The 68,957-nt window shown below is 49.3% G+C and overlaps 7 protein-coding genes across 7 annotated transcripts; 2 read left to right on the top strand and 5 right to left on the bottom strand.

The window, feature by feature from the left end:
* Nucleotides 1-4,498: 4,498 nt before the first annotated feature.
* On the bottom strand, nt 4,499-5,437 carry LOC100089136 (olfactory receptor 2L5-like). The gene has a single exon (XM_001518578.3). The coding sequence runs from the start codon at nt 5,435-5,437 to the stop codon at nt 4,499-4,501; it is 939 nt and encodes a 312-aa protein (XP_001518628.2).
* Nucleotides 5,438-9,073: 3,636 nt separating this feature from the next.
* Nucleotides 9,074-12,800, bottom strand: LOC100089149 (olfactory receptor 2T27-like). The gene is made up of 4 exons (XM_039910621.1): nt 11,852-12,800; nt 11,550-11,656; nt 10,102-10,341; nt 9,074-9,156 (listed from the first exon to the last, which is right to left on the bottom strand). Exons 1-4 carry the CDS (start codon nt 12,787-12,789, stop codon nt 9,074-9,076), a joined length of 1,368 nt encoding a protein of 455 aa, XP_039766555.1. The 5' UTR covers nt 12,790-12,800.
* A 5,370-nt stretch (nt 12,801-18,170) lies between these two features.
* Nucleotides 18,171-19,356, bottom strand: LOC100089157 (olfactory receptor 2L2-like). Its single transcript, XM_016225978.3, has one exon. It carries the CDS (start codon nt 19,340-19,342, stop codon nt 18,350-18,352), a length of 993 nt encoding a protein of 330 aa, XP_016081464.1. The 5' UTR covers nt 19,343-19,356; the 3' UTR covers nt 18,171-18,349.
* A 5,751-nt stretch (nt 19,357-25,107) lies between these two features.
* LOC100089167 (olfactory receptor 56-like) lies at nt 25,108-26,097 on the bottom strand. Its single transcript, XM_001518604.3, has one exon. It carries the CDS (start codon nt 26,095-26,097, stop codon nt 25,108-25,110), a length of 990 nt encoding a protein of 329 aa, XP_001518654.3.
* A 7,668-nt stretch (nt 26,098-33,765) lies between these two features.
* Nucleotides 33,766-39,502, top strand: LOC103171401 (butyrophilin-like protein 9). The gene is made up of 4 exons (XM_029053653.2): nt 33,766-34,249; nt 36,320-36,601; nt 37,212-37,329; nt 38,664-39,502. The coding sequence occupies exons 1-3, from the start codon at nt 33,910-33,912 to the stop codon at nt 37,322-37,324; spliced, it is 735 nt and encodes a 244-aa protein (XP_028909486.1). The 5' UTR covers nt 33,766-33,909; the 3' UTR covers nt 37,325-37,329; nt 38,664-39,502.
* A 1,678-nt stretch (nt 39,503-41,180) lies between these two features.
* Nucleotides 41,181-42,385, bottom strand: LOC114807656 (olfactory receptor 2T4-like). The gene has a single exon (XM_029054056.2). It carries the CDS (start codon nt 42,195-42,197, stop codon nt 41,259-41,261), a length of 939 nt encoding a protein of 312 aa, XP_028909889.1. The 5' UTR covers nt 42,198-42,385; the 3' UTR covers nt 41,181-41,258.
* Nucleotides 42,386-48,356: 5,971 nt separating this feature from the next.
* On the top strand, nt 48,357-59,310 carry LOC103171400 (butyrophilin subfamily 1 member A1-like). Its single transcript, XM_029054057.1, has 10 exons — nt 48,357-48,557; nt 51,289-51,381; nt 51,972-52,319; nt 54,931-55,212; nt 55,911-56,027; nt 57,210-57,242; nt 57,584-57,604; nt 57,708-57,728; nt 57,976-58,008; nt 58,592-59,310. Exons 2-9 carry the CDS (start codon nt 51,303-51,305, stop codon nt 57,996-57,998), a joined length of 924 nt encoding a protein of 307 aa, XP_028909890.1. The 5' UTR covers nt 48,357-48,557; nt 51,289-51,302; the 3' UTR covers nt 57,999-58,008; nt 58,592-59,310.
* Nucleotides 59,311-68,957: the final 9,647 nt, after the last annotated feature.

Here is a 68,957-nt window from a genome sequence, read left to right as displayed (position 1 = left end):
CCACAGCCCGTGTTCTTTCCACTGAGCCACGCTGCTTCTCAGCGAGCGTTATTAGCCACAGTCCTTGTCCCACATGGCAAAGATGAACGTTCAGCGAACCAAGGGCAGGAACGGCACCCCCTGTAATTGCGGTTAAGAGCTTACGGTGTGTCGAGCTCCTTGTAAAGAGAAAACTCCGCATTTGGTCACTTGGATGCTTGCCCTTTGGGCCTTCGGTATTCTTGTGCCAAGCACCGTACTAGGCGCCGGGGTAGACCCAAGTTAATCAGTTTGGACATAGTCCCCGTCCCACACGTGGCTCACAGTCTAAGTAGGAGGGAGTAGGACTTAATCCCCATGTTGCCGATGAGGTTATGTACATAGTAAGCACTTAACAGATACTATTAGACAAACAGAAAAGGACAACGAAACCCCCTTCACAACGGAGGGACGGTAGTGTGGGAATCTCCAAAGACGAGAAATACCAGTCGATGCCCGTGTCCTGGATCCGAGAAGCGACCTCATTCGTCACTGAGGTGGGCACTCACCTTCGCCCCGTCCTATAGCCTCCTCTGGACGTCTGCTCCGCTTTCCGAGTCTTCTCCGTCCTCTTCGGCTTTGGGGCCAGAGGTCCACTTAAACTGGATTTACAAAATGGCGGTCTTCCTCCCTTCTGAAAAACACAGGAGATTTCGTGATTTCAAACACTGCCAGACTGATGAGGAGGTGGTTAGGCATGGGCTACAGTGCCAGAGGAATTTGTCTTTGGAGACCTTTGTACAGGAGACGAGGCTTCTTTCCTGGCACCGGTGGACTGTCGGCTCGTCGTGGGCCTGGAACAGATCTACCAACTCTGTTGTATCGGCCTCTCCCAAGTGCTTAGTCCAGTGCTCTGCACACAGCAAGCGCTCTCTAAATACCACTGATTGATTGACTGATTGGAATGGCCCTAAGTACAGGCAGGTGGACCGATGTGCGGAGTCAAGCTCCGGCCAAATGGCTGGAGTTTTTGACCTACTGGATAGTTTTTGCAACTCCGAATCACATAAATGGATAAGGAGAAGTGAATCAATTACAAGGAGAGAATCAGTGAATGATTCACGGGTCTGTTATTAATGACGGGGCTTTCTTACAGTGATCTGCACAAAGTCAGGACTCGATAAGTATCATTGGTTGACTCATTATTTGATGTCTGGCCAAGTCCACGGAGAAGGATTGTGGCTTAGCATGGGCCTGAGAGTCAGAAGGACCTGGTTCTAATCCCACCTCTGCCAACTACTTGCTGTGTGACCTTGGGCAAGACACTTAACTTCTCTGGGCCTCAGTTTTCACAACCGTAAAATGCAGGTACCTGTTCTCCTTTCTACTCAGAGTGTGAATCCCATGTGAGATAGGGATTGTGTCTCACCTAATTAACTTGTACCTATCCCAGCGCTTAGAGCGGTGTTTGACACATAATAAGCATTTAACAAATACGTTAAAAAAAAAAGAAAAAGAATGACCTCTGTTGCTACTGAGCCATCTCTTTCTTGAGTCCCATGTGGGAGAGGGACCGTGTCCGACCTGATTATCTTGTATCTTCACCAGCACTTAATACAGTGCCTGGCACCTAGTAAGCACTCAACGAATACCTTTTTTTTAAAAAAAGGGGGGAAGAAATATATGTCATTATTTTAGACTACAGTTTTCACCTATACAGCCTAGGGATTTGGGACTTTTACAACCTTTAGAATAAGGATGATTCCAGCTCAACAGAAATCTAGCCCTCTCTTTGGACGAAGGATCTTAGGCTCATTCTCTAGTCACATCTTATTTGTGTTCAGTCATCGTTGCATCTTGGAGTGGTTGAGATGTGCAGATTTCCCCTTTGCAAGGAGTCCTTTTCAAACCATGAGGCAATGGATTAGCTCTTCAGGAAAATCTGGTTGATTAAGTGTTGGATGGACATTCACGTATGGCCACCAGTCTGGTCCCCAGCAGAACTGATCAGACTTTGTGGATACATCCTTCCCTGAGTGTGATATACAGGAAGGTCAGGTGAAGAGATTACGTCATCATATCCCCAGTCACGACTCCTTGAGAAACAAAGGCCCCGCAAGAGACTGTCCACCAGGAATGGTGTCCCCAGACTTCAATTAACCTCAGTCACCACCAGAGAATTGCAGTAAATTAATCTCTAAAGAGAAATTCGCTTACTTTGGAACATCAGAGTTCAGTTCTCCAAAGTGAAATCTCTAGATGAACCCCAGCAGATGTGCACTAAAATATCCCTGAGATGCTTAATTTTCTTTGACCTGCTGGGATGAAATTCACATTCCTGGTCCAGGATAAATTCCACCCGCCTGTGGCTATTCCTTCCCCCACTCCTCTCGGGACACTCTGATGCACCCTCAGTAAGACCTGGGTTCTGCCACATACCTGCTGTGTGACCTTGAGCAAGTCACTTCACTTCTCTGTGCCTCAGTTCCTTCATCGGCAAAATGGGGATTCAGTACCTGTTCTATCTCCCTCTTAGACTGTGAGGCCCACGTGGGACCTGATTACTTTTATCTACCACAGTGCTTAGTATAGTGCTTGGCATATAGAAAGCATTTAACAAATGCCACAGATATTGTATTTTTACTCTCCCAAACATTTAATATAGTGCTCTGCACAGAGTAAGTGCTCAGTAAGTATCATTTATTATGATTATTTGGGAAGGGTCTTAAGAAGCTTCTAGGATGGATAGAGAGAGAGACGAAATGGTTATCGGGTGGGAGTAGATCAAATGGGACTGCTAGAAGAATAGAGAAAGGAAATGTTAAGGGTATTAGATAGTACCTCCATAATCCCGAGGATGGAGTCAGGGAAGGCAAAAGAAATGTGTTCTTCCCAGCATCCTTTGGTGCCATGTGTGGAGACAGAATGGTAAACTGGGAGGACCACTGGCCTGACTTGGTGAAGACATTGCTTCTGTTCTTATATTTCCTACGAGGAATAGTTGATTTTTCAAAATGGTACGTGTTAAGCACTTATATTCTAAGCACTGGGAGAGATACAAGTTTATCAGGTTGGACCCAGTTCCTGTCCCAGATGGGGCTCACAATCTAAATTGGAAGGAAGAGGATTTATCTTCACTTTACAGAATGCAAGGAAGTGAGTAAAAGTCCCTCAAATCCAACAAACCACACCTCTTTCTACCTTCACACGTTTCCGGCCCACCGGGAGCTCACATAGAATGATACAGATGAGTCGAGGGAAATGCCAAAGTTATGGGCTTGTGCGACTGGGAGGATGGCGGCGCTGTCTACGGTAGTGGGAAAGTTGGGGGAGGACAGGGCTTGGGTGGGAAGATGAGGAGTTCTGTAGTACTGTACGCTCCCGAGAGCTTATTACAGAGTTTTACACCCGCTAAGATCTCAATTAATACAACAGAGACACACACACACACACACACACATTTTGGAAAATGATTGCAAGGGGCTCTTTCCAGGTGCTCAAGTTTAGCGGGTCCTGATGATGCTGGACGAACAAGGTTTCATGGAGGAAATGTTCCCACCCTACTCAACATGCCTCATTCTAGTCTCTCCCTCCGACCTCTTACTCTCATGTCCTCCCTTCTGCTTGGAACTCCTTCCCCTTTCAGACCACCGCTCCCCCCTCATCACAGCCCTGTTAAAATCACACCTCCTCCAGGAAGCCTTCCCCGACTAACCTCTCTTTTTCCCATTTCCCCCTTGCTGCTACTTTCAGCATCATCTACACCCCTCGGTTGCACGGATGTCCCTAGGTTTATATTCTATCGCTTCCTCCTTACCTCAAATGTATTTCGACGACTGTCTCCCCATTAGATCGTAAGCTGCTTGGCTTCAAATCTCTCTACTCTCTCTACCGAACTCTCCCACCTGCTCAGTGCAGTTCCCTGCTCACAGTAAGCGCTCGGGAAATACTATCGATCGACCGACCTCAACACTCATCAACACAATCTATAATCCGCGATACGATGATAGCGATCTCTCGGGGAAGCGCTGGATCTGGAAGGTGGGTTAACCAGGTTAAGGAGGGTGAGGTGGCTTTGTTTTTTTTTTTTATTTTTTAATGGCATTTCTTAAATGCTTACCGTGTGCCGAGCTCAGTGCTAAGCGCTGAGGTAGATACGTGGTGGTCAGGTTGGACACAGTCCATGTCCTACATGGGGCTCACAGTCTTAATCTCCGTGTTACAGATGAGGTAACCGAGACACAGAGAAGTGAAGTGACTTGCTTAAGGTCATGCAGCAGACAGGTGGTAGAGCCGGGATTAGAACGTGGGTCCTTGGACTCCCAGGCCCACAGTCTTTCCACTGGACCACGCTGCTTCTCATACTGGAAACTTCCCCGCTCTCCCCCAATGTCATCACTTGCTCCTTGCCTTTCCCAGGGAGTTCCAGAAATTCCAGAAAGCAGGGGGCCCAACCCTGGTTTATCAGCTGCCTGAGACACGTTTTCTGCAGCTCACCCATTCCACCGTGAAGAACGGCAAGGGGTAAGATGTCTTCCCTCTACTCTGAGGATGGGCACTTTCCCAACACTCTCCTCAGAGCCCCTAACACCTCCTGGTTCCTCAGGCTGTAGATGAGGGGGTTCAGCATCGGGGTGAGGATGGTGCTGAACAAAGAGATGCCCTGGTCCCGCTCGGGGCTGTGGGAAGATGGCGGCGTCACGTAGACGAAGATCCCCGGGCCAAAGTAGAGGGTGACCACGGTGAGGTGGGATGAGCAGGTGGTCAGAGCCTTCCTCCGCCCCTCTCGGGAGTCCATGCGCAGGACGGTGAAGAAGATGAGGGCGTAGGAGGCCACGATGAGCCCGAAGGGGAAGAGGATGAATACCACACTGGCCCCCAACACGCCCAGTTGGTAGGAAGAGGTCTCCTCACAGGAGAGCTTCAGGTAGGTCATAACTTCGCAGAAGAAATGGTGGATCTCCCTGGAGTTACAGATGGGCAAACGCGTGATGTAGAGAGTGTGGATCAAGGCGTTGACGGCGCCTCCAACCCAGCACCCAGTGACCATCTGATGGCGGACCCCACGGTTCAGGAGGACTGGATAGCGCAGAGGATGGCAGATGGCCACGGAACGGTCGAAGGACATGAGGGTCAGGAGGAGACACTCGGCCCCGGCTAGGGTCAGGAAGAAGAAAATCTGGGTTCCACAGGCGGGAAGAGAGATGCTCCTTCTGCCTGAGAAGAAGTCGGCCGCCATCTTGGGAACGGTGGTGGAGATGAGGGCCAGGTCGATGAGGGAGAGCTGGCCGAGCAGGAAGTACATGGGGGTGTGGAGCCGGAGGTCCGCCCAGATCAGGCGGATAAGGACCGTGTTTCCGGTGACGGCGACGATGTAGATCAGGAGGGTGAGGGAGATGAGGAAGCTGGGAGGGCTAATTTCGGGGGAGAATCCCAGGAGAATCAAATCGGTTGTTGACGTCTCATTTCCTCTCTCCATGTCTCCGCCTCCTTGGAGGGAATGGAAAAATCATGGTGGGAAAATGAGATCGAGAGTTAAATCTAGTGAGCCGCCATTATAATAATGATAGTGATAGTACTTGTTAAGCTCTTAATGGGTGTCAAGCACTGTTCTAAGTACCGAGGTAGATACAAGTTAATCACGTTGGACCTCCCCACCATCCCACTGGGGGCTCACAGTCTAAGTAGGAGGGACAACAGGTATTGAACCCCCATTTTACAGTTGCGGAAACTGAGGCCTAGAGAAGTTAAGCCACTTGCCCAAGGTCACGCAGTAGCCAGACGGCAGAGCCAGTATTCCAACTCAAGATCCTCTGACTCCCCGGCCCGGACTCTTTCTACTAAGACAAGCTGCTCTCTGCAGACTGTAAGCTCTTTGTGGGCAGTGATCCCACGTCTTCCAAATCTGTTGTACCGTACTTTCTCAACACAGCGGTCTGCCCAGAGTAAGTGCTGAGTAAATGCCACCGATGGGTTGATTGAGTGAATACTCTGATCTTATTTCCCCATATGCCTAGCATAGTGCTCTGTACACTGTAGTTGCTCCTTTAATATACATGACTGCTCCTCTGAAGACGCCACCCTCTCACCTGATTCACATCATTTCTGGTGAAATGGAGAGCGAGTGGACGTTTCCCGAAAGTTTCTTACTAAGTGGGGCAGATAAAGTTTCTTTAGCAGAAATGGTCCAGTGGATCTTCACTCAACAATCTGGTGGATAGAGCAGAATCCAGAAAGACCTGGATTCCGTTCCCAGTTCTGCCACTGATCTGCTCTGGGACCTTAAGCAAGTCACTTAACTTCTCTGTGCCTCAGTTCTCTCGTCTGTAAAACGGGAATTCAGGCTGTGAGCCCCAGGTAGGACATGGATTGGGTCCAGCCTGACTGTCCTGTAACTACCCCCGCGATTCGGACAGTGCTTGGAACGTAGTAAGCACTTAACGGATACCATCAAAAAAACTTAGTTCGCTTTTGCGGTACGGATTGGATTATGTCACCCAGAAATACTCTCTCACAAGTAGAAACACCTGCCCATTCACTCACTGAACAACTCTGTCAGCGTCTGTTCTTGTATTTCAGTCGCCGTCTCTCTGTCTCTCTCTGGATCTCTTTGTTTTTTTCTCTCTCTCTGTCCCCCTGTACCTCATGTCCTTCAAGAGGCCTTTCCCGACTAACCCCTCATTTCCCCTTCTCTCACTCCCTTCCGCATCACCCTTGTACTTGGACTGCACCCTTTATTTACCCGCACTAATATCCATATACTTTATTTATTTATATTAACTTCTGCCTCCTCCTCTAGACTGTAAGTGGGAAACATGTCTACCAACTCTGTTGTACTGTACTCTCCCGAGTGCTTAGTACAGTGTCCTGCACACAGTAAGTGCTCAAAAAATATGATTGGTTGATGGATTATCTCTGTCTCTCTACATCTCCCTCCCTCCCTCTCTCTCTGTCTCCTCGTCTCTCTCTCCTCCCACCACCTTTTCCACCCTTCCTGGAATACAGAGAGATATTTTCTGATCTGCTTTATATCATTTATCCATCCTTTCCCCACTGACCAAAAATTTAAATCCGAATGCTGAGCTATATAATAATAATAAAATGGTAGTATTTGTTACTTGCTGTAGATGAAGTGCAAAAGTAGACGTGAAATAATTGGGTCAGACACAGTCCCTCCTCCACACAGGGCTTAGAGTGCCAGCAGGAGGGAGGACAGCCATTTAATTTCCATTTTAAAGATGAGGAAACTGAGGCACAGAGAGGGTCACTCAGCAAAAAATGGCAGAGCTGGGGGTTAAAACCTCCATCCTCCAGCGCCCAGGTCGACGCTCATTCCATGAGGCCACGGCTGGCTTTAGGATCCAAATCAATCAATCTATGGTACTTGCGGAGCACTTACTGTGTGCAGAGAACGGTACTAAACGCTTGGGAGAGTACAAAGAACAGAGTTGGTAGACACTTCCGCTGCCCACAGCGAGTTTACAGTCTTGAGGATCTGTATCCCTTAAGTACTTGATATTCGCCCCACCCTCAGCTCCACAGCATGTATGTCCATATCTGTAATTTATCTCTACAAGGTAAACTCCCTGGAGGCAGTGACCGGGCTTATCAACTCTGTCGTACTCTCCCAAGCACGTAGTACAGTGCTCTGCACACGGTGCTCAATAAATACCATTGATCGATTGATGGAATGATCGAAGACCTACCTGTCTTACCTATTTCTGACAGGGTCTCTGATGACAGGCTAATTCATTCATTCATTCAGTGGTATTTATTGAGCGCCTACTGTGTGCGGAACACTATACTAAGCACTTGGAAAGTACAATTCGGCAATGAAGAGAGACGATCCCCGCCCACACCGGGTTTACAGTCTAGAAGAGGGGAGTCAGACATCAAAACAAGTAAACAGGCATCAATATAAACAGAATTATAGATATATACAGATGTACATATATACATAGTATAATGCTAATCTCTCTCTGACGTGCCTTAGCAGTGGACGGTGTGCTCATCTCCACTGCCCTGGCCTATCAACATCCCTTTTCACCCCGCTATCAGGATTCCATGGCTTTCCGGGTAAGGGCTTGCAGTCTACACATTCCCCAGGGAAACCACTACTGGCAGGAATTGCCAAAGTCCCCAGAACATGCCCAGTAAAGGAGAACCTCACCTGTGCGGCAAAGCAGCGTGGCCTAGTGGAAAGAGTCCGGGCCCGGGCTTCACAGGACCTGACTTCTAATCCCAGCTCTACCACTTGCCTGCCGTGTGAACATAGGCAAGTCACTTCCCTATACTGTGTCTCAGTCCCCTCACCTATAAGAAGGAGATAGTAAATCTGCCTCTACTTAACTCACAGCAATGCTGGGAAGACAAAATATAAGTAATAGGAAAGTTCTTTGGAGAAATAAAAGCATTATACAAATTCAAGTTGTTATTATTCTTTTTTAGCTGATCCTTAAAACCGTGGAAGCATAATGGTCAAGGGCCTGTATTTGCCGCCTTCTCTCCCAGCCTTTTTAGCTAAAGGTCTGCCAAGGCAATCAATTTCACAACACATCTTCACTTTGTTCTCTAGGTCTTCTGAAAGGAGTAGCCGAAAACAGGAGGAAGCTACTCCTTTAATAATAATGATGGTATTCGTTTGAGTGCCTACTACGTGCCAAGCACCGTTCTGAGCGCTGGGAGGCGGGGAGGGATAGAAGGTAATCGGCTTGTCCCATGTGGGGCTCACAGTCTCGATCCCCATTTTACAGATGAGGTAACTGAGGCACAGAGAAGTGAAGTGACTTGCCCAAAGTCACCCAGCTGACAAGTGGCCAGGCGGGGATTAGAACCCATGATCTCCGACCCCTAAACCCGTGCTCTTTCCACTGAGCCAGGCTGCTTCGGGGGGTTGGGTGGGGTTCAGTCACCTGGAGAACAAGGTGAGGGGCTCAACAGAAAACCCCATACGAAGAAGTTATTGTTATTTATCCTGTAATGTACTTTGATTAAATTAGTTGCTTTACGGTATAAAAGAAGCTCTGGATTATTCAGAGCGGAGCTGGCCTTGACTAGCAGAGGAAACCCCACCTTCTCCCTACTAGTTCTAGAAGAAGTTCTAGTTGCAATAGGTTTATCTCTGATATGCCAGCTCGAATACACAGAGTCTGGGAAGTTTTTCTTCCACAAAACCAGCGGGAGTTTCACAACAATACACTGAAGAAATAAAGGGTATCATCTAGTAGAATATCCACGAAGAACTCAGACTTGAAAACCCGTTCCCTTAGCTAAAATGGTATAGATGAAGTGGAGCCTAACTAGTGGTCGAAGCAAATCTTACTGTTTGCTGCCGATGACGGTTCCGCTGTGGTGAATCGATCCATCGATCGATCGATCGATCGATTGCTTTCATTGAGCACTGACTGTGTGCAGAGCACTGTACTAAATGCTTAGGAGATTACGATAAAACGGGGTAAGTGTGTTCCCTGCCCACAGGGAACATGTCACGTGCCATTGTTGTTTACTGAGGAAGCAGAGTTATCGAATGGAAAGACCCCAGGCCCGGGAGTCAGTGGACCTGAGTTCTAACTCCAACTTCCCCGCTTACCTGCTGTGTGACCTTGGGCAAGTCACTTCGGTTCTCTGAGCCTCAGTTACCTCATCTGTAAAATCGTGGCTCAGTGGAAAGAGCACGGGCTTTGGAGTCAGGGCTCATGAGTTCGAATCCCAGCTCTGCCACTTGTCGGCTGTGTGACTGTGGGCAAGTCACTTAACTTCTCCGTGTCTCAGTTCCCTCATCTGTAAAATGGGGATTAAGACTGTGAGCCCCATGTGGGACAACCTGATTCCCCTATGTCTACCCCAGCGCTTCGAACAGTGCTCGGCACATAGTGAGCGCTTAACAAATACCAACATTATTATTATTATTAAAATGGGGACTATGACTGTGAGCCCCACGGGAGACATGGACTGTGTCCAACCTGATCAGCTTGGATCTATCCAGTGATTCGTACAGTGCCTGGCACATAGTAAGGACTTAACAGATTCCATTAAGAAAAGAGTGAAAAATTTCAGTAAATTAGACAAATCAGTACTAACCTCAGCTCAGCCCTATTTTGAAGGCTCTTAAGAGGATTCGTTCAAGGCAAACTTGGCACTCACCAGAATGCAATAGGGTACGAGTATGTTGAGGATCCCTTCGCCCCAGTAAATTTTTCAGAGGTGAACTCACTTTCCTTCCAGGAGAGGGGAAGATGGAGATTTTGATTCTGCAGGTGCTACCAGCCAGGGCCCCTTGCAGCTGTTTCTCTAATCTACCGCCTGCCTGCTGGTTTCCCTCAGACCTGATGAGCCTCGTGCCCTGGAAAGTGGCAATTTTCTTCAGCTCCCTTTGCTCGTTCTCTGTCAGAGTAGAAGAACGTCAAACCAAACTAACCTTGGATGCCGGATTCGGGGCTAAATGAAAGCCACACGTCGCTGATCCCACAGCCTGACTGACACTGCCCCTGGTCCTTAGCATTTGTATGTGTCCGAAGTAAGGGGGTTAAAAGCGGGACGGTGGATCAAGCTAAAATTCACAAGAGGGATTCTCCGCTTGTGTCTTCAGGCTCTCGTGAGAAGGTCTTGGGAGAGTTTTGTCCCTAGACTTCAATTAACCCATATTTTGGATATCAGAGCTGAGGTCATCAAACTGGTCTCTAAAGAAAATTTCACTGAAATTATACACTAATAACGATAATGGTATTTATTAGATTGTTAGTATAGGCCAGCCGCCGGCATAGATCCGTCAGTGGCATATACTGAGCACTTCCTTTGTGCAAGGAATTGAACTAAGTGCTTGGGAGAGTACAGTGCAACGGAGTTAGTAGACACATTCCCCGTCCACAAGCAACTTGCAGTCTAGAGGGTAGAACCAAAAAAATCATGTTGGACATAATCCCTGATATGCATGGGGCTCAGAGCCTCACGGGGAGAACAGTCATCGAATCCCCAGTTTACAGATGAGGCAGCTGAGGCACAGACACGTGAAGTGATTTGTTACATAGTAGGCATGTGGCAGAACCAGGATTAAAACCCAGGTCCCCTGACGCCTAAGTTCATGCTCTTTCCATTAGGTCACACTGCCCAGCAACCTTAATAAAGGAAATCACTAGAGTAGAATGGCCACCGCCTCTCTACCTACTGTTTTTCTCAGTCAACCAATCAAAAATGGTGTTTACTGAGCACTAGAGCACTGTACTAAGCACTTGGGAGAGTATATTGTAACAGATTCGGTAGACACGTTCCCTGCTGTACAACGACCTTCTCAAGAGGCATCCCCGGTAGGTGCCTCACCTTCCCTCGCTGGGTTCCAGCCTCCTGGACATTGATTCGTATCGCGGCCGTACTAGCGAATCGATTTTCTCACTGATCATCCTACTTGCAAGGAGGTATGCTGTAATTGGGCCGGGGCCGGGGGGGGCAAACATTAAAAAAAATTGCCAATTGAATGGTCAAAACAGAGACATCGAATGGACGGATATCCATATCAATCAATGGTGTTTATTGAACGCTTACTGTGTGCAAAGCAGCGTATCAAGAGTATTCACGGTTCGGGGTGTGCTAAGGACGATATACGTACATACACCCATCAGTGGTGAAGATGGATGAAGGGACGGTGGTGTTGACTTGACATTCCAACTCAGGAAAAATAACTGGCATTTCTCCCCGGTACTTCCTGCATTCAGATTTGTTTCATGAGAGCCTTATGGACTCAAGTCTCAAACGCGGTCGTGAGGACATTAGCAAGGATCTCTTTAGTGACGGCTACAAGACGCGACTGGTCCGAGAAGGTTCCGGCATGTGATCCCGGTCCCAGGGTCCCTGGTCCCTAGGCGAGCTCTGCGATAACCACAACATATTTCTATTTTACCCCGATTCAGACCGTCTTAAAAAGACTTTGGTCATAGCCCCCAACACCTCCTTGTTCCTCAGACTGTAGATGAGGGGGTTCAGAGCTGGGGTGAGGATGGTGGGGAACACGGAGAGAGCCTGGTTCTGCTCGGGCCTGCGGAAGGAGTCCGGCCTCATGTAGATGAACATGGTGGGACCGAAGTAGAGGGTGACCACGGTGAGGTGAGAAGAACAGGTGGCCAGGGCTTTCTTCCGCCCCTCCCGGGAGTCCATGCGCAGGATGGAGAGGAAGATGAAGGCATAGGAGGCCACGATGAGCGAGAAAGGGGTGAGCATAAACACGATGCCCAGGACAAAGACAGTCAGCTGGTAGGCTGAGGTATTCTCGCAGGAGAGCTTCAGGATGGCGGGGATCTCACAGAAGAAATGGTGGAGCACCCTGGGCTGACATATCGGGACTTGCATAGTGGAAACGGTTAGGACCAGGGCATTCGCAATGCCCCCTATCCAGGATCCGAGGATCATCCGCAGGCAGACTTGATGGCTCACGAGGACCAGGTAACGTAGGGGGTGACAGACGGCCACGTAGCGGTCGTAGGACATGAGGGTCAGCAGGAGGCACTCGGCTCCCCCTACGGTCAGGGAGAAGAAGATCTGAGCTCCACAGCCCACTCCTGAAATGGCCCTTGTCCTTAAGGAAAAGTTGGTGGCCATCTTGGGGACGGTGGTGGAGATCAAGGTGGCGTCCATGAGGGAGAGCTGGCTGAGCAGGAAGTACATGGGGGTGTGGAGCCGGAAGTCCGCCAAGATCAGGAGGATCAGGACCGCGTTTCCCACGAGGGCGACGACGTAGGTCAGGAGGGCGATGGAGATAAGGAAGCCTGGATATCCAAACTCTGCGAAGAGGCCCAGTAGAATGAAATCTGTCACCGCTGATGTAGCATTACTTCTCCCCATGCCTTTTCTTTATCAGTTTGAGCTAAAACATAGAGATGGGAAAAGGAGCCAGACTGTGAACTTTAAGGAATTTCATTTTTTAAAAAAATGATGGTTGTTAACCGCTTACTATGTGCCAAGACCTGTTCTAAGCTCTGTGGTAGAAACATGACAATCAGATCGGACGCAATCCCGGTGCCACATGGGGGTTCCAGTCTCCGTATGAGGGAGAACAGGTATTAAAACCCTACTTTATAGCTGAGGAAACTGAGGAACTGAGAAATGAAGTGACTTGACCGGGGTCAAACATCAAGCAAGTGGCATGTACAGGATCAGAACTCGGGTCCTCTGATTCCCAGACCCACGATCTTTCTTCGAGGCCATGCTGCTTTGGGTGAGAGTACCATTAAGACTCACTCCTATTCACAGAAGACCCGAGGTGGTTCGTTGGCCAGGAAACCTGACTACTAAAGGTACAGCTTCGGCAGGCTGGCTCCATTCCCGACTCTGCCATTTACCTGGTGGCTGACCTGGGGCAAGTCAATTCACTTCTCTGTGCCACAGTTTCCTCATCTGTAAAACTGGGGTTCAGTACCTTGTACCACCTTGTCACTCAGACTGTGAGCCCCATGTGGGACACGGACTGTGGCCAGTCTGATTATCTTGTATTTACCCCAGTGCTTAAACCAGTGCTCGGCACATTATGTCATTATTTTTATTAGCGTTATTTTATTAGCAGCTATAGCATCCTGCTATTGGATTTCCAGAGCTGCGTTCTTTCTTCTGGACCTACAGCGGGCCTGGGAGTCTAGGTGTCCCTATCTTAGAGAGCGTACATTAACAGTAAGACTCAGTAATCATATTTACTGAGCGCTTGCTGTGCGCAGAACACTGTACTAAATGCTTGGGAGAGTATGACACAACAATAAGCGGACACATTCCCTGCCCACGATGAGCTTACTGTCCAGAGGGGAACACAGACATTAATATAAATAAACCAATTACAGATATGAAATTCAGTGCTGTGGGGCTGGGATGGGGGGATGAATAAAGGGAAGCATATTGGGGTGTTTAAAGAAAACACGCAAAGTAAATGCCTAACGAATACCATAAAAAAAAGAAAAGGAGGTAGACACTGGAACATTGACAAATATGCCGCCATCTCTCATGGCCTTAAAATCATCAATCAATCAATCAGTGGTATTTATTGAGTACTAAGTGGTCGGGAGAATATATTTCAACAGAGATAGTAGACACGTTCCCTTTCCACAAAGAGCTTAGAGTCAAGGGAGGGGAGAAAGACATTAATATAAATCCATATATTACAGATATGGGACTGAGGATGGGGTGAATATCAACTGCCTAAAGGTCCACGGATCCAAGTGCATAGACAACCCAGAGGAAGAGGGAGAAGGGAAAAAGAGAGCTTAATCCGCGAAGGCCTCTTATTCATCCTTAAAATGTTGGCTAGCATTTAATCGTGAACCTCCCAGCAATCGATGAAGCCACTCACTGACACCTCCCCTTAATCCTAACCTCAGTCATCACCCAAATCCCCATCCACCCTTGACCCTGACTCCTCTCCTAACTTAGCCCTGAGGCAATTTTCAAAGTTTGGAGGCTTTCCAGGGGTGTATGACTTAAGCAGACCTTTTTCAGACAGAAGAGTAGCTTTGCCGAGTGGAAAAGCACAGGTCGGAAAGTCAGAAGACCTGGGTCCAGGTCTCGGCAAGTCACTTAACTTCTCTGTGCCTCAGTGACCTCATGTGTAAAATAGAGATTCTGTACTTGTCCTCTTTCCTACTTAGATCGGGAGCCCTGGGTGGGAGAGGGACTGTGTCTGAACCGACGACCTTGTATCTTCCCCAGGGCTTAGAACAGTGTAAGCACACATAGTAAGCACTCAACAAATGCCATGGTTTTTACTATTATCATTATGTCAACTTAAAAATCCTTCCAATGAGGAGAGAAAACACTCACTGTGATGGCAGGTCCTCCACGAACGCCGGGCTTTATTGCTCTATCCCTTTGTCATCAGTCATCATAACCTCTTAAGAACTTGACATTCTCCTTTGCCTTTTCTCCTTTGCTTTTTTTGGCCTTTCAGGAGTTGATTTCAGACCCTGGATTCACAGTCTCCACAAGATAATGGTTCAGCCTTGAACTCAGTGTTTCCCTTGTATTTTTTGAGCACTCACTGTGTGCAGAAAATTGTGCTAAACGCTTAGGAGAGCACAATAGAACTGGGAGGCTTGGTCCCTGCTCACAAGGAGCTTACAGGAGGAGACAGACACTAGCATAAATTACAGATAGGAGTAGTCTGTGGTAATGATATTTATCGAGCGCCTAGAGGGACCCCTGTGATTCGTATAATCTCTGAGTCTGTGCCTGTTCTGAGCCCTGGAGGAATTCTGTCCCTAGACTTTAATCAACCTGAATTTCAGATATCCCAGAGCTGAGCGACTGAAGGGAAATCCCTCAAGAAACAATCCCTAAAGGTGAATCCATTTGAATTTCAGATATGGCCTCAGAGAAAGAGCAGGGGACCAGGAATCAGGAGATTTGGGTTCTACTCTGTAAACCGTGGTGGACAGGGAACAAGTTTACCAACTCTGTTGTACTGAACTCTCCCAAGTGCTCAGTACAGTGTTCAGTACAGGTCACACAGCCAACAAGTGGTGGAGGTGGAATTAGAACCCAGGTTAATCAATCTACCGCCCACCTCCTCACCGTCCCTCGGTCTCGCCTATCCCGCCGTCGATCCTCATCTTCCCTCCCAAACCCGGTCCTCTCCCAGACTTCTCTATCACCGTGGATGGCACGACCATCCTTCCCGTCTCTCGGGCCCGCAATCTCGGTGTCGTCCTTGACTCGTCCCTCTCGTTCACCCCACGCATCCTATCCGTTACCGAGACCTGCCGGTTTCACCTCTACAATATCGCCAAGATCCGCCCTTTCCTCTCCACCCAGACGGCTACCTTACTATTACGGGCTCTCGTTATATCCCGGCTAGACTACCGTGTCAGCCTTCTCTCTGACCTCCCTTCCTCCTCTCTCGCCCCGCTCCGGTCTATTCTTCACTCCGCCGCCCGGCTCATCTTCCCGCAGAAACGATCCGGGCATGTCACTCCCCTTCTTAAACGACTCCGGTGGTTGCCTATCGACCTCCGCTCCAAACAAAAACTCCTCACTCTAGGCTTCGAGGCTCTCCGTCACCTTGCCCCTTCCTACCTCTCCTCCCTTCTCTCTTTCTACCGCCCACCCCGCACGCTCCGCTCCTCCGCCGCCCACCTCCTCGCCGTCCCTCGGTCTCGCCCATCCCGCCGTCGACCCCCGGGTCACGTCCTCCCGCGGTCCCGGAACGCCCTCCCTCCTCACCTCCGCCAAACTGATTCTCTTTCCCTCTTCAAAACCCTACTTAAAAATCACCTCCTCCGAGAGGCGTTCCCAGACTGAGCTCCTCTTCCCCCTCTACTCCCTCTGCCATCCCCCCTTTACCTCTCCGCAGCTAAAGCCTCATTTTCCCCTTTTCCCTCTGCTCCTCCACCTCTCCCTTCCCATCCCCACGGCGCCGTACTCGTCCGCTCAACTGTATATATTTTCGTTACCCTATTTATTTTGTTAATGAATTGTACATCGCCTCGATTCTATTTAGTCGCCATCGGTTTTTACGAGATGTTCTTCCCCTCGACGCTGTTTATTGCCATCGTTCTTGTCCGTCCGTCTCCCCCGATTAGACCGTGAGCCCGTCAAACGGCAGGGACCGTCTCTATCTGTTGCCGACTTGTTCATCCCAAGCGCTTAGTCCAGTGCTCTGCACATAGTAAGCGCTCAATAAACACTATTGAATGAATGAATGAATCTACCAACCAACCATATTTCAATCAGTCACATTTATTGAGTGCTTATTGTGCGCAGGGCGCTGTACTAAATGCTCGGGTGAGTACCATCTAAGCAGGTCTGTAGACACGTTTCCTGAGCTTGTAATCAAAGAGGTCCTTTTACTCAAAGCCCCTTCTCCTTCCGCTGGGTCACACTGCTTTCCTATGTTTCTATGTTTACCTTCTATGAGGTTCTATCCTTCCAAGAAGGGAAGAAATGAGAAGTTTCAGAATGAGTTTGGGATGGATTGTGCATGTGTGTGTGTGTGTGTTGGGGGTGGGAGAATGAGGGGATTCAGTCAAATCTATCCTGTTGCAGGCAAGGTATAGAACCTGGCCACCACGGTATGGAGAGGGGGCTAAAACATACTGGATATCAATTCATAGAGGACCCTTACCATTCATCCGAAAAACCTCTTACCCAGAGCTGTAGGAATTCACCCTTTATGAGGCAAAGCAGAGGCAATCAGCATTCTTCCTCTTGAGCGTTATCAGATACGAGGTTTAGAAGGGTTGTGAGACAACAGAATCTTCAATCGGTGTCCTTGAGGTTTCAAGCATTCACAAATACATGTTTTTAATGGTATTTGTCTAGCGCTTACTATGGGCCAGGCAGTGTATAAAGTGCTGCGGTAGACACAAGCTCATCAGATTGGACACAGTCAATATCCCACACGGGACTCACAGTCTTAATCCCCATTTTACAGTTGAGGGAACTGCCCTGAGGCACGTAGAAGTGAAGCAGTTTGCCCAAAGTCACACAGCAGACAAGCGGCCGAGCTGGAATCGGAACCCAGGTCCTTTGGATTCCCAGGCCTATTTATTTAAGATCAATCGTATTTATTGAACACTTACCGTACGCAGAGCACTTTACTTAGAGATTGGGAGAGTACAACAGAGTGGATAGACACGATCCCTGGCCACAGTGAGCTTATAGTCTAGATGGGGAGAGAAGGATTAATCAATCCATCAGGGTATTTATTGAAGGTTTACCTTTGAACGGACCACTGTACTACGTGTTTGGGAGAATACAATATCAGAAAGTTGATAGACACAACCCCTGCCCGTGACAAGCATACAGTCTATCAATCGATCAATCAATCAGTGGTATTTATTCAGCACTCATTGTGTGCAGAGCACTGTACTAAGCGCTTGGGAGAGTACAGTACAACAGATTTGATAGTCCCCTTCTCTGCCCACAGTGTGTTTACGGTCTAGAATAGGAAGTTAAAACTTACAGCTTCACACTTAAAACAAAGTGAAACAAGATCCTCAGGGGAAAGGATCTGTTTTTGTATGATCTCTTCCCCGTACACATGGAGATCATGAAACTCTGGGAAGTTAAATGAATCACACAGGAAGCAAGTGGTTATTTTAGTAGAACTCTTTAGTAGATTTTAGTAGCGAAGCAGTGTGGCCCGGGCCCGGGAGTCAGAGGTACTGGGTTCTAATCTCTTTTCCCCCACTTGCCAACTGTATGACCTTGGACAAGTCACTTCACTTCTCTGTGCCTCAGTTTCTTCAACTCTCCCTCCTACTTTGGCCCTGAGCAGCATGTGTGGGATAGGGACTGTGTCCGACCTGATGACACTGAATCAACCCCCGTGTTAAAAGCAGTGCTTGACGCGTACTAAGCGTTTAACAAATACGGTTAAAAAATCCCCAAACAAAAAACCCCAACAACTCTGCCCTAGTGAATCTCAGCGCAGCCATTCACAGGAGTTCAGAACATCAAGACCCTTAGTCTTCCCGTTCCTCTGGAAGAAAAGACCCCTGGTTAGGACCCTCCGCAGAGCCCCCAACACCTCCTTATTCCTCAGGCTGTAGATGAGGGGGTTCAGCAGCGGGGTGAGGATGGTGCAGAAAACGGACACGGCCTGGTCCTGCTCGGGGCTGTGGGCGTTGCCGGGTGTCATGTAGATGAAAATGTTTGGAGCGAAGTAGAGGGCCACCACGGTGAGGTGGGAGGAGCAGGTGGCCAGAGCTTTCTTCCGTCCCTCCCGGGAGTCCATCCGCAGAACGGAGAGGAAGACGAGGGCGTAGGAGACCAGGATGAGGACGAAGGGGACGAGCAGAAACACAACTCCCATGGCAAACACCGCCAACTCGTAGGCCGAGGTGTTCCCGCAGGAGAGCTTCAGGACGGCTGAGATCTCGCAGAAGAAATGGTGGATCTCCCTGGGGCCGCACGAGGGGACAATCATGGTGTAGATGGTATGGGCCAGGGAGTTTACCACACACCCCAGCCAGGTCCCAGCAGCCATCTGCAGACAGACCCCGTGGTTCATGAGGACCGGGTAACGCAGGGGGTGACAGACAGCCACGTAGCGGTCATAGGACATGAGCGTCAGGAGGAGACACTCCGTGCCCCCGAGGGTGAAGAAGAAAAAGATTTGGGCTCCACAACCGATGAGTGAGATGTTCCTCTTCCCTGAGAAGAAGTCGGCTGTCATCTTGGGGACGGTGGTGGAGATGTAGGCCAAGTCCATGAGGGAGAGCTGGCTGAGCAGGAAGTACATGGGGGTGTGGAGCCCGAGGTCCACCCAGATCAGGAGGATCAGGACCGTGTTTCCCGCGAGGGCGACGATGTAGATCAGGAGGATAACGGAGATGAGAAAGGTTCGGTGTCTGAACTCAGGGAAGAGCCCTAGGAGAATGAATTCATCCATTGACGTTTCATTTCCTCTCTCCATGTTGCGACCTCAAGGGTTTCCACTAAAGAGTACCGAGTAGAAAGAGAACCGTAGGGTAGACTTCACTGTTGGTGAAAGGATTATCTCAAACAAATAGGTAGCTAGAAGAAAACAATGGAGTTTATTCTTATCAATTTCCAAGTCCTTCCTGAGTAGTCAGTCACCTATTTGGGCCGGGTTGGGGGCGCTCATTAAAGCTCCTAAAATGCCTATTCCAACCATATGTACTTTGATCTTTTAATCAAATCATCGTCTTGTATTGAACAACCGTCATCTATCTGCTGTCCTTCCTTTCCCCACACAACTATCACAAACAGCTCTGTCACGTCAGTTAGACAAAGTCCGCTCGAACGCCCACAGTCCGGCATTCCCCAAGGGGATTGTCCGAGGCAGAGCCTTGAAGCCGACTGCGAAGAGTTTTGCTTGATGCTTCTGACGCCGCCCTGACGCTTTTAAGTTCCGTCCTTCACATCTTCAGTATCATCATCATCATCACCAGTATTTATGCATACCATCCTTCCGGTCTCACAAGCCTATAACCTTGGCATTATTCTTGATTGATCTCCCTCACTCAACCTGCATATGCAATCTCTTACTAATTCCTGTCAGCTCAACCTTCATAACGCCGCTAAAAATCCACCCTTTCCCATCCGTTCAAACTGCCACCATGCAGCGTGGTTCGGTGGAAAGAGCCCGGGCACGGGAGCCAGAGGTCATGGGTTCAAATCCCCGCTCTGCCACTTGTCAGCTGTGTGACTGTGGGCAAGTCACTTAACTTCTCTGGGCCTCCGTTCCCTCATCTGTAAAATGGAGATTAAGACTGGGATCCTCATGTGGGACCACCTGATTATCCTGTATCTCCCCCAGCGCTTAGAACAGTGCTCCGCACATAGTAAGCATTTAACAAATACCAACATTATTATTATTATTATTAATCCAAGTACTTATCCTATCCCACCTTGAATACTGTTATCAGTCTCCTTGCTGACCTCCCAGATTCCTTTCTCTCCCCACTCCAGTCCACGCTTCACTCTGCTGCCGGGATCATTTTGCTACAAAAACCTTCAGGCCATGTTTCCTCACTCCTCAAGACCCTCCAGTGATTGCCCATCCACCTCCACAGCAGACGGAAACTCTTTACCATCGGCTTTAAAGCCCTCAATCACCTCCCTCTCTCCTACCTTACTTCCCTACTATGACCCATCCCACGCACTTTGACCCTTTAATGCCAACCGACTCGGTGAAACTTGATCTTCTCTATCTCACCACTGACTCCTCACCCATGTCCTGCTTTCGGCCTGGAAATATCCTCCCTCTTCATACCCGACAGGCAATTACTCTTCCCGCTCTCAAAGTCTTATTGAAGGCACATCTCCTCCGAGAGGCCTTCCTTGATTAAGCTCTCGTTTCTTCTTTTCCCAGTGCCTATGCATTGCCCTGATTTTCTCCCTTTATTAGCCCCTCTCTCGGCCCCAGAGCACTTATGTACATATCTGTAATTTACTGATTTATATTAATGTCTGTCTCCCCCTCCAGACTGTCAGTTCGCCGTGGCCAGGAAATACATCTACCGACTCTGTTGCACTATACTCTCCCGAGTGCCTTGTACAGTGCTCTGCACTTAGTAAACACTCAATAAATATAATTGATCGATGGATTGATTAATTCTGTGACTCTCTGGGTAACGGCTGACATCTTCCTCGATACGTTGCCTAGAGCGCCACAGACCTCGGGACTTCCCACCTTCTCTGGAGCATGCATGATAAAAGAGAGCGGAGGCGGCGGAAATATATTTTGGAGAATTTTCACAAATTAGTATTCCTCTCAGCTCATCCTCATTCTGAAGGACTCATGAGGCCAGGTCAGAGGAGCTGTAGAAGACAAAAATGTAGTCAACCAGAATAGCATAGGATTTTTGAGTGTGGGATTTCCTTAGCCCAAGGAAATCCAAGATGGTTCATCTCAAGTGTCACCGAGAATAGAAGAGATTCAAGATTTGATTGTAATCATGGTATTTGTTAAGTGCTGACTGTGTGTCAAGCACTGTTCTAAGCACTGGTGTAGATAGAATACGATCAGATCAGGCACATTCCCTGTGCCATATGAGGTTCACAGTTTATTAATAATAATAATAATAACGTTGGTATTTGTTAAGCGCTTATTATGTGCAGAGCACTGTTCTAAGTGCTGGGGTATACAGGGTAATCAGGTTGTCCCACATGAGGTTCCCAGTCTTAATCCCCATTTTACAGATGAGGTAACTGAGGCGCAGAGAAGGGAAGTGACTTGCCCACAGTCACACAGCTGATAAGTGGCAGAGCCGGGATTCGAACCCATGACCTCTGACTCCCAAGCCCGGGCTCTTTCCACTGAGCCACGCCGCTTAAGTGGTTGTATAGTAATAATACAAGAGGCCTTCCCTGAATAAACCCTCTTCACCCTTGGCATTATCCTGTAGGAAGATAATGCACTTTTCACATCTGTACCCATTAAAAAGCTTGATATTCACTCTGTCCTCAGCCCATATCACTTATGAACCGTCGTTTTTTTTGCAATATTAATGTCTGCCTTCCTCACTAAACTGTAAGGTCCTTCTGGTCTGTTGAATTGTACCCTCCCAAGCATTTAATACAGTGCTCTGTAAACAGTAAGTGCTCAATATATACCACTGATTGATTGCTTGACTGATAATAATGAATAATCATGAGAAGCAGCATGGTCTAGTGGAAAGAGCACGGGCCTGGGAATCTGAGAACCTGGGTTCTAATTCTGACTTTGCCACTTTTCTGCTGCGTGACCTTGGACAAGTCGTTTAGCTTCTCTGTGCTTCAGTTTCTCATTTGTAAAATAGGAATTTAATCCTACTCCCTCCTACCTAGACTGTGAGCCCCATGTCGGACAGGGACTTTGTTCCATCTAATTATCTGGTATCTACGTCAGCGCTTCATACAGTGATTGGCACATAGTAAGCGTTTAGCAAATGCCATATTATGTGCCATGGATGGTTCAAAGCACTGGGGTAGATACATGTTAATAAACTGTATCTACCCCTCTGTTTTGTACAGTGCTTGGCACATAGTAAGCGCCCAACAAATATCACAGTTACCGTTACAATTACAATCAGATTCAGGCATTACCGTCAACCAAGCTACCTCATGCCATTCCTCTAATCCAACGACTATCTTCTCACCTTCCTCAGAGCAGATCATCTTTGTTTCTTGGAAACGGAGGAAATTTCTGCATGCTCTCTTTCATGTCGTCTCTCTTGAATCAAAAGGTATGCAGTTTTTCTTCCTCTAAAAAACTCTAACCTGGGAATCTGATTTTGGAGTCAGCGTCCATCCTAGGAAACAGAGTTTGGTGTGTTTATAGGTCTCAAATACCATGGGGATAAAATTCAGGAGGGTGATTCAGGCTCAAGTTTGCAAGAGGGAGTTCTTCCTTGCTTCTCCTCCAGGGCCTGGGCCCCCTCATGAGATTGCACTGGAGAAATTCTGTCCCAGAACTTTAATTAACCCATTCTTCAAGCATCAGAGCTGAGATTTCAAAAGAGGAAACTCCCTAAAGACAAGTCCAGTTAAACTTTGGATTTCTCCATTGGACTTTTCAAGCTGAGGTATTAAAGGAAACATATCATTTATCCACTCCTCTCCTCCTACAGTGGCCTTGAGACACACGCTTTCTCTTCACTGCGATCGGATCCAGAATCCAGTTTGATTCACACAAATGTAGCCAAGCTAGATGAAATTGCTAGGATAATTCCTAAATGGAGGATGGGGGGTAGGCAGTGATTGGCTCGGAAGGCTCTTGGCGATGGGACATGAAGGTAATTAACAAAAAAGAGGAAATGCACGATGGCTTGCCGAGAGTTCTCACTGGACAGACGCTAATTTATATTAGTGCTCTCTCTATTCTGGACCCTATGCAGAGAAAGCGTCTACCAACTCTGTTGTATTATACATTCCCAAGTGCTTAATTCCAAGTGCTATTATATATAATAATAGTAATAATAATGTTGGTATCTGTTAAGCGCTTACTACGTGCAGAGCACTGTTCTAAGCGCCGGGGTAGATTTACAGGGTAATCAGGTTGTCCCATGAGAGGCTCCCAGTTTTAATCCCCATTTTACAGATGAGGCAACTGAGGCACAGAGAAGTGACTTGCCCACAGTCACACAGCTGACAAGTGGCAACCCCTGACCTCTGACTCCCAAGCCCGGGCTCTTTCCCTTAAGCCACGCTGCAAGTGCTTCTTGTGGACAGGGAACGTATCTCCCGACTCTTTTTATTGAACTCTCCCCAGTGTTTAGTACAGTGCTCTGCTCACAATAAGTGCTCAATAAATACCACAGATTGAGAGCAGAGAATATCCGTCCCACGGTTGGAGTCCTGTGAAAGGCCGTTCAGGACAGCAGGTTGGTGACTGAGAGGAGGCAGTCTTGCAGTGGACAGGCAGTGGGATTGGAAAACACTGGGACTGCTTGGAAGTCTGGATGTTGGGCAAATTTGGGATGGACTGGGGAGGCAGGAGGCATTTACTGGGTCTGGATTGACCTGCAGGCACCTGGATCACAGAAAAAGCACCCGAAAGAAGGAGGGGTCATAATAACCACTCATTAGTATTTACCGGCTGTTTGTCTGTACTTAAGCACTAATAATACTTTACTGTATAGAACATTATCATTGCTCTGTCTCATTTTTGTCCTCACAACACTGTTGTGAGAGGTAGGTATCGTATATTATCTGCTTATAGTGTATCTGCCATTTTACAGATGACAAACTGAGGCACAACGATTACCCAGCACCTCCTTACGTTGCGCCTACCCCAGCACTCTGGGTAGCGTTCAGTACGTAGTCGATGCCCCAATTATCATTCTCCCCATTTTAGGGATGAGGGAAGAGAGGTACAGCGATGGTAAGTGATATGCCCAAGGTCACGCGACAGACCTGCTGAACACCAGACTCGTGATCTTTTCAGAGACTCTACACCTTCCTTAAAACGGTCAGCGGTACCACACTGTACTCCCCCAGGCGCATAATACAGTGTGTATTGTATTGTCCCAAGTGTTTAGTAGAGTGCTCTGCACACCATAAGCTCTCAATAAATACCATTGATTTATTGACTGATATCTTTAAAGCAGCATGGGCTAGTGGGAAGACCCTGGGCCTGGCAGCCAGAGGATCTAGTTTCTAATCCCAGTTCCACTACTAGTATGCTATGCGACCTTGGGCGAGTTACTTACGTTCTCTCTTTCTCAGCTCCCTCATTTGCAAAATGGGGATTTAATACACATTCTTCCTCTTTTTTTACAGCACCTGTTAAGCTCTTACTATATGTCAAACACCATTCCAAGCACTGGGGTGGGTACGAATTGATGAGGTCGGACACAGTCCCTGTCCCACGTGGAGCTCGAAGTTTAAATAAGAGGGAGAACAGGCATTTAATCCCCATTTTACAGTTGAAGAAACTGAGGCACAGAGGAGTTAAGTGGCTTGCCCAAGGTCACGCAGCAAGCGGCTGGCAGAGCCGGGATTAGAACCTGGGTCCTCTGGCTCCCAGGCCCCTGCTCTTTACACTTGACCCTACCATTTCTCCGCTTCTCTTCTTCTTTTCCCCTTAGAGTTCCAGATGCTTGGGTTTTTTTCACTTAAAATCCAGTTGTCTTGATTTTTTCAGGAAGTGGAGGGGGAGCTGAAAAATCACCATCCGGAACTGGAGAACACAGGGACCAGAGAGGTTCGGTAATCAGCCTGAGGGTGTCCAGCCTATGCCAGTCTCCTGGCATCCAGGACAGTCTGGCACCCAGAGTTTGGGTTCCACGTTGAGATCAGGCACGTCCCCAGGAACTTCTTCAGTGCCCCCCAAACCTCCTGGTTCCTCAGGCTGTAGATGAGAGGGTTCAGCGCGGGGGTGAGGATGGTGTTAAACACCGAGAGAGCCTGGTTCTGTTCGGGGGCTTGGGAGAGGCCGGGCGTCACGTAGATGAAGATGGCAGAACCGAAGTAGAGGGCGACCACGGTGAGGTGGGACGAGCAGGTGGCCAGGGCCTTCCTCCGCCCCTCCCGGGAGTCCATGCGCAGGACGGAGAGGAAGATGAGGGCGTAGGAGGTCGTAATGAGGACCACTGGGATGAGGAAGAAACCAACCGCAGTCGCCGTCACCCCGGCCTCATAGGCCGACGTGTCCCGGCAGGAGAGTGTCAGGACGGCCATCACCTCACAGAAAAAATGATGAATCTCCCGCGAGCGGCAGATGGGGAAATGCATCGAGTAGGCAGTTTGGACTAGGGCGTTCACGGCACCCCCAGTCCAGGAACCGCCGACCATCCGCAGGCAGATGCGGGGGCTCACGAGGACCGGGTAACGCAGGGGATGGCAGACGGCCACGTAGCGGTCGTAGGACATGACGGTCAGGAGGAGGCACTCGGAGCCCCCGAGGGTCAGGTACAAGAACATCTGGGCCCCACAGGCCACACAGGAGACGTTCCTCCTCCCTGAGAAGAAGTCGGCCGCCATCTTGGGGACAACGGTGGTTATCAAGATGGCATCCATGAGGGAGAGCTGGCTGAGCAGGATGTACATGGGGACGTGGAGCCGAGGTTCTGCCCAGATCAGGAGAACCAGGACTACGTTTCCGACGACGGCGACCGTGTAGATCAGGAGGACGAGGGAGATGAGGAGGCCAAGTTGTCTTATCTCGGGGAAGAGGCCCAAGAGAATTAAATATGAATTTGATGTCTCATTCCCTCTTTCCATCTCTGCACTTCTGGGAGAACCGAAGAGCGCCGAGAAGACCTGACAGAGGATTAGATGGGGTAATTGTTTCTATGACTATTTGAATATTTTGTCCCCCCTTCCCATAGTCTTGTCCCTCTATCCTATTCTTTTTATTAAGGGAAAATAATAAGTGCTTATTATGTGCAAGGCACAGTAGTAAGAGCTGGGGTAGATACGAGATAATCAGGTTGAACAGAGTCCATGTCCCACATGGAGCTCACAGTCTTAATCCCCATTTTACAGATGAGGGAACGGAGGCACAGAGAAGTGAAGTGACTTGCCCAAGGCCAGACAACAGACGAGTGGTGGAGCTGTGATTAGAATACAGGTTCTCTGACTCCCAGGCCCATGCTCTATCCACTAGGCCCTGTTCCTTCTATCTCTATCTGGGCTCATGGTCTGGACTCCAAACCAGTTTTGAGGCACTCTCACGATTGACCAAGTATTTATTCATCCTCTAGGAGACTTCAATTCTGAGGCGTTTCTGTGACATAAAATCTCCCCTCCCAGGAACTTTCTCCATGTGGTCCGGGATCGTGTTTACCAACACAATTGCATTGCATTCCCCCAAGTGCTTAGTACAGTGCTCTTCACACCGTAAGCACTCGATAAATGCCATTTATTCACAGCATCTAGACTGTAAGCTCCTTGTGGGATCGTGACTACCAACTCTATTGTCTTTTTACAAGTGCTTTTTAGTGCTCTGCCCGTATTCCGTTTCCTTTCTCTACCGATTGTCACCGGCGCTACCAACTTCCCTCCTCCTCAATTATTGGTATATATTCTTCCCTTCTCTCTCCCCTCAGCAACTCCACAACCATCACAAGGCTTGCACGTGAGGGAATTTGCAAAAGGTTGAATTAGAAGTGTACGTATAGAGACCCAGCCCAACAGATCAACAAAGCCCATTGGATCAATAATCATAGAACGTATGGAACCAGGCACATTCTCAATCAGGTATGTGTGTGTGTGAGAGGGTACCTTTTCTCTCCCGGGCAGTTCCTCCTCTTCTCCGCTCCCCCATGTCAGAGCGAATCAGACTGCTGTTCATTGGTCATTAGACCTGCCCGAGTTTCTTCTCAGTAGAGTTTGAGAATATAGAGGATCCAATAGTAAATACACAGCAGAGGGAAGGGGAGGCAGAGCAGGGGCCTGGAAAAGATTCCCCTAGGAATGTTGGCAATTGACAAGATGGAAGCGAATAACAGCTGTCTCTCTGTCTCACCACCGATCCCTCACCCACAGCCTGCCTCTAGTCTGGAACTCCTTCTCCCTTCATATCTAACAATCCACCACTCTCCCTACCTTTCAAAGCCCCCTAAAATGGTGTATCCTCCAAGAAGCTTGCCCTAACTAACCTCTCCCTATTTGCCCTTTCTTCTGTACCACCTATGCACTTGGGTCTATATCCCTTAAACACTTGATCTTCACCCCACCTTTAGCCCCACAGCACATATGTAAATATCCTCTACGGCTTCCCCTATCTGTAATACGTTTTAATGCCTGTCTCCCCTTCTAGACTGTAACTCCTTATGGGCAGGGAATGTTTCTACCAACTCCGCTGTATTCCCCCAAGCGCTTCATACAGTGCTCTGCACACAGTGAGTACTTGATAAATATCACTCATTGATTGCTCTCACAGGAAGCGCTCAATGTAGATCACTGATCAACTGTTGCCCTGCATAAAGTAAGCATTCAATAAATACCACCGATGGCTTAATCGAACAGCCTCCTGTCCCTTCTCCTCTCCCTGACCTTCCTCCCTCTCCCTGTCCCATTCCAGCCCTGGGTTGTTATAGCAAGGAGCTTATTCACCCTGGGATTGGAGGCAGAGGGTGTAGGGAGGAGGGGCAGTGACAAAGAGTTAATGACCACAACCTGGTCGTACACAACTGCCAGCAATCTCCCGCAGCAGCCAATCACACCACCTCATCCACAGTGAAAACCGATGTCTGTCCCATTTCCTTAATCAGTCAGTGGCATTTATCAATCAATCAATCAGTTAATTTACCTAGTGCATTCTATGTGCAGAGCACTGGACTAACCATTTGGGAGAGTACAATATAGTCGAGTTGGTCTCAATCAGTGAAAGTTATTGAGCGCTTCCCATGTGCAGAGCACTGTACTAAGAGCTTCGGAGAGTGCAACAGAGTTGGTAGACACATTTCTTGCTCACAACAAGTTCACAGTCTAACGACAGTTTAGCTCTACTTAAGGGCCATAAACTCACCTGCCAATCCAAATGGGGCTGAGCTGAGTCCTTTAGCATTCTAATGTTTCCAAACCTCACCTTCTGGGACATTTCCTAATGTAGTTAGTTACCTGTTCAGCTTCCCCTGGCAGACAGTGCTGGTCCCTGTAAATGCCGGATAATGCCGCTTCTCACTGAGGACACGCTGGAGATTCTGCGACAGCCTCTGTCCCCGTCAGCTTCTGTTTCTGCCTCTGTTGCTCTGGATCTTCGTCTCCATATCTTGATCTTTTTTAATCTCTAATTGCTTTTGTCTCTGTCTCTGTGTCTCAATCACTCTCTTTGTCCTTGTCTCCATCGCTGCTCTGTTTCAGTGTTTCTCTGTGCTTCCGTTTCTGTGTCTCTCTCTGCATCTCTCTCTGTGTCTCTGTTTCTCTCTGTCTGTCCCTGTCTCTCACTGGGTTGTGACCTCTCTTTGGGTCTCTGTTTTTACCTCTGTCCCTGTCTTTGTTTCAACCTGGGCCTCTTTCTTTGCCTATGTGTCTGTTTGTGTCTGTCTCTGCCTCAGTAGGTGCTTCTGTCTGTATATCTGTGCTTGTCTGTCTCCATATTTTCCAGCCCCTGTCTCTCTGTCTCTGGCACTCTCTTCTGGGGGAAATGAACCAGCCCAACCCAACTGTTAACCCTGGGGGTTAAATATGAGATGGAGGAGGAGGAGGGGTAGGCCCGTGGATGACTCAATGAGAGTCAGGTGGTCCCATGAACTGTCCCGGGAGAAGTAACTCCCTCAGTGCCAATTAGCCGAGCTTTTCAGAGGAAATGTCACAAATAAAAATTACCCACATCTCATCTGGTCGGGTCCCCCGTGACCCCTTTCTGTCGGACCTGTCGATTTCCAGAGCGTTTCTGAAGCAGGCCGGAGGCGTTTCCGCTGAGGAGGGGATGAGAGGAAGACAGCCCCTGAAAGTAACTACACGCACAATCTCCACTTCTGATTTTTGGATGCCCACCTTCATAATGATTGTCATCCTACCAGTCATGCTGAAGGACTTTTAAAGGGTTTCAGTTCTGAGTCTCAACCATTTTGTTTTTCCCCTGTGGTAGGGAGTGAGATGGTGGGCCAGAAGAGTCAGAAATGTACAAACACACACATAAATACACACACACTCCATTCCCATGGACAACACCTTCCCTCACACAACTCCCATTGAGAATCAACAAACTACAGAAACACCGTGTCTTATCTCGTTAACTTGTATCTATCCCGGCGTTTAGTACGGTGCCTGGCACACGGTTAATATCATGAAAAAAACCCGAGCCAGCTCTAGAGAGTACGTTATGCCACGAGTTCCTGACAAGTATCAGGAAAAACCTGTGTGAATGAAGCCCAGAAAAGACAGGAAAGGGGCCCCCAAGCCCAGAAGCTGGGGGCCCAGCCTCGTTCGTGCTCATGGTTCACAGGAGTCGCCTGCTGTAAGAATAATAATCACGGTAATAATAATCGTGGTATTTGTTAAGCGCTTACTGTGTGCTAAGCGCTGTTCTAAGCGCTGGAGTAGATACAAACTAATCAGATCCCACATAGGGTTCACAGTCTAAGGAGGAGGGAGAACGGGTATTGATCTCCATTTTGCAGATGAGGGAGCTGAGGCACGGAGAAGTTCAGTGACTTACTTGCCCAAGACTGCTCAAACAGCAGGTAAGTGGCAAATCCGGGATTCGAATCCAGGTCCTCTGACTCTCAGGTCTGGGCTCTTTCCACTAGGCCTTGCTACTTTAAGAGAAGAGAATTCTGGCTGCTGGACAAAAATCAGAGAAGGAGGAACTGAGTCCAGGGCAGCCCATGAGCATGGATGATGGGAACAGTGGATTGACAGGGAGGGGAGAAGGATATCTCTCATGAGGGAAAGAAGAGAGCCTGTTGTTCGGCAAATAAGTCGACTGACACAAGAAGAAGTCTTCAGGGGAAGAAGGGATGTGTGGATCAGGTGTCTGAGGGGAAATCCGATCTGACAGCAGAGTTGGGAGTGGTCTCTGGCTGGTGGGTGAGATATGGAGCTGGGAAAGGAAAATTCTTCCTGACTCTATTCCTTTAGGAGACATTTTATGAGCTCCTTACTTACAAAGGAGCTCATTAAGCCACCCAGGGCAGGGTCCACCATATCTGATTTCTCAGAGGGCAAGGGGCGGCAAGAAGGAAATAGACTTCTGACTGTGCTAAGGCTGCTGCGGAAGGGGACCGGGGGCTGGGGGACAGCGAGGCCCTGTCTGGGATGGGCAGCCGGAAGCCGTCGGCGAGGACCCTTCGGCTCAGAGCGTGGCTGAGAGGTCCCCGTGGCCGGTGAGAAGAAGGGGGCACTGGTGAGGCCGGCCGAGATGGGGCCCCCCACTCCGGGAGCTTGGACTCTCCTCTTTCTCATGGCCCCGCTCCCCTGGACAGGCTCAGGTACGTGTTTTCTGGGCCGCGCCCTCAGCCTGAACCAGGGCGAACAGCGTGGGGCTTGGTGGCAATCAATCAGTCAAATCTGTTGAGCACTTACTGGCTACAGAGCACTGTACTAAGCACTGGGGAGAGTACACCAGAGTGGATAGACACTATCCTTGCCCTCAAAGTGCTTACGGTCTAGAGAGAGGAGGCAGACATTAATATAAATGACTTTTATGCACATGAATGTCGTGGAGTTGAATGTGGGGTGAATAAAGGCTACAAGTCTAAGTACAAGGGCAACGTAGTAAAAAGAGAGAGTAGGGAAAATAAAGGCTTAGTCGGGGAAGACCTGTTGGAGGAGATGTGATTTTAATAAGGCTTCAAAGGTGGGGAGCGGGGGGGTCTGTAGGATATATAGAGGGGAGGGAGTTTCAGGCCAGAGGCAGGAGGTGGGCGAGTGGTTGGAGATGAGATAGATGAGGTCAAGGACCGGTAAGCCGGCCTCAGAGGAGACAATGATAACAATAATAACGTTGGTATCTGTTAAGCGCTTACTATGTGCAGAGCACTGTTCTAAGCGCTGGGGGAGATACAGGGGAATCAGGTGGTCCCACGTGAGGCTCACAGTTAATCCCCATTTTACAGATGAGGCCCAGTGAAGTGAGTTGCCCACAGTCACACAGCTGACAAGTGGCAGAGCCGGGATTCGAACCCATGACCTCTGACTCCCAAGCCCGGGCTCTTTCCACTGAGCCACGAGATAAGTGTGAGGGCTGGGTTGTAGTAGGAGAGTAGCGAGGTGAGTTAGGAAGAGACGAGGCGATTGATCGCTTTCAAGTCAATGGTGCGGATTTTCTGATGTGGAGTGGATGGGCAAGCGGGGGAAGAGCCTTCAGGTTCATCCGATCCAACGCGCCTTCTCTCCCTTTGAATCCCATATCCTAGGAGTCGGAGGACCTGAGTTCTAATCCCAACTTCGCCACTTGCCTGTTCTGTGACCGTGGGCAAGTCACTTCCCTTCCTCTGTACCTTAGTTTCTTCCTCCATAAAATGGGAATTCAGCACCAGCACTCCCTCCTACTTAGACTGGGAGCCTCATATGGGAAGGGAGAACTGTGTCCAGCCTGATGAACCTCAGGGCTTCAATCAGTGATTGTTACTTAGTAAGCTTTCTATATAAATAATACTGCTAATATAAATACTGCTACTAATACTGGATTATAATAATAATAATAACGATGGCATTTGTAAAGTGCTTACCGTGTGCCAATCACTATCCTAAGCACTGAGGTACATGCAAGATAATCAGGTTGTCCCAAGTGGGATACAGTCTTAATCCCCATTTAGCAGATGAGGTAACTGAGGCACAGAAAGGTTAAGTGACTTGCCCAAAGTCATACAGGTGGCAAAGCCAGGATTAGAACCCACGGCTTCTGACCCCCGAGCCCGGGCTCGTTCCACTAAGCCACTATCCGTCTCTGCAGTTTATCTACAGCCCTCCTGGTCCGTCTTCCACATTTCTGATCGACTTGGACACCTTTCTCACCCCCCTTCTCTCAGTGCCGTCTCTGACTGACCCGTAGGGGTTCCATCTTCGATACTGGACTCTGACCACCGCCTCCCTCCACGACCCCCAAACAACCTCCTTCTCCCGCTCTTCCACTCCACAACTCTCTCATTCGACCCCGGTTTAGCCAAGCATCAGCTCAGAACCACCCTATACCTCATCATCTATATGTCTTACTTTTTCACGATGCAATAACGATCAGGACTTCCCCCGCATTCCACTCCTCCCCACGCATACGCACTCGCCCTCACTGGGACCTTCAGACTCTAGACCAGCTCAAACTATCCTGGCTCGAGGGGCTGACTCTACCAAACCCTTTCTTGACTTCCTTCCAACCCGTCCTTCCCTTAATGCTAGAGTCCAAGGTCTCTTCTCTGCTCTTGCTACCAAACTCAACCTGGAACGCACATTTTGCTCCTCTAAGTCCAACCTACTCACTGTACCTCAGTCTTATCTATCTCTCCACACCCTCTCCCCCACGTTCTGCATCTGGCCCGGAATGACCGCCTTCTTCGTATCGGACAGATGATCACTGTCCCCACCTTCGAAGCACATCTCCTCCAAGAGGCCTCCCCTGACTAAGCCTCCCCTTCTCTCTCTCTCTGGAGGTGAGGCTGGAGGCAGGGAGACCATTTGAGGAAGCCGCTGCAGGACACCCTTAGGGTGATATGGAAAGAAAAGAACCAAGACAGTGACGATTTAGGTGGAGACGAAAGGGTGGGTCCAGGAAAGGTTTGCGAGGAAGACTCGACAGGATTTAGCAGTTGATTGATAGTGATAAGTCAAAGATGACACTAAGGTTGTAGGCTTAATAATAATAATAATAATGTTGGCATTTGTTAAGCGCTTACTATGTGCAGAGCACTGTTCTAAGCGCTGGGGTAGACACAGGGGAATCAGGTTGTCCCACGTGGGGCTCACAGTCTTAATCCCCATTTTACAGATGAGGTAACTGAGGCACAGCGAGAAGTGAAGTGACTTGCCCCCAGTCACACAGCTGACGAGTGGCCGAGCCGGGATTCGAACCCATGACCTCTGACTCCAAAGCCCGTGCTCTTTCCGCTGAGCCACGCTGCTTCCTGAGTTGGAAGGATGGTGAAAGTTAGGAGAGGACAATGCTCGTTGTCTGAGCATTAAAAAAAAAAGCATAGAGTTCCATACTCTGCACACAGTAGGTGTTCGACAAATGCCACTGATGGATTGGATGAAGGGGCCCCCAGATTCAACCTTCATAGCCCCCCACCCCTTACCGTTCCCCAGTCCTGGGCCCAGAACAACCAGACCTCCGGTACAGCCAGGCCGGAGGTGCAACGAGGGAATCCAAGGAGAGGCCGAGCTGGGCCCCGGAAGACCCCGAGTCTTCCCCTGCCCCAGGCCTACTGGAACCTTACACCAGACTTGCAGAATGACAGGAAAAAGAGATGCAGGTGAGGGCCACCCCCAGCCCGGTGTCTGCCCTGGGCCCGCTGGCTAAGTGTTTGTCAGCCAAGCTGTCCCGGCCCCTTGGTCTCTTCTCCTGATCCTGACCTTCCCTCCCATCCGTGCCTGTCTCTGTTCTACGTTTACTCTCCGTTTCTACCCATCGCTCTATCTGCAGGGCAGTTCATGGTTACCGGACCCACCCAGGCGGTCATCGCCCCGGTTGGGGGGGAAGTCACCCTCGCCTGCCATCTCACCCCCAAGATGGATGCCAGAACCATGTTTGTGACGTGGCATCGGATCGATACGGGAATTGTGGTGCATCGGTACCTCGGGAACCAAGGTCAGGAAGAGGTCGAGGGGCCAGGCTACGAGAGAAGGACGCAATTCCGGAAAGAGGACATCATCAATGGGAACGTCTCTTTGAAGATCCTCAGGGTCCGTCCCTCCGACGAGGGAACCTATAAGTGTTCCTTTCAGTCTCTTTCCTCCGTCGACGAAGCTCAGTTCAGCATACGAGTGGCAGGTGAGACCACAGTGTAAAATAGATGCACTCGTAAAAAACGAACCCTAACTGTGAGTACCTCAATGTATAGGGTATGCTCCGGCACCAAATCAACGTAGCTCGATTCCTTATGCAAGGGACAGGTCAGACCAGGCCGTGAGTGGACGCATTTGTAGATGATAACTGCACTGGCAAATTCTAGTACAAAAATGTGATATTGTAAGTCATTTACATCTCGTCTCTCCGTGGGGCCATTGAGGGTTCCCCTGGCACAAGTCTGAAGTTCTACAACAGCAGAGCAGGAGAGTAGAGACCGGCAAGAGAGAGCCTTTTTTAAAACTCAGGGTACTTGTTAAGTGCTTCCTATGCGCCAGGCACTGTACTAAGCACTGAGGAGATAGAAGCCAATCGGGTAAGACACAGTCCCTGTCCCACACAGGGCTCGCGGTCTTAATCCCTGTTTTAGAGATGAGGTAACTGAGGCATAGAGAAGGGAAGTGACTTGCCCAAGGTTACACAGCAGACAAGTGGTGGAGTCGAATCCCGGCTCCGCCACTTGTCAGCTGTGTGACTGTGGGCAAGTCACTTAACTTCTCTGTGCCTCAGTTACCTCATCTGTAAAATGGGGATGAAGACCGTGAGCCCCACGTGGGACAACCTGATTCCCCTGTGTCTATCCCAGCGCTTAGAACGGTGCTCGGCACATAGTAAGCGCTTAACAAATACCAACATTATTAACCCAGGTCCTCTGTCACCAGGCCTTCCGTTAGGCCACGCTGCTTCTCCCCTGCCCTTCGCTTCCTTCCCTCTCGACCAACCTCTCCCCTTCCTCCAATCCCACCGGTTTCTAACGACCCAAACTGTATTACAATTCACCTCGATGTGATCATGATAATGGAGATTTCAACAGAGGCAACTCAAAGGACTCGGAGAATGGTGCTGTTCCCTGAGCCCAACACTACCTCAGTGACCCCTCCAGTCCCCACTAGTGTTCCCGGGATTTTGTGGCAGCCTTGTGCTGCGGATTCTGTTTTCTTCCCCACTGGGGTGGAGGCAGGATGGGATGGAGTCTCCTTATTGGTACAGATGAGGAGAGCCGGGTCAATTTCTGGGGACACAGTGTGACTGGCTTTTGGGTGCAGGGGTCACTGAGAACATGGGGGAACAGCTTTTATCCCTACTCCACGCAAAGCATGTGGGAGCAGGCAGGGCCTTTAGTGGTAGGAGGAAGGCAGCAGCTCCTAATTGTTTCAGCTGACTACAGCGGTGAAGGCACGGGACGGGGTCGGGAAGAAGTGGCCACACAGCAAATATGGCAGAAGCTGCGTGAAGTACACGGCAGCGTCGTGGACTCTGTCTCATTTTAGCCTAACCCATCCCTAAGGGGCGCAAGGGCAGGAGGAATACTTTTTGTGTGATGTTCGTGGGAGCCGAGGTCCCAAAGTATTCACTGGTTTGCTCAGGGTCGCACAGTAACCATCCTTGATTTAGTCACAGGCTAGCAGATTTCCCTATGTTCCTTTTATTACCAAGATGGGAGATGCTGACGTTAAACAGCGGAAGATTCTGACTGGAATCGGAGCCTGGAATGTTTCCAAAATGAGCGGCAAATATAGTTCTGTCCATAGCTGTAGTTTATTTATTTATATTAATGTCTATCTCCCCCAGTCTAGACTGTAAACTCACTGTGGGCAGAGAATGTGTCTGTTTATTGTTGTATTGTACTCTCCCAAGCGCTTAGTACAGTGCTCTGTATACAGTAAGCGCTCAATAAGTAGGACTGAATGACTGACTGAATGAATGCTGACCCCCTGAGCCAAACAGCAGGGAACGCCCCTAAGAAGCGGGAAAGAGACAAGGGAGGGTTTTGGGACATCGGAAGAGGGTTAAGAGTTAGAGGTCCTGAATTCTAGACTCAGCACTTGCTCTGACCTGCTGTGTGACTTTCAGTCCATCCCTTGCCCTCTCTGGTTCCCGTTTCCCCTTCTGTGACCCAGGGAGGAGCGGGGTTCTAGTGTCAGCCTCCCTGAGCATTTGCAGGAGGGATAAAGGACAACCACGATTTCTCTTCTGGTCCTTTCCCACTCCCAGGCACAGGTTCGGCCCCTTACATCCACATCAAAGAGGATGAGACTCAGGGAATCCAGCTGGTTTGCAGCTCCTCAGGGTGGTACCCGGAGCCCCGGGTATTATGGAGGGACCCTGGCGGGCACAGCTTGCCACCTGCCTCGAAGAAGACAAGTCAGGAAGGAGACGGCCTGTTCGCTGTGGAGACCTCCATTGTGCTCACGGCCAATTCGAAGGAGTACGTGGCCTGCTTCATTCAGCACCTCCTCTTCGACCTGAAGATGGAAACGAGGATTTCTGTGGCAGGTCAGTCCTACTCCAGGCGTTGGAACGGGGCCTAAATGGGTAGAAGCTTGTAGCGCAAGTGAACGGAGTTCAGCTGAAGAAATAAAACCCTGGACCAGGGGCCCTACAGATCATGTGGAGTCCCTATCCCTAGAAATCTTACATACTGAATTAGCCAGAAATCTATCCAAAGTTGTTCAGGCCTTCCTACAGGCAGAGGGATGGACCAGATGACCTCTTGAGGTCCCATGAGCCCCAGGCACGGGTGGGAAAACACCCCCGTCGTGGACTCAGAAAAACAGTGATGTCCCAAACTGGAAGGGAACAACCCAAAACTCTGTGTGTGTGTATGTAAGGCTCATTCTAAAAGCCTCTCCCTGAGCTTCTCTCTCAGAATCCCCCTCACATCCCTTTCCCGGGAGTGAAGGGTTTTTTACATTCCGTGTCACCAGTTTCTGTATCTGACCTGATCATCTCATATCCATCCCAGCGCTCAGCATAGTGCTGGACACGTAGAGACTACTTAATGAACGCTCCAATTATTATTGTTAGATGCTTCCAGATCAGGTGCCTGGCTGCCTGGAGTATATTAGCCATCTGGGCTCCAACCAATGGGAATTGTCTTTTTCAGACGCCCTCTTCCCCAGGGCCAATCCCTGGAAGGTTGCTGTGCTGGTGATTGGAGGCCTTTTGGCCATCACCCTCCCGTTGGCCATCTATGTTATCAGGACACGCCGCAGATAAAAAAGGTAAAGGTCAAAGGGGACTCTGCAGTGAGGGGGTTTGCTTCAGTATGGTAGGGAGTGGCATGATGAAAAAAATGAAAATACAATTTAGAGAGAAAGGACAAAGCCTCTGGGTTGGTTGGGCTGGGAAAGGAAAGGAAGGGAGGGGAAATATGTTAAGTCCTTAGCACAGTAAGCACTTAATAAATACCATTGATTGATCGATGTGTTGCTAATCACAATCCTCAAATCACCAGAGAGTTATGCCAGGGAGGAGGACAGAATAAGGCGTGAACTATTCTAGTCTGCGACCCTTAGAAATAATGAACTCAAACTTTCTGACCCAACGTCTTACTTCTCCCCTTCCTCCCTCTGAGGGGTTAAAGGATTTGGGAATTTTCTGTCCCTCTTCCCTTAGCCCAGCCCTGTCTGATTCCCATGACTGCAGTGGGGAAGAAGGAAGGGGGGGCTCCTCCCAAACCCCCTGCCCCTTACCGCCTTCTCTCTACCTGCTCTTCCCCACACCCCGAGAGTAGAGGGAGACACGGGGTGGGGGGTGGGAGCGGAACGGGGCCAGGGAGACAGGGGAATAAGTTTGGCCTGTGGGGAAGGGGGTCAGGAACTATAGGTATAGGAAACCTATAGACTAGGAAGGATGGGGTGAAGCTATCTTCCCACCCAAACCCTGTCTTCCCCCTGACTTTCCCATCACTGTAGACAGCACCACCATCCCTTCTGTCTCACAAGCCCGTAACTTTGGCATTATCCTTGACTCCTCTCTGTCGTTCAACCCACATAGTCGCTCCACCACTAAATCCCATCAGTCCCAACTTCACCACATAGCTAAAATCAGCCCTTCCCTCTCCATCCAAAAAGCTACTATGTTAATACATAGTCACTCATCCCATCCCATCTGGATTACTGCCTCAGCCTCCTTGATGGCCTCCCAGACCCCTGTCTCTCCCCACTCCAGTCCAAACTTTACTCCGCTGCCCGGATCGTTTTTCTACAGAAACATTAAGAACACGTCACCCCGCTCCTCAAAAAACTCCAGTGGTTGCCCATCCACTTCCACATCAAACAAAAAACTCCTCACCATTGGCTTTTAAAGCAGTCCACCACCTTGCCTCCTCCTACCTCACCTCCCTTCTCTCCTAAAACCTAGCCCACACACTTTGCTCCTCTAGTGCTAACCTTCTCACTGTATCTCCATCTCACCTGTCTCCCCCACCTTCAAAGCCTTATTGAAGGCACATCTCATCCAAAAGGCCTTCCCAGACTAAGCCCCACTTTTCCTCATGTCCCACTACCTTCCGCATCACCCTCAGTAACTGAGCTTGGGGTTCTGCTCTCTGCAGACGAAGTGACGCTGGATCCCAGCTCCGCTGATCCCAGCTCCGCTCATCTCTTCCTCCAAATGTCTGCCGATGAAAACCGTACGCTTCCTCAAAGGAAAACTCTCCCTTCTGGACCACGAAGATGGGTTTGACACTTTGGTCACCATCCTGGACCAGGAGCGGTTCGCTGGAGGCTGTCACGACTGGGAGGTGGGGGTGGAAGACCAAATGGATCTTGGGGTTGTGCAAGGATCCCCAGGAAGGGACAGTACGTTTCTGCTCGGGCTGAGAACGGCTTCTGGGCGCTGTGTCTGTAAAGCACTGGTGAATACTGGACCCTCACCTATCCTCATTCTCTGCATCATTGAGCCCTCCCAGTGCAATGGGGACTTTTCTGGAGAAAGGGTGGGTTTCATTCTACAGCGTGATGGATGGCACCTGGCTCCATACCTTCCAAGTCTCCTTCATCGAGCCACTCAGGTCTCATTTCTTCCCCGGGCCCCTCTTCGAAGGGAGAAATGTCAGTCCCTTGATCATCCTGTCTGTTTCACCGGGAAGGAACATGGCCCAGTTAGAGCCTCAGAACAGGCCAGAGAGCACCTCTCTCATTGGTGTGGCAGTTAACCCTCAGAGGGGCCGAAAACCATCTGACAGACCAGTGGGACAATAGAAGGAGGCTAAGCGATGTCCTGTGGGGCTGCCCCATGTCAGCCCCAGAGCTGGGTCTGGGCAGTGGCCCTGGCCTCTGATGGACATGTCCTAGGAAGAACACCTCGTCTGCTGCCCCTTTCCGAGCGGGACTGTTGACCATTCCACTGAGCTTTTTTTAAATTTTGAAATTAAGCTATTAAAACTGTAGTTTGAACATACATAAGAAGAGTCTATTTTTTATTACAAAATTCCACCAGTACCCTAGGGATCCCTTTTCATGTATTTATTTTTCTTTACCCTCCCATGCTGCCTTGCCCGTGTGCTAGGATCTTAGAATTTAGTGATGTGGACAATCCTCCTGACATTCCTCCAAATAGATCTCTGAATTCCCATCTCCCACTCAGCCACCGTTACTTGAATCAATCAATATTTATCGAGCACTTACTGTGTGCAGAGCACCGTAAAAAACTCTTGGAAGAGGATAATATGACAGAGTTGATACGTCCCCTGCCCACAAGGAGCTTACGGTCTAGAGGAAACATTGACGGTTGCTGGTTTCCCCTGGGTCCAACGCCATTCCCCACACAGAAATCCATCAGTATTCGCAGAGGAAGTATTCGCAGATGATTGTTGTGGGGTGGCGGGGGTCCCCAGCTCTGCAGGACCACTGCTTTGCTCCTCAGCCCGGTGGACTCGCAGGTTTTTAATGTCTTTCATTCATTCCATCGTATTTATTGAATGCTTGCTGTGTGCAAAACACTGTACTAAGCACTTGGGAGAGTATAATATAACCTCAGACACATTATCTGCCCATAGCAAGCTTACACTCTAGAGGGGGAGGCAGATATTAATCTGCATAAAAATAGACAAATAAATAAATGCCTCAGGAGCTCCACACCGGCAGAGGGGTAAGGTCGAGCAGTTGCAGGATGAAATCCGTAACTAATGAAGCTAATGAAGACCGATAAGGGATGGGCAAGAGGGGAAGGAGGGAGGGGGTCTGCCCCTGGAGAGGGTCTGACAGAAATTTACTCCCCAGACTTTAATCAACTTGACTTTCAGGTTTCCCTGGGGTGGATACAGGATAAACAGATTAGACACAGTTCCTGTTCCACTTGGGGCTCACATTCTAAGTAACAGAGAGGACGGGTATTGAATCTCCATTTGACAGATGAGAAAACTGAGAAATTAAGGGGCTTGGCCACAGCAGACAAGTGGCAGAGCCAGGATTAGAATCCAGGTCCTCTGACTCCAAGGCCTGTGCTCTTTCCACTAGGCCACGCTGCTTCTCGGAGAACAGCAGAAGAGAGTGGAATTAGAGGTAAAAGGGGAAAGTCTTTGGGCTCGAGGTTAGACTTATATCTGGGAACCTCTGGGAGATTATTATGGTTCTAGCCCAAAGGGGCTATTTCCAGTTCAGGGTGAGCCTGAAAAACCACAGCTCCTTCGGTCTGACCATCCACTTCAGGGTGAAACAGAAAACCCTGCCGTTGTGAGAGCTTCAGATCGATTTATTTGAACTCTAAGAGACTTGATCCCCTTAGAGTACAGGGAAAGGGTGAGCTTCAACAACTAATTTCCAGATATGAGGGTCAGAGAGCGGAAATGACTAGTCCAAAGTCATACAGAACGCTGGTGGTCATCAGAGTCCCATTCTCTGCCTCCTCAGAGGAGCCTTGCATTTATAATAATGTCTGGCAGGGAAAGTATCTACCAACTCCGTTGTATTGAACTCTCCCAAGCACTTGGTACACCACTCTGCACTCAGTAAGTGCTCCATAAATAGGATTGTTTGATTGGTTGTCTCCCCCTGTAAATTATAAACCCGTGGTGGGCAGGGAATGTGCCTTCCGACTCTGTTATTGTATTCTCGTATTCTCCCAAGTGCTTAGTATAGCGCTCTGCACAGCTAAGCGCTCAATAAATGTCACTGCGGATGATGATCAAGAGGCCACAGAGTCCATTCTATTTGGAGACTGGATGCTGCCCCAGTACCTTCCTGAGGGCTCCCCCAACCTCCTTGTTCCTCAGGCTGTAGATGAGGGGGTTCAGCAGCGGGGTGAGGATGGTGCAGAAAACAGACATGGCCTGGTCCTGCTCGGGGCTGTGGGAGGAGCCCGGCGTCATGTAGATGAAGATGTTTGGACCGAAGTAGAGGGTGACTACGGTGAGGTGTGAGGAGCAGGTGGCCAGGGCTTTCTTCCGTCCCTCCCGGGAGTCCATGCGCAGGACGGAGAGGAAGATGAGGGCGTAGGATGCCACGATGAGGGAGAAGGGGATGAGCAGGAACACAACGCACGTCACAAACACTGACATCTCGTAGGCCGAGGTGTCCTCGCAGGAGAGCCTCAGGACGGCTGGAACTTCACAGAAGAAATGGTGGATCTCCCTGGAGCCGCAGAAGGGAAGATTCATGGTGTAGACAGTTTGAACTAGGGAGCTTAAGGCGCCCCCAGCCCAAGATCCAACCGCCATCTGCACGCAGACTCTGGGGTTCACGAGGACCGGGTAACGCAGCGGGTGGCAGACGGCCACGTAACGGTCGTAGGACATGAAGGTCAGGAGGAGGCATTCGGCGCCCCCCAGGGTGAAGTAGAAGAAAATCTGGGTTCCACACGCGATGACTGAGATGTTCTGCTTCCCAGAGAAGAAGTCGGCCGCCATTTTGGGGACGGTGGTGGAGATGAAGGCCAGGCCGACGAGGGAGAGCTGGCTGAGCAGGAAGTACATGGGGGTGTGGAGCCGGATGTCTGCCCAGATCAGGAGGATCAGGACGGCGTTTCCCGTGAATGCAGCGGCGTAGACCAGGAGGATGAAGGAGATGATGAAGTTGGGATGTCTAAACTCAGGGAAGAGTCCCAGGAGGATGAAATCTGTGACTGTCGTCTCATTGTCTCTCTCCATAGGTCAGCGGGGCCAGTACAGCTGCAGGCTAGTGAAGGAAGAAGCAGCCAGAATGTAAAACCGGATGAATTTCTTCCAGACCTGTGTTGCCATCTGGTGGCCCCCGTCTCCACGGCCTTCCCTGACTCTGGGAAACCACAGACGATAGCTCAGTATTCAGTGGCATTGTCCCCTCAATCAATCAATCAATCAATGGTATTTATTGAACGCTTACTGCGTACTAAGCGCTTGAGAGAGTGTAATATAGCAGAGTCGTTAGAGGCGTTCTCTGTCCACAGTGAGCTTACAGTCTGTAGGGAGAGACAGACGTTAATAGACATTAATGTAAATTAATAGATTAAATTATGGAAATACAAGACTGCAGATAAGGAGGGAGATCAAGGCCGGAGAGGTTGATTTAGGAATCATCCGTGTAGAGACGGTAACTGAAGCCATGGGAGAGAATGAGTCGAAGTTTGGTGTAACTGGAGGATAGAAACGCGAGCCCGTCACTGGGCAGGGATTGTCTCTATTCCGTTGCCGAATTGTCCATTCCAAGCGCTTAGTACAGTGCTCTGCACATAGTAAGAGCTCAATAAATATTAGTGAATGAAATGCTTGAGGTTGAGGGATGGCTGAATCAAGGGTGAAAATCCACGTGCAAGGGTGACACAGAGGGGAATGGGAAAAGAGGAAATCGAGGGCTTAGTCAGGAAAGGTCTCTTGGAGGAGATGTGTTTTTAATTGGGCTTTGAAAGTGGAGATGTGATCGTCTGATGGATGTGAAGACGGAGGGCATTCGAGGCCAGAGATGGGACGTGGGTAAGAGGTCAATGGCGAGATAGATCAGAGTGAGGTACAGTGAGTAGGTTGGCTTTAGAAGGGGGAAGTGTACAGGCCGGGTCACAGTAGGAAATCAGGGGGCAAGGTGGTTGCGTGCTTTAAAACCTATAATAAGGAGTTTCTGTTTGATGTGGAGGTGGATCGGCAACCACTGGAGGTTCTTGAAGAGTGGGGAGATTTGGACTGCATGGTTTCGTAGTAAAATGATCAGGGCAGCAGAGTGAGGTATAGGCTGGAGTGGGGAGAGACAGGAGGTATGGAGGTCAGCAAACAGGTGGATGCAGTAATCAATATGGAATAGGATAAGTGCTTGGATTAATGTGGTGTCAGTTTGGGGGGAGAGAGGAAAAGGCAGATTTTAGCAGTAGGTTGCAGGTTGAACTAACAGGATTTGGTGACAGATTGAATATATGGGTGACTTAGGGAACATGGTGGTGCTGTCTACAGTGATAGGAAAGTCAGGGGCAGGACAGGGTTAGGGTGAGAATATGAGGAGTTCTGTTTTGTTCTGAACATGTTAAATTTTCAATTTGAGGTGTCAGCTGGGCATCCGAGTAGAGATGACCTGAAGACGGGGAAATACAAGACTGTAGATTAGGAGAGAGATCAAGGCTGGAGAGGTGGAGTTGGGAACCCTTTGTGTAGAGATGGTAATTGAAGTCATGGGAGAGGATGAGTTCTCCAAGGAAATCTGCGGTAATGGGAGAATAGAAAGAGACCCAGAACAGAGCCCTGAGGGACTCCCATAGTTAATGGGCGGCGGTCGGGTGTGGGGGGACCCGAAGAGAAGCCCACGAAACAGAAGACCCAAGGGAGAATCCAAATGATTGCAGCAATAATTGCATTTTCGTATGACTTCAGTCAGCCTGTTTGCTTACAGACTCCAAAAAATAATAAAATTTCACTTGATTGCAAGTTAAAGAAAACACTGTGGCTGGAACAGTGCATTGTACTCTGTGACATTGTACTCTGTGACAGCAGGGATCACATCTACTGTCTCTTGTGAACTTTCTTAAGTGCTTAGAATAACGCTTTCCTCCTCCCTCTCCCTTCCCCTATTCCCTCTTTCTTCCCCTCCTCCCTCTTCCTTCCCCTACTCCTTCTCCTTTCTGCACTGCCGATGTACGTGGATCTGTCCCCTTTAAGCGATTGCTATTCACCCCTCCCTCAGCCCCACAACACTTAACTTACGTATCCAAGTCTCTCCCTCTAGACTTGGGGGCTCATTTTGGGTAGGGAACGTGGTTACCAATTCTGTTGTACTCTCCCAAGGGCTTAGTGCAGTGTTCTGCGACAGTGTGTGCTGAATCAAAACTATCGCTTGGTTGATTTCTTAGCACATACAGCTCTCCACACAGAAAGAGCTCAATAAATGCCCCTGGTTGATTTATTGCTCTGCTCTGCCCAGAATAAGTTCTCGGTGAATACCAACGATTGAGTGAATCTTAGCAGTCCACCCGTGATTTCCATATATATTTCCAAGGAAATATCATTCCAAACGTATTGCTCAGATAAATCTGAGGTTTCACATCGTGACGGTTTCAAGGATTAACCAGGCGTGTTAATGAGATGAGGTTTTCAAAAAACAGAATCCCCTGGTTATATGATTGACCTTTCGACAAAGACAGTGCTCTGCACATAGTAAGCGCTCAATACAAACTATTGAATGAATGACAAATACAGGTGTCAGCAATAATGATCACAATGCAAATGTTAAAATTAGTCATCAACTGTACTTGGTTTTATATCTTCTAAGCTCTCGATAGTCAGCCCACCTTCAGCCCCACAGTACTTATGTACATATTCAAAACATTTATTTCTATTGCTACCTGTCTCGCCTCTAGACTATAAGCTACTAGTGGGCAGGGAACGTATCTACCAACTCTGTTGCATTGTGTTCTGCCAAGTGCTCAGTACAGTGCTGTGCACCTAGCAAGTGCTCAATAAACACCATCGACTGACTGATCGATCCATAATTTATTTATATTAATATCTGTCTCCCCCACTAGGCTTTAGGCTTCTTGTGGGCAGCAAATGCGTCTATCAACCCAGTTGCGTTGTATTCTTCTAAGCTCTTACTATAGTATTCTGCTCATATAGTGCTCTGCTCACAGTGAGTGTTAGAAAAATATCATTAATTGATTAATTTTCCCTGAAGGGAAGGACGGCTACTTTCTTTCCTGAGAGACTGAGTTGGAAAGACGTCTTGGACATACGCATCCTTCTTCTTTGCCTCCCACACTCTCGAATGGCACTGACCAAGCCCTTGCTTTTTTCACAAGGTATTTTTTGTTTATTTGGTATTTGTTAAGCACTGACTATGTGCCCGACACTGTACTAAGCCCTGGGGTAGATATAAACTAATCAGCTTGGATTTAGTCCAAGCCCCACTAGGGGCTCACAGTCTTAATCCCCATTTCACAGATGAGGTAACTGAGGTACAGAGAAGTTAAGTCACGGGCCCAAATGGTGCGGTTGACATTAGAACGCAGGCCCTCCTGACTCCCAAGCCCACGCTTTATCCCTAACCCACCCTCCGAAATAGAGGAGAATTGAGCTTATTGCAATTCCAGGAATCCCCCACAAAGAAACACATATTTTCTATAAACTACTCCTTTATTCTTATTAATATCTCTCTCCCCCTCCAGACTGTAAGTTCACTATGGACAGGGAATGTGCCTGCTAATTCTGTTGTGCTGTACTCTCCCAAGTGCTTAGCACAATGCTCTGCACATAGCAAATGCCCAATAAATACCACTGATTGTTTGATAGTCACTCTTTGGCCTTTTTGCCTGGTCAGAGAGCCACTCTGTCAACTTACTCAACTCGAGCCTCTTGGATCCACTGTTGCTGGCACACTTCTTTCTTTGCCTGTCGGTGTCTTTCCAGCAACGGCGCAGCGAGCTGCTCTCACCCCGCTTCTGTCTCAGCTTTTTGACCGTCTTCTCAACCCCCACGTCCCAGTTGTCTCCAGTCTGGACTCGGGTTCCCCGAGATTCTCCGGCGTCATGGGAAATAGCTACCCATCAGGAGAATTGAGCCGAGAAATTGCATCATTGGGAAGCCCTCGTGGGAGGGGGGGCCGGGGGACTCCTCTCCCAAGACTTTAATTAATTTGAATTTTGGGTGTTGCTACCCGAATGTTCCAAAAGAAGAGATTCGGTGGAAAAAATGGGAAAAAAAAATGAATCTTCTTCTCCCGTAGGGCTGACTTGAGATGAGCCCTCTCCTTCCCTAATTCCAGCCCCAATTTTGGTCTGTTTCCAATTCCCTCTGAAATAGTTGGTAGCCACAGTACTTCAGGCACATACATGAGATTTAATGCATTATTGTATTTATTATATTGGGCTTTGTACAATCAATCAATCATATTTATTGAGCGCTTACTGGATGCAGAGCACTCTATTAAGTGTTTGGGAAAGTACAGTAGAACAGAGTTGGTAGACATGTTCCTTAACCAAAATGAGCTTAGAGTCTAGAAAAGGAGCTTACAGTGTGGAGGAGGAATTTACAGTCTAGTACAGTGCTAGGCACACGGGAAGTGCCGATAAATACCTTTGATTGATTGATTGCCTGAGCCACGACACTGCTTTTCTTCCCTTGGGAATTGTCCTATTAGCTCTCTAAGTCCTGTTTCCCCCCTGCTCCTCCTTCCCCTAATATCTCTTCCCACTTACGTTGGGGATCTTCATGAGGCCTGGGAGTGGGGTGAAGTGGGATGGCGGGTTCAGAGTTCACACCCAGCAGAAGACATTTAATAGGTGAGGAAACTGAGGCAAAGAGAAATGAAGTGACTCACCCAAGGTCACTCATCAGGCAATTGGTGGGGTGAGGATTAAAACCCAGGCACCCTGGCTACCAGTCCCCTTTTCCCTCCACCAGGCTACACGGACTCCCTCTAGGTAATAGACACCCAGATTATCACGTAAAATGAGAGTGGGTTAGCGCTTTAAATTCTTACTTTAGTTCAGCTGATTGACTGCAGCCAGAGCAGGTCTTAGGAAATGGGGTGAGGTCAGGGAGGGGTTCTTTGATCCTGACTGGCTCCGGGCAGGATGGTCCGTGGACGGACAAACCTATGGCTGGAGGAACAGTTGAGTAGAATCAATGAATGAATCAGTCAATAGCATTTAGTGAGTGCTACTGTGTACAGAGCACTGTACAAAATAGTTGGGAGAATACTACAGACATGCTCCCTGCCCAAAGGGAGCTTATAGTCTAGAGGGGGAGCTAGGAGAGTCTAAAGACATGGACAGGATTCCATGAACATCAGTCAATCGGTGGTATTTACTGAGCATTTACTATGTGCAGGGCACTGTACTAAGCAGTTAGGAGAGTACGACAAAACAGAGTTGGTAGACACGTTCCCAGCCCACAAGGAGCTTCCAGTCCAGAGTGGGAGACGGATATTAATAAGATGCAGAGAAGCCCGTCCTGTCAGTGCTCTGGCCTTCTACACTGGGGAACGCCTGGTGGCCTTTGGCCTCTAACTGGTTCTGGGCAGGATAGTCAGGAGATGGGCATCCCTCCCGCCACAGGGGGACCTAGGGTCAAAATTCGACTTCAAGACCTTGGGGAAAGAGCCCCTGAAGCTGACAACGTGGGCGCTGTTGCCTCCGTGATTGATTATTAATCAATAGTATTTATTGAGTGATTACTATGTGCAGAGCACTGTCCAGGACAACTGCTCCCTCTGGAGAGACAGAAGGAGAGAGGGGGAGAGACAGAGATGTGGAGAAGAAGAGGGAGAAAGGTTAAGAGGGAGAGATAGAGAGAGAAAAGGGGGGAAGCATAAAAAGAGAGAGGGAGGAAGAGAAGGAGAGATAGAGAGATGAAAGAGGGGGGGACCAGAGATATGGAAAGAGAGGGAGAGAGAGGGTGGGAACGGAGAGAAAGAGAACCATAGAAAGGGAGGGAGAAAAGGGGGAACAGAGAGAGAAAAAGAGAAGGAGACAGAGAGGGAGAAACAGAAATGCTGTGAAGAAGGTGCGATTTGGATAACAACTGTACTGCTGACTTCTCAGGTTGTCTGGGCATCCTATCATGCCTATCAACCTCGAGGGAAAGGGGTTGAATTACATTTTTAAGAAATGATCGGGAGGGTAGTCTGTCTTTCAGAGTGCTTAATAAATACCACTGATGATTAATTGAAGCACTTACTGAGTTTCATATCAAGCAATCGGTGGCATTTACTGACTGTACAAGGGGCTTAGGGGGAGAAGGGGAGAGGGGTGAAAATATTTACTTACGTTCTTGCATGAGGGTTCCACCTCTTCAACTCCCTTCCCCTCCTCCCCCAGAGCAATAGACATTTACAGTTGTGTCATAAACCACAGACTGCTGAACTGAAGCTGGCAGTCAACACTTTCGCTTTCGTTCTTCTAAAATGGCGACGGCAGGGAGGAGGAAGAAAAGACGTCCTGGTTAGATCCCTCATTGTAGTCTATCTGGAGCTCCATCCCATCCTGGGGTCTGACCGCAGGCCACCCTCAGCTTCCCTGCAGCTCCGCCCCTCTTCTCAGCCCTCCAGGACCCGAGGTGGGTGACAAGCGGAGGGGCTGGTGGAAGGGCCCATGGGTATGACAGAAGGGGGGCAGGCCTGAGCGGGAAGGGGAGGGAGAACCAGAGGGAAGAGAAACTCACAGAGGGGTCTGAATGCAGGGTCAACGGAGCAGATCCAGTTCTGGGGGAGCCTTCGACCACCTGCATCCCAGGGTGAAGTCCTGGACCGGACGGTGAGTGAGTCGGTGGGTGTTTATGACGTGAACCCGGGGTTAGAGTCCTCGGCAGCCATGTTAGAGGACTGATGCGGCCCTCAGGAGCCATGTTAGAAGACAGATATGACCCTGAGCAGCCACGCTAGAGGACAGATGCGGCTGTTTACCGGCTGAGGTATGGGGACCGGCACCACGGGGGAGGGGACGATCAGGGTGATTCTAGAAAGATTCTGGTTCATTTCGCCCAGTTCAGAGGGGCTGAGCTGGAGAGGAAATCCGGGGAGGGGGAAATGAAGGAGGATGAGGGGGACTGTGAGCCACTTGGTCCGGCATGAGAGAGGAGGGAGGAAGATCAAGGTGGGAGGCATTGCCCGGGTTGGTCGGGTGAAGGTTCTTGGAAGAGAGGGAGATGATCTGAGTTTTGATCCACGGTGCTGGGGGAAGTCACTGTGAGATCTTTAGAGAGAGTTGGAAAATGAGGTCACAGGGTCAGAGTATGCAGGACTTTGGGGTTTAGTCTTGGGTTTGGGATGCTAAGTTGTTGGGAAGTCAGCATTTCTGTGCCTCTATTCTCTTGATATGGAGTCACAGCCATCTTTGACTTTCAGATTCAGGAGTTAGTAGCGAGAGATCGCTTTCAGTTTCTGTCCTCAGATAGTGAACAACAGATCTCACTCCCCAGCCCTCCCTGCCCACTCCTGCTGTTTAGGGTGACTGGGTGAAGAGCTGGTTTAGGAAACAAAGTCTTTCTGAACCCATATTGCCCATGAATTTCTTTCTCATGTCCAGAGGATGGGGGAAAATGATGATTTCTCAGGAGTAGATTTCCCACCTGCTCAATAACTGTACCCTCTGCCTGCACCTCCGACCTCACCACCCCCCTCTCCTTTTAAGCACTTACTATCACCTTCTCCCCTCCTTTAGCAATCAATCAATGGTATTTACTGAGCGCTGATGTGTACAACAGAATCAGCAGAAGCACATAATGAGCTTACAGTCTACTACTGTTTTCACTCTCTCACGCTTGGATGACTTTTTGCCATTTATGTTCAAATGCACTCCAATCTTCCCTATTCAAACTAAGCCTTCTATAGCTCCCCCAGCTTCCTTCCTCATCTCTCTCCTCTCATTCCTGTCTAAATTCCTCGATTCAGATTTCTACACCTGAGTTTCAACTTCCTCTCCAACCTCTTTTCTTTCTCCGGTTCCATTCAATAGATAGATTGGGGAGGGAGGATTGTAAATAATTAATGTTTCGGTCTCCCCCCTTTAAATTGTAAGCTCCTTATGGGTAAGAAATGTGTGTTTTTATTCTACTGTGCTTTACCAAGTGCTTAGTTCAATCCTCGGCACTCAGTAGGTGCGTCATTTATACCATGGGTTACACCTGATTGTAAATTAAGGCAGGTCTGTAGGGCTGGGCTGGACTTGGATGAAATGGGAGGGTTTGGGTGTGAGGCTGTGTCCAGTGGACTCTGATTCATTCATTCAATAGTATTTATTGAGCGCTTACTATGTGCAGAACACTGTACTAAGCACTTGGAATGAACAAGTCGGCAACAGATAGAGACAGTCCCTGCCGTTTGACGGGCTTACGGTCTAATCGGGGGAGACGGACAGACAAGAACGATGGCAATAAATAGAGTAGAGGGGAAGAACATCTCGTAAAAACAATGGCAACTAAATAGAATCGAGGCGATGTACGTTTCATTAACAAAATAAATAGGGTAATAAATATATACAGTTGAGCGGACGAGTACAGTGCTGAGGGGATGGGGAGAGGGGGAGGAGCAGAGGGAAAGGGGGGAAAAGAGGGTTTAGCTGCGGAGAGGTGAAGGGGGGCGGTAGCGGGAGTAGAGGGAGAAGAGGAGCTCAGTCTGGGAAGGCCTCTCGGAGGAGGTGAGTTTTAAGTAGGGTTTCGAAGAGGGGAAGAGAATCAGTTTGGCGGAGGTGAGGAGGGAGGGCGTTCCCGGACCGCGGGAGGACGCGGCCCGGGGGTCGACGGCGGGACGGGCGAGACCGAGGGACGGCGAGGAGGCGGGCGGCGGAGGAGCGGAGCGTGCGGGGTGGGCGGTAGAAAGAGAGAAGGGAGGAGAGGTAGGAAGGGGCGAGGTGACGGAGAGCCTCGAAGCCTAGAGTGAGGAGTTTTTGTTTGGAGCGGAGGTCGATAGGCAACCACCGGAGTTGTTTAAGAAGGGGAGTGACATGCCCAGATCGTTTCTGCGGGAAGATGAGCCGGGCGGCGGAGTGAAGAATAGACCGGAGCGGGGCGAGAGAGGAAGGGAGATCGGAGAGAAGGCCGACACGGTAGTCTAGCCGGGATATGACGAGAGCCCGTATCAGTAAGGTAGCCGTTTGGGTGGAGAGGAAAGGGCGGATCTTGGTGATACTGTAAAGGTGAAACCGGCAGGTCTCGGTAACGGATAGGACGTATGGGGTGAACGAGAGAGACGAGTCAAGGATGACACCGAGATTGCGGGCCTGAGAGACGGGAAGGATGGTCGTGCCATCCACGGTGATCTTTGTCTTCTCATCATATCTCCTTGTCCTAGCTCTCCCGGAGGTGATGGCTGTCTCACCATCTTCTCTGCCAAAATGGGCCCTTCCCCTCCTCATCCTCTTCCAGATGCCCTCTTGGGGCTCAGGTAAGGACTCTGACCCCTCGTTTGCTCCCCCAAACCCTTGACGATGGGGATTTTTTTCATGGTATTTGTGAAGTGCTCACTATGTTTCAGGCACTGTACTAAGCACTGGGTAGATACAAGTTGATTAGGTTGGATGCAGTTCCTGTCCCACCCTGGGGTCAGAGTCTTAATCCCCATTTCACAGATGAAAAAATTGAGGCACGGAGAAGTGAAGCGACTTGCCCAAGGTCACACAACAGACAAGTTGCAGAGCCTGGACCAGACAAGTGGCAGAGCCTGGACTAGAACCCAGGTCCTAATGACTCCCGGGCCTGTGCCCTGTCCACTAGACGATACTACCTCTCTGAAGTCAGAATGATCAGGCTTACCGGATCTGTACTGAACCTTCCATTTAGTTTATTGGCTTAGATGACAGAATACACCTGCAACCTGAGAGAAGGGGGACTGAACAGTCTTCTCCTCTGAACCCTGGAGAGCTCATGGCCTTCCCCAGGCACTGAGGCAGGCTGGAATGGCTAGTGGGACTTGTTCTTCAGCTGGGTAGGTGGGCATCACTGATGGTCTGTAATGGTTCGTTGTGTATTGTGCAGCAAAGTTCACTGTGGAAGGACCAGATGAGCCTGTGGTTGCTATGTTCGGGGCGGAAGTTGAGTTACCCTGTCACCTGGACCCTCAGATGAATGCTGAGCACATGGAAGTGAGATGGTACCGGGATGATGTCTCCAACGTGGTTCATCACTATCGTGAGGGGAAGGATCTGGATGAGGAACAAATTCTGGACTACGCAGGGAGAACAGAGCTACTGAAAGAAGGCCTCACTGATGGAAGAGTGACTTTGAGACTTCATAATGTCTTGTTCCTGGATGACGGGGATTATGTTTGTCACGTTCAAGACGGTGAATTCTACGAACAAGCTATAATTCACCTAAGTGTAGCAGGTGAGCTACTCGTCAGATACTTTGGCATTTTCTCAGAGCAATGCCTGAGGTTGGGCATCTCAAGAGATCATTCAACACTGCACGTTACCCAGCACTGCCCATCCTGACATTTGTCGGTTCCAGTCAATTCAGTCAAACGAGGTTTTGGTCCTAGATTTAATTGGACCCTCAATCCTATTCTTGAGTTGGTCCGACATGCAGGGAAAACTCTCCAGCCCACCCAGCCTTCTCTCTAGGCCCTTGCTCTTATTCTTATATCCCTGTCCTTCTCCATCAGCCAGCCTCTTTCCTTCCGGGGCTTGCTGTTCCCCAGACTACCTCTGCCCCCTTCATTCCGTCACCTCCCTGTAAGGCAGGCTAGGTCAGAGCATGGTTGCCTGAGCTCTTTACCTCTGGGCCATGACAAGAGGCGACAAGCAGCAAACCCGGAGGGTATCAGGTCACTGTTCCACTCCCTTGCAGATCGCCGGTCACTCAATCCAACTAGAATTGGGTCTGAACCCATCTGGACTGGCTTTCAGGCTTTCAGGACCGTGCTGACAGTCCCACATGAGTGGGGCGGTGTTCACAGTCCTGATCCCTTCAGGAGATTCTGACCCTTGACATTTTCAGGATGACCAGGGTCTTCCAACATCCTCTGGAGCCTGGAGTCATCTCTGCTTTTCAGGCCATGTCCTCCCTGCCAAAGGGCAGCTTGGACTCCTGGAAAGAGCATAGGATGAAACTTAGGAGACCAGTGGTCTAGTCCCAGCTCTGCCACTGGTCTGCTTTATGAAATTGGGCCAGGAACTTAATCACTCTGAGGCTCTGTTTCCTCTTCTGTAAAATGGAGTTAAGATATCTGTACTCTCTACTTCTTGGATTGTGCCACCCTGTGGAACAGGGACTATGATTATTGATGTCATTAATGTATAACTAACATAGTTCTTGGTACATCAATCAATTGCATTTTTTGAGTGTAACTGTTTTCAGAGCACTGTACTAAACATTTGGGAGAGTACAATACAATGCAATTGGTAGACATGCTTCTTGCCCTCAAGGATCTTTGAGTCTAGTGGGGGAAAACAGGCATGGAGATAAATTACAGACAGCAGGATATATCAGGATATGGACATTATGTGCTGGGGGGCTGGGGGAGGGAGGGGGAGAGGAGTGAGTTTCAAAGTGCTTACGGGGTCATGGCTCTGAGTGCAAAGGTGATACAGAAGCAGGCAGTGAATAGGATGGAGAAGTGAGGGGTTAGTCAGGAAAGGCTTCTTGGAGGAGATATGATTTTAGTAGCATTTTGAAAATGGGGAGAACGGTAGTCTGTTGAATATGAAGGGACAAGGAATTCCAGGCCCAAGAGAAGACAGGGGCAAGAGGTTGATGGTGGGCTAGCTGAGATTGAGGTACCGCAAGTTGCCATTAGAGGACCAAAGCTTGCGAGTTGGGTTTGAATAGGCCATTAGTGAGATAAGGTAGAAGGCGAGGAGCTGGTTGAGTGATTTAAAGCCTATGGTAAGGAGTTTCTGTTTGATGTGGAGGTGGATGGTATCCACGGAGGTTCTTGAGGACTGGGGAAATATGGACTGAACAGCTTTTCAGCAAAGAGATCTGGGCAGCAGAGTAAAGTATGGACTGGCAAGGGCGGAGACAGGAGGCAGGGAGGTCAGCTAGGAGGCCGATGCGGTAGTCAACGTAGCCAATGATGAGTGTGCGGGTCAGCATAGTAGCAGCTTAGTTGGAGAGGAATGGGCCAGTTCTAGAGATTCTGTGAAGGTAGGAATGGTGGGATTCTGTGATAGCTTGCATGTGCGGATTGAATGAGATTGATAAGGTAAGGATAATGTCAAGGTTACAGGCTTGTGATACAGGGAGGATGGTATGCTGTCTACAGCGATAGGAAAGTCAGGGGGGAGAGGGTTTGGATGGGGAGATGAGGAGATATGTTAAGTCTGAATTGTTTCTACAATTCTACAGTGTTGGGATAGTTATGGGGAGGAGAGAGTTCGGGCGGGAAGACACCGAGTTCTGTTGTGGATATGAGTGAAGTATCAATAGGACATCCGGGTAGAGATGTTCTTGAAGGTAGGAAAAAATGCAAGATTGCAATGAAAGAGAGAGGTCAGGGCCGGAGAGGTAGATTTGGGAATCATCCACCTAGATATGGTAGTTGAAACAGTGGGAGCGAATGAGTTCTCCAAGAGAGAGGATGCAGATGGAGAATAGACTGGGACCCAGAACTGAGCCTTGAGGGTCTCCCACACTTAGAGAGTGGGAGGCAGAGGAGGATCCGGTGAAAGAGACTGAGAAGGAGCGGCCAGAGAGACAGAAGGTGAACCAGGAGAGGACCATGTTAGTGAAGCCAAGGCTGGAGAATGTTTCCAGGGTAAGCGGGTGGTCCGTAGTGTTGAAGGCAGCTCAGTGGTCTAGAAGGATTAGGAAGGAGTAGAGGATGTTGGATTTGGCAAGAGGAAGGTCACTGATGACCTAGAATCTGTTACATAGTAAGTAATTAAAAAATATTAATATCATGATCTCAACAACCACTGTCTCTGACCTAAGTCGTATGCAGGAATTGGCCCCAGGCCAGACCTGGTATTCAGGTTGTTTTCTCACTGTTGTGCAGCCCTGGGCTCTCAACTTCAGATCCGCATGGCCGGGCAGGAAGGCGACGGGATCCGGCTCGTGTGCAGCTCCTCTGGTTGGTTCCCCGAGCCCCGACTGCGGTGGACGGACCACCGAGGTCAGGAGCGCCCCACATTGGCGGAGTCAAAGTCTCGGGACAGATCCGGCCTGTTCCGAACAGAAGGGTCTCTGCTGGTCACAGACAGATCCACATCCGCCGTCTCCTGCTCTGTCTGGAATCCCGTCCTTGACCAGGGGAAGGTGACAGAGGTTTCCGTAGCAGGTTAGTTGTCCTTGAATCGATCAATCAATCAATTCAATCAATGGTATTTATAGAGCACTTACTATGTGCAGAGCACTGTATTAAGTGCTTGGGAGAGGCCAATACAGTAGTCTTGGAAGGCATATTCCCTGACTGCAAACAGCTTACAGTCTAAAGGGAATCACACAATGAAGGCCTTGAAGTACCAGGTTACCAGATCCAATCCGGACCTGGGGGATACAGGATGGTCCCCGATCCTTTCACATTTAGGGGAGGGATCAGGCAGGAGTGGAATTATGTGTAAGGATTCCTCACCCAAAAGGCAGAGTCAGTAGTGGGGAGTTACAGATGGGTGGCAATAGGGTTTACTGGTCAGCTAATTGGCCTCAGGGTTAGGAAAAGAGCAAACTGACCATATGGATGGTCCCCTCCGATGGGAAAATAGCAGCAAGCAGAGCAAGCAGGCAAGAGTCCTCCGGGGGGACAGTGTCTATGGTGGCTGAGTGACTTTCTGAAGGCAATGGCTGAGCATCTCCTCAGAGAATGAAGGACAGGTTGTGATGGGATGAGGGGGAAAGATGTGGGAATGAAGGGGAAAGACGTTTCTCCCAATGCTGGTCCCCTCTACTTAGCCTGAACCCCAGCCCAGCTTTAGATGGAGAATGAATTCCTTCTCCTTAGTTCTGCTCTGGATCTCTAACCGCATCTGCCCGTTGCAGAGTCCTTTTTCCCAAGGGTTTCTCCGGTGCTGGTGGCTCTGGCTGTGATCCTTTCTCTTCTGGGCCTTCTTCTCATTGGAAGTGCCTACGTCATCTGGGCCCAACGCCGGGAAAAAAGTAAGAAATGAAGGGAAATGTGTAGGCCGGCACTGAGACCAGACAAGGGTGGGGATTGTGATTGCTGCGACACAAAAGGCCCGTTTAGGGTGAAGAGGCAGCATGGCCACATCCTAGGAAAGCCCGAAGTTCACAGTATCAGCCATTTTCTTTTCACCATTTATAAGACCGGAACTTCCTTCTAGTCAAAGACGAGGCATCCTCCTCTCCAGATCCAACTCACACATCAGGGAGATCCGATAGAAGTTCACAAAAAAAAGAAAACCCATCCCTTCTCCGAAAAACGAGACCGTGCCACAGCCTGTTCTTGGTTTTTCCTGTATCAAAACCCCACAGACACATCCACACAGAGAAGAACCAAGAGGCTGCAGAGATGCCGCTGAACTGTTAATTGCTTTTCCCCTTTACCTTGCCTTCAGAACTTTTAGAGTAGAAAATAATTAATAGTAATCATCATAATAACAGCTACTATTTTTATGGTATTTTGTTAAGAGCTTACTATGAGCCGAGCACTGTTCTGAACTGCCTAGGTAGATACAGGATAATCAGTATGGACATCGTCCCTGTCATATATGGGGCTCACAGTCAAGATAATGAACTCATTTTTTCCCTATAGGGAAAGGCAGGTGACTTCAACTCTGCAGGAATATTGATAGACAAAGAGGCTCGAATTACCCTCCAAACATACAAGCAGATGCACGCACGTACACATGTACACATATTTACAACTCCATTGTATTCTAAAGATTGAGCCTCGTTCCACACACTCCTAAGGATCTGAACTCCTATGTCCTTGTCAAGTAATGGGACACTTGATTTGAGAGAAAGACTTTGTGGGGCAGAAGATGGTGAATGTTAATCATTTCTGCTAGGAGCAACAGGGAGGTGGTTTAGGCAGGGCCCGCAGGAGGTTTTCCAATTTTCCAATGTGAGTTCCACCAACGATTTGCAAACACTCACATGGAGACTGGATCATATCTGACAGGCTGAAATCTCTTCCTTTTGGCAAACCCCTTGCAAAGGCAGAAAGGCCAAGCGATGGTCAGGCAGGAAAGAGAAATGTTTGGGGTTCTGTTATTTATCCAGCTGAGGGTGGTGGGAATAAACCTACTGTTTGTGTTGTTCATGTTGCACTTGTGGATTGGCATAGAAATGAACAAGAGTTTTTTATTTTTCTTCTAGATAAACTCATTTCAGAACACAGGGTACAAACAGGTAACTCTCAGGGGTGATGGGGCAGGGAAATGGGGGTGTGTGTGCTAGTAATAGTCCTTTTCCCTCAGAATATCTCCCAGTTACCGCTGCAGCTACATTCCTGGCTACCCTGAGGTGGGAAAGAGCTCAGCTCTGCCCCGGGCCAGGATGACTCCCCTAGAGGGAATGGGACACTGGGCAGCTTCCCTGTGCCGCTCTCAGAGAAACATGAGCCCCGGTTTTGGCTCACCCTGATCTCTGGCAGAAGGATATGGCTTTGGGGTTGGAGACAGGTTGGACTGGGTGAGCCCTGAGGATATGCCCCACATTCATTTCTGCCTTTCTGTCTGTTTGTGTTTTAGATAACCTAAAAGGAGAGTGCGGTAAGTTGCATCCTTGGAGACAGGTTGGAGACAGGCTGGACTGGGTGAGCCCTGAGGATATTCCCCACATTCATTTTTGCCTTTGTGTCTGTTTGTGTTTTAGATTACCTAAAAGAACGGCTCGGTAAGTTCCATCCTTTATAGAACAGATCGTCCTGGTGAAATCTCTCCTCGGAGTTTATTTCATATGAGGAGTGTGAGTGCTCTGCACAGTGGATGGGATGAACAACTGTTATTGCTGATGATCGACTGAGGGGCAGTTCATCCATCCCAGACAAATAAGAATCTCTTCTGTGTCTGACATACTGAGCCGGCCCTCTACTGCCCAAGCCCCAGAGTCTAACAGCTTTCCTTGATCCTTGTCATTGCAGCTTTGTATGGCATATCGTACTGATTATAAACAGGTGAGTTTCCCCAGTTCCAAGTGCCCATGTCCAGCTATGTTTCTATCTCCCCCTGTTCTCCCATTGTTGGTCATGTCCCAGACAGCCCCAGGGGAGGGGCCTGAAATCCCCCTTTCCTGGACCCTCCTGCTGACAAACTCAGAAACCCTTTCCCTGTTCTCCCGCTTCCAGACCCTGAAGATCTCTCCGGTGAACTCCAATTTCCCAAGGGGCCTGACGTCCAGGAGAATCTGTCCTGGGGCCCGGTTCATCTGGGAGAGGGAGGAAGGGGACAGGGTTGTCTCGGAGCTGAGGCTCTCCCGATTGCATCAGAGCAGCAGGCATCATGGGGGCTGCTGTGCGTGGCTGCGAGGGGCTTCTTAAATGCGCGTGAGCTTCTGGGGAGAGAAGACTCGGGGAAACGTGGGGGTGACTGGGAACTTTTGCAGACCCGCCTTCCTGGGACAGAGGTGTCACCAAGGGGTCCTGACTGATCCCTGTTGTTGTCCCAATGTGACCATTCAGAAAGGGGCAGGTGGAGGCTGGCTGTCCAGCCATGTTCCCGTGCACCCGCCCCGGGACCGTCCTACGTCTCTCCCTGCAGGATATACAACTCTGGATTCGGACAAGACCCATCCACAGTGCACAGGGTGAAGAGGAGCAGGGTCGGCATCCCTCCTGCCCTTGTCACGTGGGACTAGATTCGGCCCCATCCCTTCTCTTCCTGCTTCGCAAAAGTGGGGCTCCAGTTGCCTCCCCAGAGCTGAGGGAAATGGCTACCGCGTTCACCTGGAATCGGAGAACCAGAGGGTTCTGGTTCTCTGGCTGTTGGGCTGACGGCCTGGGACTGGGGGCTCTCACTGAGATGTGTTGGGGTCCTGCCCAGCCCCCAGCTGAGGTCAGCCTGCAGACTCAGGATGACCCAAGTCCTGCTTGGCTGCCAGGTTGTGGGCGGGGATGGGTCGGGGTCAGTGGAGTTGTCGGGGAGGGGAAAGAAGTCAGCTCAAGTAGCACCGTACGGAAGCTTTTAATTTTTCCAGGCTTCTTCATCAATGAGAGAAAGCGAGGTCTCGGGCAAAGAGCACTGGATTGGAAGACAGGAGAGTTGGGTTCTAATTCTGACTCCGCCACTTGCTTGTGGTGTGACCTTGGCCAAGTCGGTTAACTGCTCTGGGCCTCAGTTGCCTCCTCTGTGAAGTGGGGATTCAATACCTGTTCTCCACTCCGATTACCTCGTACCTAACCAAGTGTTCAGTCCAATGTTTGGCCCCTGCTAGGCACTGAATAAATGCCTTCATTAAAAGGAATAAAATGTATAACCAACGAGTCGTGCATTTGCTTCTGCCCGGCAGCCCTGGAGTGGGAGGGGGTGAAGGCTCAGGGAGCACTGAGGGGGAGGTGAAGGGAGGGGCTCCAGTATCGGCTCTGTGGAACAAGACCCGGGGGGTGTGGGGACCAGAATAGAGCAGTGGAAGATCCTAGGCCACAAGTGCATCAATCCATGTCCAGACAGAAGCAACCTTGCCAGACCTTTGCTCTGGCAGTCAGAGGACCTGGGTTCTAAACCCAGCTCTGCCAGGTGTGACCTTGGGCAAGTCACTTAACTTCTCCGTGCCTCATTTCCCTCATATGTAAAAGAGGGATACCGCACCTGTTCTCCCTCCTCCCGTGAGCCTCACATTGGACCTGATTATCCCAGTGCTTATTACGGTGCTTGGCACATAGTAAGCACCTAACAAATGCCACAACTATTATTATTATCATTCTTCTCCCCCCCCACCCAGTATACAGCAGGCTTAACGTGAGCTGGTAAATTACATATCCTTCGTACAACCGTGCTAACAATAAGAATGATAATTGTGGTATTTGTTAATTCATTCATTAAATTCATTCAATCGTATTTATTATGTGCCATTTATTATGTACTCTGTATCAGGCACTGTACTAAGCGCTGGGGGAGATACAAGCAAATCAGGTTGGATACAGCCCCCGTCCCACATGGGGCTCAAAGTCATAATCCACACTTTGCAGATGAGGGAACTGAGGCACCGAGAATAATAATAATAATGCTGGTATTTGTTAAGCGCTTACTGTGTGCAGGGCACCGTTCTAAGCGCCGAGGTAGATACAGGGTAATCAAGTTGTCCCACGTGAGGCTCACAGCTAATCCTCATTTTACAGATGAGGGAATTTAGGCCCAGAGAAGTTAAGTGACTTGCCCACAGTCACATAGCTGACAAGTGGAGAAGTGAAGTGACCTTATCAAGACTGCACAGCAGACAAGTGGTGGAGCTGGGATTAGAACCCATGATCTGCTGAGTCCCAGGCCCGTGCTCTATCCACTTGGCCATGCTGCTTTTTGAACTCATTCGCTCCAACGCCTTCAACTATCATCTCTATGCAGATGACACACAGATCTACATCTCCGCCCGTCCTCTCCCCCTCCCTTCAGGCTCGTATCTCCTCCTGCCTCCAGGACGTCTCTACCTGGATGTCCGCCTGCCACCTAAAACTCAACTTGTCCAAAACTGAGCTCCTCATCTTCCCTCCCAAGCCCTGTCCTCTCCCTGACTTCCCTATCACTGTGGACGGGTACGACCATCCTTCCCGTCTCTCGGGCCCGCGGCCTCGGTGTCATCTTGGACTCGGCTCTCTCGTTCACTCCACACATCCGATCCGTCACCGACGCCTGCCGGTCTCACTTTTATAATATCGCCAAGATCCGCCCTTTCCTCTCCACCCAAACGGCTATTTTACCGTTACAGGCTCTCATAATATCCCGGCTGGATTATTGTGTCCCGGCTGGATTATTGTGTCAGCCTTCTCTCTGATCTCCCTTCCTCCTCTCTCTCCCCGCTCCAGTCTATTCTTCATTCTGCTGCCCGGCTCATCTTCCCGCAGAAACGCTCTGGGCCCGTCACTCCCCTTCTTAAAAACCTCCAGTGGTTGTCTATCGACCTCCGCACCAAACAAAAACTTCTCACTCTAGGCTTCGAGGCTGTCCATCTCCTTGCCCCTTCCTACCTCTCCTCCCTTCTCTCTTTCTACCGCCCACCCCGCACGCTCCGCTCCTCCGCCGCCCACTTCCTCACCGTCCCCCGTTCTCGCCTATCCCGCCGTCGACCCCTGGGCCGCGTCCTCCCGCTGTCCCAGAATGCCCTCCCTCCTCACCTCCGCCAATCTCTCTTCCCCTCTTCCAAGCTCTACTGAGAGCTCACCTCCTCCAAGAGGCCTTCCCAGACTGAGCTTTCCCTTTTCCCTCTGCTCCCTCTGCCGCCTCTGTGCCCCCTACTTCACCTCCCCTCAGCTAAGCCCCCTTTCCCCCCCTTTCCCTCTGCTCCTCCCCCTCTCCCTTCCCCTCTCCTCTGCACTGTGCTCGTCTGCTTATTAGTATATATTTTTATTACCCTATTTATTTTGTTAATGAGATGTACATCCTCTTAATTCTATTTATTGCTATTGTTTCTGTCCGTCCGTCTCCCCCTATTAGACTGTAAAGCCCGTCAATGGGCTGGGATTGTCTCTATCTGTTGCCGAATTGTACATTCCAAGTGCTTAGTCCAGTGCTCCGCACATAGTAAGCACTCAATAAATACTACTGAATGAATGAATGAATGAATGAATGAATGAAAGCCACTCTGTTTATGATCTGCTTCTGCAGACCCTCAGCCTGCCCACATTCAGTAGCTGGTGGTCTCTCTGAAGGGGTTAATGAACAGCTCAAGACTTTGGACTTCTGTTATCGCCAAGATCCGCCCTTTCCTCTCCACCCAAACGGCTACCTTACTATTACGGGCTCTCGTTATATCCCGGCTAGACTACCGTGTCAGCCTTCTCTCTGACCTCCCTTCCTCCTCTCTCGCCCTGCTCCGGTCTATTCTTCACTCCGCTGCCCGGCTCATCTTCCCGCAGAAATGATTTGGGCATGTCATTCCCCTTCTTAAACAACTCCAGTGGTTGCCTATCGACCTCCACTCCAAACAAAAACTCCTCACTCTAGGCTTCGAGGCTCTCCGTCACCTTGCCCCTTCCCACCTCTCCTCCCTTCTCTCTTTCTACCGCCCACCCCGCACGCTCCGCTCCTCCGCCGCCCACCTCCTCGCCGTCCCTCGGTCTCGCCCATCCCGCCGTCGACCCCCGGGTCACTTCCTCCCGCGGTCCCGGAACGCCCTCCCTCCTCACCTCCGCCAAACTGATTCTCTTTCCCTCTTCAAAACCTTACTTAAAAATCACCTCCTCCGAGAGGCGTTCCCAGACTGAGCTCCTCTTCCCCCTCTACTCCCTCTGCCATCCCCCCTTTACCTCTCCGCAGCTAAAGCCTCATTTTCCCCTTTTCCCTCTGCTCCTCCACCTCTCCCTTCCCATCCCCACGGCACTGTACTCGTCCGCTCGACTGTATATATTTTCGTTACCCTATTTATTTTGTTAATGAATTGTACATCGCCTTGATTCTATTTAGTTGCCACTGTTTTTACGAGATGTTCTTCCCCTCGACGCTGTTTAGTGCCATCGTTCTCGTCTGTCCGTCTCCCCCGATTAGACTGTAAGCCCGTCAAACGGCAGGGACCGTCTCTATCTGTTGCCGACTTGTTCATCCCAAGCGCTTAGTACAGTGCTCTGCACATAGTAAGCGCTCAATAAATACTATTGAGAAGCAGCGTGGCTCAGTGGAAAGAGCATGGGCTTTGGAGTCAGGGCTCATGAGTTCGAATCCCAGCTCTGCCACTTGTCGGCTGTGTGACTGTGGGCAAGTCACTTAACTTCTCTGTGCCTCAGTTCCCTCATCTGTAAAATGGGGATCAAGACTGTGAGCCCCACGTGGGACAACCTGATTCCCCTATGTCTACCCCAGAGCTTAGAACAGTGCTCGGCACACAGTAAGCGCTTAACAAATACCAACATTATTACTATTGAATGAATGAATGAATGTTCCATTGGGAACGGGGTGGAGGGAGGAAGGAAGGAGAGAGGGAAAGAGAAAGAGAGAGGAGCCGGGCCCGCCTCCCCTCCAATTCCCTCCGCCCCACATCCCAAACCTGGGGCTCCTCCCCGTCCTCAACCACAGCCGGAGCCGAAGAGGGGTTCGTCCCGGAAGATGACCCGGGGAAGCTTGAAGCCCCTTCCTCCTCTCCACGGGTGAGGCTGGGGCAGGGGCCTGGGGAGTGTGTGGGTGCAGAGGGTGCGGGAGCAGGCGGCGTCTTGGAAAATTCATTCATTCAATAGTATTTATTGAGCGCTTACTATGGGCAGAGCACTGTACTAAGTGCTGGGAATGTACAAATCGATAACAGATAGAGACAGTCCCTGCCCTTTGACGGGCCTTACGGTCTAACCGGGGGAGACGGACAGACAAGAACAACAGCAGTAAATCTGGGACTTCTAATCCCGTGACATTCTGGGAAGCCTCTCCTCCGAGGTGAGTACAATCATTGTACCCTCCCAAGGGCTTAGTCCAGTGCTCTGCACACAGTAAGCGCTCAATAAATGTGATTGGAGTCCTCACTTCTCCCGGGTTCCAAGCGCTTAGTACAGGACTCAGTAGATACCGTCGGCTGAAAGACGAACTGAGAGAGCTGAGCTTTGTTGGGAGCTGTGCTTGTAGGTATTCTCATGTTGCAGTCGGGAGACCAGGGAAGATGGAAGAAGAGGCAAAAAGAAAGGTTAAGTAGTATGGACTCAGTATGACCATTAGCTATTCCTAAGCTGGTGTGATTGCTATCCTGACCCGAGGGAGAGGGATGGATGAGACAACCTCTAGATTCTAGGTAGCCTTGGGATTCTTGAAATCACGCTAATTTCATCTCAATCTTTCATCGAGTCCTCCAGTTAGAGTGATATTGACGGAGAAGTGGAGAGGGAATCAAAATGGGGACAGGGTGCCATCTGATTTCTTTGTTTCCTTTCTCTGGAGACCAATTCTAAAGATCCTGAGGAAGCTCAAGGTAAATACCTGGGGCCGATGGTGAAGCAGGAGGGGAGCCGATGGGCTGAGCAGATGTCCAACGAGAAGGAGTGTGGCCTAGTGGGTAGAGCGTGGCCTGGGAGTCTGGGTTGACCGACGGGTTCGAATCCTGGCTCCTTCACATGTCTGCCGTGTGACCTTGGGTAAGTCATTTCACTTCTCTGTGCCCCAGTTGCCTCATCTGTAAAATGGGGATTAATTCCTACTCCTTATTTTAGACTGTGGGCCCCATGTGGCTGTGACTGTGTCCAACCTGATTACCTTGTATCTACCCCAGCACTTAGAACAGTGCTTGACACACAGTAAGCACTTGACAAATACCATTAAAAAAAGATGTTTTCATTTTCTTTGATTTGAATCTACGACTTTCAAACTTCTGGGGGGGGGGGGTGGTCTCATTTTTTCTAGAACCCAGGTCTGCTCTTGCTCTGTGAACTTTCAAATCTCTTACCTGGCCTTGATCAGATAGTTTGAACTACCAGAATTTTACCATATGCAATGCTCCCCGACTCGGGTTTTAGAACATTAGAGTTGCATTACAGTGTCTGATTATCCAATTCAGTATTTTTAGCCCTCCCTCTAATTGAAGGATCAATCCTGTTCTCCATTTTCATTTTGAGAGTGTCGCTGGAGGACTCTGGTGGAAATGGGCAACGGTTGCCTTCCACGATATAATTACGGCATTTCTTAAGCAAGTACTACGTGTCCAGCACTGTTCTAGAAGCAGCGTGGCTCAGTGGAAAGAGCCCGGGCTTGGGAGTCAGAAGTCATGGGGTTCGAATCCCGGCTCTGCTGTGTGACTGTGGGCAAGTCACCTCACTTCTCTGTGCCTCAGTTCCCTCAGCTGTAAAATCGGGTTAAGACTGTGAGCCTCACGTGGGACAACCTGATTACCCTGTATCTCCCCCAGCGCTTAGAACAGTGCTCTGTACATAGTAAGCGCTTCAGAAATACCAACATTATTATTATTATTCTAGGCGTTGGGGCAGACCCAACTTAATCAGGTCAAACAGAGTTTGCCAGATTGTACTTCCCCAAGTGCTGTGCTCTACCCACGGTAAGCGCTTAATCGATATGAATGAATCGAATGAATGATTCAAAATGAAGCCGAGGGGTTTCTAACGCCACCGCGGTTCACTTACGGAGATGTGCTTCGTGTTCAGGGAAAATGAGGAAGGAAAGAAAGAAAGGAGGCGAATTTTGGCCACTCCCCTAGAACGACTAATTGATTTGTTCTATCCTTTGTCCTTTGGCTCATCCCCTAATGCAGAGTTTGATTCTGTGGCTTGGTATTTTGATGAGGCATTTATCTACCTTCAAAATAGGATTCGGAACGATAGCATAACTTAAATCAGAGAACGGGGCTCGTGGAGGCTCCCCGAGTATTCTGAATAACTTAGCTACGGCAGGGTGGGATTTTGCTGTTAAGACTGAACAGATTGAACCTGGGCCATCGGAGAAGCGTGTTTAAAGTTTTATAGCGAGAGGAGAAATAAAGCTGCAGAACTCCTACAGTACTGTATAATTAATGTGATTAATATTCACCCGATGCCGGTGTTTTGGATGTGTTTTCGGTCTCTCGCAGCATTTCAAATAATGCCATTTGCCACCCGCAGATCAACTCCATCAAATTTTCACAATCATACTGGGCCGGTGGTATTTGTTAATTTGTTTCTATTGAGGTGTCGCCGTGTTCTCTCAGCCTAAGCGGCTCCTCGATCGGTGAACGATTAGATCACCTCCCGGATGGAAGTGAAATACAGGACTGTAAGTCCAATAGACTGAATAGGCTTGGGACCGTAAACCCGTTGTGGGCAGCGAACGTGCCTGCTAATTTCTGTTACATCCTGCCTCTCCCAAGTGCGTGCTTAGTACAGTTGCTTTGCACACAGTAAGCTCTCAAAAAACACCACTGACTGATAGAAGTACCAGGGGAAACTCAGCAGAATGCTTTTGGACGTCAAGCTGAGGCCTGACAAATCACTCTGTCGGTTGAGGCCCAGTGTCTTGGCAGTTTATTCTTACGGATTTTTCTTCCCCCTGCAGAGTTATCCACAAATGAACCACGAGGGTTCATCTGCATCCCGTTTCCCACCCTGCCTTGGTGTGGGCTTTATCAGCCCACCTCCGGAGTGGAAATTAGGTCCAAGTGTCCCCGGCAACTGTGACAACTTTCCCCCATTGAGGAGCCAGCTTATTGGGGTAACACACCCAGGAACACAATCAATCAGTCAATTAAAGGCATCTATTGAGCACAACAACAACAACAATTTGGTATTTGGTAAGCGCTTACTATGTGCAGAGCACTGTTCTAAGCGCTGGGGTAGATACAGGGTAATCAGGTTGTCCCACTTGAGGCTCACAGTTAATCCCCATTTTACAGATGAGGTAACTGAGGCACAGAGAAGTTAAGTACGGCACTGCACTAAGCATCCACTTGGAAGAGTATGATGTAAACACCATCTCTTCTCTTTTTGTGAAACCCTAATTCATGTTTTATCAGTCAATCAATCGATCAGTGGTATTTCTTAAGCAGCGTGGCTCAAGGGAAAGAGCCCGGACTTGGGAGTCAGAGGTCATGGGTTCGAATCCAGGCTCTGCCACTTGTCAGCTGTGTGACTGTGGGCAAGTCACTTCACTTCTCTGTGCCTCAGTGACCTCATCTGTAAAATGGGGATTAAGACCGTGAGCCTCACATGGGACAACCTGATTGCCCTGTACCTACCCCAGCACCTTGTAAGCGCTTAACAGATACCAACATTATTATTATTGAGCGCTTATTATGTGAAGAGAGCTAGGCTAAGCCCTGGGAGAGTACAATACAACAGAAGTAGCAGACACATTCTCTCCCAAAACAAGCTTACCGGTCTTGAAGGGGGAGTAATGGCTTATAGCATTATTCAATAAAGCCATTTCTGGTTTTAAGCAAAGCCTTTTCATCAAATTATGATATGAACAAGTGGCCACAGATGTTCTCTAGAGAATATGCACTGGGAACTTTCTCCCAAAGCCCTACATGTCAATAATGATAATAATTATGGTATTTGTTAAATGCTAAGTGCAAGACAAGTGACACCCAGAGGTATGGAAAAGGTGAGTCGGATGAATGCTTTATTATTTAAAACCATTATCTTTTAGAGAGTGATCTTAAACCCAGTCTTATCATTGCTCTGGACACATATTATCATTTTGATATTCTCTGCTACCCTTCATTTTTTTCCCGCTTCCTAAATAGACTACCATTTTCTCTTTGTTTAATGTAAGTTCCTCCACTTCTTAGACTCAGCATGGGTAGCGAGCATGTCTGCTAATTCTGTTGTATTGCACCTTCCCAAGCACTTAATACAGTGTTCTGCACATAGTAAGCACTCAGTAAATACCACTGATTGATGGATTGATTCTATGAGACTTTTCCCATAAAGAATTTGAAACTGGCCTGACTCCGTTTGATTTTTAGCCAGGAAATGGCATCTTTGAATGTCACCTCTGAGTGAAGAACCTCCTTCTTTTACTTAATTTTTAGAGCGTGGATAGGCTTCCGTTCCTCCGAGCAAACGGAGCAAGTCAGGGAGTCGCAGAAGGGAGTGGGAGATGAGGAAAAGTGGGGCTTAGTCTGGGAAGGCCTCTTGGAGGAGGTGAGCCTTCAAAAGGCTTTGAAGCGGGGGGAGAGGAACTGTCTGAAGGATTTGAGGAGGGAGTGCATTCCAGGGGCGGTGGCGAGACGGGTGAGATCGAGGCACAGTGAGAAGGTTAGCACCAGAGGAGCCACGTATGTGGGCCGGGCTGTAGAAGGAGAGAAGTGAGGTGAGGTAGGAGGGGGCAAGGTGATGGAGTATTTTAAATTCAATGGTGCGGAGTTTTCGTTTGTTACGGAGGTGGATAGGCAACCACTGGAGATTTTTGAGGAGGGGGGTGATATATCCTGAACGTTTCTGCAGAAAGATGACTCCACTGCAGCGGAATGAAGTATGGACTGGAGTGGGGAGAGGCAGGAGGTTGGGAGGTCAGCAAGGAGGCTGATGCAGTATCTAGGTGGGATATTCATTCATTCATTCAATAGTATTTATTGAGCGCTTACTATGTGCAGAGCACTGTACTAGCTTGGAATGTACAAATCGGCAACAGATAGAGACAGTCCCTGCCCTTTGACGGCTTACGGTCTAATCGGGGGAGACGGACAGACAAGAGCAATGCCATAAATAGAGTCGAGGGGAAGAACATCTCATTAAAACAATAGCAATAATAGAATCAGGGTGATGTACATCTCATTAAACAAAATAAATAGGGTGATGAAGATAATATACAGCTAAGCGGATGAGTACAGTGCTGAGGGGATGGGATGGGAGGGGGGAGGAGCAGAGGGAAAGGGGGCGAGAGGTTTAGCTGCAGAGAGTGAAGGGGAGGGAGGGGGGAAGGGGAAGGGGGGAGGGGATAGGATGAGTGATTGTACTAACATGGCGGCAGTTTGGATGGAGAGGAAAGGGCGGATTTTAGCGACGTTGGGAAAGTGGGACCGACGGGATTTGGTGCTGGATTGAATACGTGGGTTGAATGAGAGAGAGGAGTCAAGGATAACGCAAGGCTACGGCTTGTGAAATGGGAAGGATGGTGGTGCTGTCCTACATTACTGTGCGTTAGGCCTCTTACTAAGTAAGGGTAGATACAAGTTAATCAGGTTGTTCATAGTCCACGTCCCACATGGGGGTCACAGTCTTAATCCCCATTTTACAGATGAGGGAACTGAGGCACAGAGAAGTGAGGTATGAAGAAAGCAGAAAGGAAGCGGGCCTGCTTGCTTGTTTCTTTTATGGTATTTGTTAAGCGCTTCATACTTCACTTCTCAAGGTCACAAAGCAGCCGAGTGGCGGAGCCGGGATTAGAATCCATGTCCTTCGACTCCCAGCTCTATGGTCTTTCCATTAGGTCACGCTGCTTCTCACCAACGGATCTATTAATAATACACAACGTAAGGTACTGTCTGAAAATCCCTGCTCTGCCTCCATTTGCT

This window comes from Ornithorhynchus anatinus, chromosome X3 (assembly GCF_004115215.2).
Source record: "Ornithorhynchus anatinus isolate Pmale09 chromosome X3, mOrnAna1.pri.v4, whole genome shotgun sequence".
NCBI lineage: Eukaryota > Metazoa > Chordata > Mammalia > Monotremata > Ornithorhynchidae > Ornithorhynchus > Ornithorhynchus anatinus.
Note: the sequence above shows the minus strand (reverse complement) of the source record. Positions and strands in the feature narration are given on the sequence as shown.

Bases quoted from the DNA above. Each gene is read 5' to 3' on its own strand.
- LOC103171400 (XM_029054057.1), top strand. From the start codon at position 51,303: ATGGCTGTCTCACCATCTTCTCTGCCAAAATGGGCCCTTCCCCTCCTC. The intron at 57,243-57,583 runs GTAACTCTCAGG...TTTGTGTTTTAG, and splicing joins AGAACACAGGGTACAAACAG to ATAACCTAAAAGGAGAGTGC. The intron at 57,729-57,975 runs GTAAGTTCCATC...TTGTCATTGCAG, and splicing joins TTACCTAAAAGAACGGCTCG to CTTTGTATGGCATATCGTAC.
- LOC100089149 (XM_039910621.1), bottom strand. From the start codon at position 12,789: ATGGGGAGAAGTAATGCTACATCAGCGGTGACAGATTTCATTCTACTG. The intron at 10,342-11,549 runs GTCCTTAGCACA...CTACTCTGACAG, and splicing joins TGGGTGTATGTACGTATATC to AGAACGAGCAAAGGGAGCTG. The intron at 9,157-10,101 runs GTGAGTGCCAAG...TTATTTCTTCAG, and splicing joins TCGTACCCTATTGCATTCTG to TGTATTGTTGTGAAACTCCC.
- LOC100089157 (XM_016225978.3), bottom strand. From the start codon at position 19,342: ATGGAGAGAGGAAATGAAACGTCAATGGATGAATTCATTCTCCTAGGG.
- LOC103171401 (XM_029053653.2), top strand. From the start codon at position 33,910: ATGGTTACCGGACCCACCCAGGCGGTCATCGCCCCGGTTGGGGGGGAA. The intron at 34,250-36,319 runs GTGAGACCACAG...TCCCACTCCCAG, and splicing joins GTTCAGCATACGAGTGGCAG to GCACAGGTTCGGCCCCTTAC. The intron at 36,602-37,211 runs GTCAGTCCTACT...TGTCTTTTTCAG, and splicing joins AACGAGGATTTCTGTGGCAG to ACGCCCTCTTCCCCAGGGCC.
- LOC100089167 (XM_001518604.3), bottom strand. From the start codon at position 26,097: ATGGAAAGAGGGAATGAGACATCAAATTCATATTTAATTCTCTTGGGC.
- LOC114807656 (XM_029054056.2), bottom strand. From the start codon at position 42,197: ATGGAGAGAGACAATGAGACGACAGTCACAGATTTCATCCTCCTGGGA.
- LOC100089136 (XM_001518578.3), bottom strand. From the start codon at position 5,437: ATGGAGAGAGGAAATGAGACGTCAACAACCGATTTGATTCTCCTGGGA.